Source organism: Panthera tigris, chromosome D4 (genome assembly GCF_018350195.1).
Source record: "Panthera tigris isolate Pti1 chromosome D4, P.tigris_Pti1_mat1.1, whole genome shotgun sequence".
NCBI lineage: Eukaryota > Metazoa > Chordata > Mammalia > Carnivora > Felidae > Panthera > Panthera tigris.
The window spans coordinates 66,839,005-66,911,093 of NC_056672.1; the positions used below are offsets into that span (position 1 = coordinate 66,839,005).

Genomic DNA, 72,089 nt, shown 5'->3' on the forward strand with positions numbered 1-72,089 from the left:
ATGAAACAAATGTTTGATGTGTGAACATAGTAAGTAAACATGAAACACTGAAGTACAAATTAAAATGTTTGAGGGAAGTAAGTCATTATTGAACACTTAAAGGACCAGGCACTGTAATTTTCTTATGCTTGTTGATTCATTTAATTGTCACAATCAGCCTCTGAATAACTGTTACATATTATTCCCACATAGTGGAGAACAATGAAGTTACTTGCTTGGGGTCATACAAGTGATGAAGCAGAGACTTGAAATTAGGCAGTTTCCTTGGTCTACCATCTTAACTGTCAGATCCCTGCTTTAGAGTAGTGATGGGTATTTCCTTGGACAAGCTGATCATTGAGGACTTTTTTTGAAAAGAAGGCATTTGGCATGAGGCTTCAGGAAAGAGAAGGAACCCTCCACACAGACAGAAATAAATGAAAGGGCCAGGAAAGAGCGTTTAGGTGAGAGCAAGTAGCATTCAGAATGACCTGAGTAATAAGGAGCATGGTTTATTTGAAAAATGGAGAGAAGATCAAAATTATTGGATCACAAAAAGGGGGAGAGAATGACATAAAATTGAGCTAGACAGGAGAGCTCGGACAGAGGATCTAAGAGTGCTTGGCAGAAAAGGGATTTTTATTGTATTCATGGAGCCATGGGGTAGCTGGAATCAATTCTCACTTATGCAATCCCTCTCTGGCAGCTGCATGGAGAATAGAGGAAGTAGGTAAACACCTGGAAAGCTCTTGCAGGGATCTAGGCTAGGGATCATTGTGGCTTGGAATTCAGCGGTGGCACTGGAAATGGAGATGTGGCTTTATTATAGATACACTTTGGAGGCAGGATCAACAGGACTAGGTGGTGGGTGGACATTGGGAGTGAGACAAGGGGCAAAAGCAAGGATGTGTACTGAGCAGACAAGAGCATAAGGAAACAGCTCTCAGTAGTCTTTCCTTCACCTTCTGAAGGTGCATCTTTTTCTCTTTTTTACCATATCAGGGGAAGTTTTCTCATTCCATTTCCGTATAACGTCTTCAATCACCAGTTTTAAGCCATTCTTCCTATGGCGTTGCTAGATCTCTTTTTTTTTTTTAACTTGTTTTATTTTTTATTTTTTAAAATTTACATCCAAATTAATTAGCATATAGTGCAACAATGATTTCAGGAGTAGATTCCTTAGTGCCCCTTACCCATTTAGCCCATCCCCCCTCCCACAACCCCTCCAGTAACTCTCTGTTTATTCTCCATATTTATGAATCTCTTCTGTTTTGTCCCCCTCCCTGTTTTCATATTATTTTTGTTTCCCTTCCCTTATGTTCATCTGTTTTGTCTCTTAAAGTCCTCATATGAGTGAAGTCATAGGATTTTTGTCTTTCTCTAATTTTACTTAGCATAATACCCTCCAGTTCCATCCACATAATTGCAAATGGCAAAATTTCATTGTTTTTGATTGCTGAGTAATACTCCATTGTGTATATATACCACATCTTTATCCATTCATCCATCGATGGCCATTTGGACTCTTTCCATACTTTGGCTATTGTTGGTAGTGCTGCTATAAACATGGGGGTGCAGGTGTCCCTTGGAAACAGCACACCTGTATCCCTTGGATAAATGCCTAGTAGCACAATTGCTGGGTCGTAGGACAGTTCTAGTTTTAGTTTTTTGAGGAAGCTCCATACTGTTTTCCAGAGTGGCTGCACCAGCTTGCATTCCCATGGCATTCATAGATCTCTTAGCTTCATTTTGTCTTGTGTCTTTAACTCCCATTCCCTGCACCGCCCCCCCCCTCCCCCCGCCCCCTGAATCCTCCTCAGCATATAAAACCAATTTGAGCATTATCTACTATGAATTAAAAACACTTCTCTCAATGTCAATTATCTTTTTAAAATTTAAATTTTAGTTAATATAGAGTGCAATATTGGTTTCAGAAGTAGAATGCAGTGATTCATCACTTAGATACAGCAACACCCAGTGCCCATCACAACAAGTACCCTCCTTAATACTCATCACCCATCTAGCCCATCTCAGTGATCTTTTGAGTTGCTCCCTCAGTTCCCTATCTTTCTTTGAGAGCAAGTTGTTTTAGTAAGTAGTCTATATTTTTCAGGGCTTCCCAGAATAGATGTTCTCACCACGATGTCATATGAGCAAAGAGTGATATTGGGCCATGTTGGGTGTTTTCCAGGCATGTGATTTAGCCAACAGTCCTGAACATTTTGCCTCACATAGTTCTTGTTTCCTTGCATTCCCATTATCTTTGTTGGCAGAGATTTAGTAAAGGGCAAACAGTACCTGATGCAGATACATTGGGAAGAGACTAATGCTTATTTCCTTGGAGTTTCCTCTCTAGGAATCTCCTACAATCTTGGGCTTCCAAAGTTCATTAAGCAGAGTATTTCCCTTATTTGCTTCTCCTTTTCACCCCTCACAAAGTCCATGGAAAATTGGGTAATGGTTTTCCATTTAGATAATAAATAAATTATGGTGTAGCCTCTTCTGATACGGCAAAAATATGGCCTTTATAAACATATGGCCAAATACTTGGGATCGTTTTTAAATACTCAGTGTTAGGTAGTTATCCAAATAACACCTAACGGTTGGTGATTGATTGATTTAAATTCAAGTTAATTAACATACAGTGCAGTGATGGCTTCAGGAGTAGAACCCAGTGATTGATGTCTTACATATGACAGATACTCAGTGCTCATCCCGAAAAGTGCCTTCCTTAATGCTCATCACCTGTTCCCCTACCCACTGGTTCTCCAGCAACTCTCAGTTCTCTGTATTTAAGAGTCTCTTATGGTTTGCCTCCCTGTTTTTATCTTATTTTTCCTTCTCTTCCCCTATGTTCATCCATTGTATTTCTCAAATTCTTCATGAGTTAAGTCATATGATACCTGTCTTTCTCTGATTTATTTTGCTCAGCATAATAACCTCTAGTTCATCCACATTGTTTCAAATGGCAAGATTTCATTCTTTGCATTGCTGAGTAGTATTCCATTGTATGTACGTACACTACATCTTCTTCATCGATTTATCAGTCGATGGACATTTGGGCTCTTTCCATAATTTGGCTTTGTTCATAAGGCTGCTATAAACATTGGGGTGCATGTGCCCCTTCAAATCAACATTTTTGTATCCTTGGGATAAATACCTAGTAATGCATTTGCTGGGTTGTAGGGTTGTTCTGTTTTTAATTTTTTGAGGAACCTTCATACTATTTTCCAGAGTGGCTGCACCAGTTTGCATTCCCACCAACAGTGCAAAAGGGTTCCCTTTTCTCCTCATCCTTGCCAACATTTGTTGTTTTGTGAGTCACTAATTTTAGCCATTCTGACAGATGTGAGGTGGTGTAAGCACATTGTTTATCCAAGGTGGATAGTTCCATGATTATTCCTCATGGTATATTTGTTCTGATGAGCAACAAGGCTAGCTGTAGAATTAAAGGGGACCAAAGAGGAAGATAGAAGATTGGCTTTGGAGCCCCGAGAAGGGCCATTGACAGGAACCCAAGTTTAATTGAATAGCTGGGAGGGAATGTTAGGGAGGCTAATTTAATACGCAGCTTTATTAGCCTTGGCTTCTGCCAGTTTTTGGTATGTTTTCCTCGTTTGGCTATATATACTGCCCAGTTATCTTCAAACACTGAGCTTCTGTATCCTGGTTGTACATTAACCTTCCCGATCCTCCCTTCTCTGGCTTGCAAACTGCTTATTCTACAAGATCTGTTTCCAGTGCCACCTTTTCTTTTTCTTTTTCTTTTTTTTTTTAAGTTAAAATAACACATCTTTTTATTTCTTAAAATCAGTAGTAGAATGTGAGTGAAAGAATGACAACCCCACATCTTCAAGCCTTTTAGTTCCCACAAAAATGTATGTATAAAAGCGAATGATTACTTGAAATAGCAGCATGGGAAGTACATTGTAGTTGGAATTTTTTTTTTCAGTCATAGCCAGGATTTTTTACAGAGATTTAGGGAATATCATAGGAGTGTCAGTAGGTCATCTACTATAATTTTGACTCATCTAAATCAATCTCAGAATGTAGTCCAGATGGCACATTTTTCATCCAGCCTTAAACACTGCTTCTACTACAAAAGTGCTATCTCGAAGAGTTCCAGCTGACCCACAACATTCTTCTCTAGCATTGTCTCCATGGACTGTGGCCTTGGCAAAAGGCAGTGCCACCTTTTCTATGAGGCATCCATCAATGTCCTAGGTACACTGTAGGGTTTGAAGTGTGGTCTTGGGGCTACCATGCTTGATTCAAATTATGGGTCTGATCTTGTTAGATGTGACCGTTGACAAGAGATTTGACCTCCCTATGCCTCAGTTTCCTGACATGCAAAATGGAAATAATTATAGTAACTATTTCATTGTCTTATTGTGATGCTTATTGAGTTGGCACATGTAGAGTATTTAAAATATTGTTTGGTGGGTAGTAAATAGTCAATAAACGTAGGCAGTAAGTATTTCCCTGGGTAGAACTACTTGCTCCTTCTTCTGAACTCTCATACTTCATTCTTCTGTGGTCATGACTATCACAGTGTACTGATTATTTGTTCATATGCCTGTAGGCTGTGGGTTTATAAAAAGAAGCCAGAAACAACAACATTGTTCTTTTAATCTCTTACAGTGTTTCATGTGATATGTGGTCTGTAGTGTAATTTCAATAAATGTTTATTGAATTAATGAATTGTGGGAAATTTTATGGTTAACTTAATATTGGATTAATAGGGGACCCAAGGTGAAGTTATTTATAATAAAATCAGCTATGGCAGTTAACCCAGTTGCATAGTCATTTGAAATTCTGTAATTTTAATCTTTGACTATATTATGATCAAATCTCTATATGTACTAAGGTGAAAGAAGGAATTAGACTTAGTACGATCTATGTGCTCTATGCATCACAATTACTGTCCGCTGTTATTATTACCATTATACGGTTGAACAAATTGATTCAGAGTAGTTTAGTAATTTATTTAAGGTCATAAAACTAATGAGTAGCAGATCTATGTTTCTAATCCATAGAGCCAAACTGTAGACTGAAGTACAGTTGAATCTTGCGCAACACTGAGGTTAGGGGCACAGACTCCCCACGCGGCAGTGGGAAATCTGCATATAACTTTTGACTCTCCTAAAACTTAACTAATAGTCTACTGTTGACCAGAAGCCTTATCAATAACATAAGGAGTCAATTAAAACATACTTTGTATGTTATATGTATATTATATACTATATTCTTACAATACAATAAGCTACAGAAATGTTAAGAAAATCATAAGGATGAGAAAGTACATTTATAGTACTGTGCTGTACGTGTATTTATACTGTATTTATTGAAAATAAATGTTAAAAGTAAATACTGTATTTTTTGAAAAAAATCGGTGTGTAAGTGGACCTGCTCATTCTAAACAAACCCGTGTTGTTCAAGGGTCAACTGCATCTACTCTTTTCACTTTTCTATATTATACTTACCTCTTTCCATTGTTGGTAACCTGCACCATCATCTTTACCTCCAAACCCATCAAATATTTTATGATTTAGCCGTCAGTGCCCTCAGGTCATTGAGACTTATGCGTTACTTGTTACTGGTATCTTTCTTCCACAGAAAGAAAACCATTGTATCTGTTTTGTCAGTCATTGGTGGTCTAAAAATACTTTTGTGACCAGATAAAGGAATTCTGGGTATGAGCAGGCAGTTCAGGTATCACTTCAGCTTGATAAAAATATCAGACTTTAACTGTCAGCTCTCTTAAGCTTCACACTCCTCTTTAGCATGGTATAACCTCAGCCACAAAAGCGAGCTCTCCCTGAAGGCATTCCTAGTCATGGAGGAAACAAGAGGCCTTTTCCTACTAGTTTCTCTAGCACTACCATCAGGTTCAGATTGGACTCTCTTCAAAGTAGTCCCCATTCTCCTGAGAGGTGAAACTCTCTTGGTTTCCCATATAGTGAAATCCTCATTATTGAACCTTTCTCTTTCCTGCACTTCTTGCCTAAACAATTTCCCAACCGTGACTGTCTTGTGCTCCCAAGTTTTAACTTTTAAGTGAGTTACCTAATACATCTGCATTTTGATTGTTTCTGAGGCCTTTCAAACTGGAAAAAAGTTATTCGGTCTCTGAGACTGCCTTTCTCTAAACTAGGATTCCGTGCACACTGTATTCCATCTGCACGGCAGAATAGTTCAACTATTCAGGCTGTCCAAGCTTTGTTTCTACCAATGATGAATTTGGCTCCTCCATTCTCAGTTTTTACATCTTTGAGAACTTAGTCAATTGGAAACAGATCAGATCACCCACCATTGGAGGAGATTTGTGTTTTCTTTTTAGTCAGGATACTTTGATGTGTGAAAAACATTATACAGCGTTTAATACCAAAAACTTGAGGGTAAATTTCCACTCTTACAAAGGTGTATCTGTTTCAAAAGATCTAGTAGGTTAAATAGATTACCTACACATAGAAAACAAATATGTGCTATCTCAGGAGCAAACAGTAACCTAGAATTAAATGATGGACTTTTGTGCAGAGTTTCCTCCCTCTCCTCACCATTTTTGGAATGATGGTGGATTTTTAGTTGATGAAATCAGTTTAGAATTCTACCATAGGCATGTCTTTTTCACCAATTCTTCCAGAGATTCTGTTGTAATGTTAAGCAAATAAATCATTCCTTTATGCTCTAGCTTTTCTATCAGTGGCAAATGGCAATAGACTCCCAATTTATCTTCTTTTTAAAATTAATTAATTATTCTAATTGACTCTTTATTCAAGTATAAATAACATACAGTGTTATATTATTTTCAGGTGTACAATATAATGATTTAACAATCCTTTACATTTCTCAGTGCTTATCAAGTGTACTCCTAACCCCCTTTATTTAATCCATCCCCCACTCACCCCCCCTCTGGCAACCACCAGTTGTCAATATTTCAATCCCTGATTTTTTTTCTCTGTTTTGTTTGTTCATTTTGTTTCTTAAATTTCACATATGAGTGAAATAATTTGGTATTTGTCTTTCCCTGACTTATTTCACTTAACATTATATCTTGTAGGTCTATCCATGTTGTTGCAAATGGCAAGATTTCATTTTTTTTTTTTATGGACAAGTAATATTCCAGTGTGTGTGTGTGTGCGTGTGTGTGTGTGTGCACATGTGTGTATACACATACCATATCTTTTTTATCCATTCATCTATCGATGGACACTTCGATTTTACACGCTGAAGGAAACCATCAACAAAACAAAAAGGCAACCTACTGAATGGAAGAAGATATTTGCAAATGATATATTCGATTAGGGGGTTGATATCCCAAAGTATATATATAAAAAATTTTACAACTCAACACACCAAAAAACCACCAAATAATCCAATTAAAAAATGGGCAGAGGACCTGAATAAATTTTTTTCCAAAAAAGAAATACAAATGGCCAACAGACACATGAAAAGATGCTCAACACTAATCATTAGGGAAGTGCAAATCAAAACCATAATGAGGTATTGCTTTACATCTGTCAGAATAGTTAAAAGAAAAACACAAGAAATAGCAAGTATTGGTGAGGATGTGGAGAAAAAGGAAATGAAACCTTGTGAACTGTTGGTGGGAATGCAAACTTGTGCAGCCACTGTGTGAAGCTTCTCCAATTTATCTTCTTGCTTTTGCCTTTAACTTCCTCTTAAAAACAACAACCAGAGTTATTCTGTTAAAGTGGAGGTTAGAAACTCACTCCTCTGCACAGAACCCTCCAGTGACTTCCCACTCCTTATCAATAAAAGCCAAACTCCTTATGAGGTCATCCTCATCCATGATCTGGCCCCGTGTCTGACCTTACTTCCTCTGAACTTTTTTCTTTGATCCCTCTACTCCAGGCAGACTTGGTGCCTTGCAAGTCCTTGGACTTAACAGGAAGTCTCTTGCCTTAGGGAGTTTATAGGCCCCTCCTGGATCTCTCTCCAATATCCTTTGGCTCAATTCCTTTCAGATCTTTACATCTGTGAGAGGTTCCCTAATCTCCCTATTGGAAAGCCACAAAACTCAAACTTTGCCAATCCTTTTCTACCTTGTTTTTGCTCCATCATAGTATTTTTTGTGCTCATTTAAATATTTTGTCTTTCTTTACTGAAAAATAAGCTTGAATCATTTGTTCACTGCTTTTATTCATAGCTTCTAGAACAGCATCTGACAAATGGTAGGTATTCAGTAAATATTTGTTAGATGAGTGGGTGGCAAAGCCTATGATTTTGGGATTCTTTCCATTGATTTCCCTCAAGTTCTCTGATAAGGCTATATGTAAGGGCATGGCTCTGGCTTTTTTCTGTCCTTGAGGAGACTGCCAGCAATTTGAATCTGTCTACAAAGATCTGGGAAATACTCAGATCTGGACCCTGGAGAGTTCTCTGGGGTGGACTCTTGTTCTTTAAATTCCTTTTTTCTTATATCTCACATGTAAATAAAACTCCCACCCAGTGATCTCATTCACTCTTCACATTAACCCTGTGAGACAGATTTAAAAAAAAAGAAAGAAAAAGAAAGAAAGAAATCAGCAATAATTGACCATCACTTGGTGCCTCCAATAGAGCCAGGAAATTTCACAATAGTTATTTTGCATCAATCCTAGGATGGAGCTATCTTTATCCCTATTTTACAGATGTGGATCAGGATGTGGTAACCTGCTTCACTCATACCTAATTGTTTTGCTCATCTTCCTTGCTCCCAAAGCGTCTTTGTGTGGGCTTAGTTTCATGTAAGTCTTATCATAATTTTGCTTCTTCTCTAAAGCCTTTTTGGCTTTGGTAAGAACAAGTTGTAGGTTCTTCATTTTGGTTACTATTTGTCCTTGAGCATGAACCCAGGGACCACAGCAGACAGACACAATTTAATGAACTGCAAACAATAAATGAACTGCTTAGGGTTTTTAACTCATTGGAAGAAATTTATCCCATTAATTTAGGGCACTATAGGCTACAGAAATGAGATTGTCTTCAACATTTGGCTTGGCATCTTGACAATGAGCACTGGGGGGTTTATTTGGGAAGAACATTGAAGGTCCTTCATCCTGTGAAAGGAAGATTTAAAGTCTTTCAAGGCAGCATCTGAGTTTGTTTTCTGAAAAGAGAAGGTTGATTGGGAGGAAACAGATCTGTCCTTAGCAAAAGTGCACACAACTTAAAAAATAAAACATCTAGTTCAGCCAAGTTTTCTCTGTTGGCAGAATTCAAGACATATCCTCATCTTATAATCAGTCCAGTCCTGGGAGAATTTCTCAAAGTAAAAAAAAAAAAAGTCCCCAAATTATCTGAATAGTGAAGCTTGAAAAGCAGCCAAAGAGAATTGCATCTTTTCTATTACTACCACATGTGCTTCCCTGGATACCCCATTTCACAAAGAGCTGAACAATGGTATACTGTCACATCATCCCATTGGCATGATGGTGTCCTGCATCATCCCATTGGCATGATGATGTTCTAGAGCAGAAAGCCACAAGCTCCTGGTTTTCCTTGTGCTGGGTTGCCATCCTTACTTCCTACTTCATTCTCAGCTCATGTGCTTTGAATTTAAGTTTTTTCCTTATGTAAGGTACATGTGTTGCATTTACACATAATGAAGGGATTTTATTTTTTATCTGAGTAATCTTGCTATAGTACTTTCAGGATACTGCAAAACAAATAAAATGATTTACCACCCAAAATAAGATTTTTAGAAAGTGTTCAAGTATAAGCATATCTGGAAGAAACTTTTATGGGGAGCCAAAGCTGGCTACTGGATATGCAAAAATATTTGAATTGGTCTTGAAAAATGGGGAAGGCATGGGGCTTGATGCAACATATTTAGTGACTTATTTGTCATCTTATTTTGGTCATGATTGCTATGATTATGGATTCTCTGTTTACTCAAAGAAGAAAAAGAAAAAGAAAGAATAGCAAAAGCAAAAGAAGGAAATGCTATCTGATTTAGATCCAGAAATGTCTGGATTGAAAATGTCATGCCTTGCCTTCTATTTGCTATGTGGTCTTCAGTATGCTATTTAACCTGAGTCTCATTTGCCTTATCTGCAGATATAGGAGTGACAATCTCTTCCTCAGAGTTTTACAGGGAATAAATGATATCTATGTAACCATGATATGCATAATATATTTCTCCCCTTCCTGAAAAATTCTGCCCTACTTTGATGGCTTATTGGCCCTCCAAGTGTAACTGGTTGGGTTTTCACCTCCATCCCATTTTATAATTAAGTTAGATCATTCTTTCCTCATTCTTTCTCCTGGAAGACATGCTTTCAGCTATGATTTCTGGAGTGGATATACTACAGGTTAAATCCTGAGGGGATCCCAGCACCAAATGTTACATAATAGTCCACTGTTATATGTTGACACTAATATTTACATAGCACGTTAGCATTTAAGAAACACTTTCAAATATGCTCTCCTGTTTAATTCTTAAAATTATTTTGTGAGCTAGTTATTAGTATCTGTTGTCACTCCATTTTCCAGGTGAGGAAATTAGGGCTCTGAAATGTTTAGGGATTCAGCCATGGTCACACAGCTGGAGACAGAGTAAGCATGGTTTCCCCCAGTGCACCTAACAGTAACAAATAGTACTTTCCAGGTACTGACCCTACCTCTCTTTTCTGTGTCCCCTACCTGCTTGCTGCCACTGTTCCCTGGTCCCTTTGTATTTCTGGGATCCTTTGTGGGGTCCTACATAGGTCCTCACAAATCTCTTAGCTACTGTTTGGTGTTGTCCATTTTCCTCCTCTCCAGGTTTCATTTATTTTGGTGAAGTTTGGGGTTTGCCACCTGAAAAGATGCATTGTTAAGGTGCCTCTCTGTTGCCATGGCTACTGGTGCCTGCCACTAAAGGAGCTTATATTGAGGGCCCAGTCTCATTATGCTTCCAGAGTTACCAGTGTTTCTGGTCACTACTGACACTGCCTAAGCATAGTGACCCTGCTGTCTGGTATCTTTGTGGTAAGGCCACCCAAGTAGGGGGAAACTCCTTATTTTGTGCGAACTCCATTCATCAAGCCCTAAGGCAGTACTACCTTCCCCCTTCCCCAGTGGCTTACAAAGTTTAGTGAAAACAGTTTTAATAGCCCTCCTGAAAGTTGCAGTGAGACCTTATATTAGTTGAGGTTCTCCAGAGAGTCAGAACTAATAGGATGGATGGATAGATGGAAAGGAAGGAAGGAAGGAGGAAAGATAGATAGATTGATTATGAGAGATTGGCTTATGTGATTATGGAGGCTAAGAAGTCTCACCATATGCCATCTACAAGCTGGAGACCCAGGAAAACAAGTAGTCTAGTTCCAGTCTCAAACCCAAAGGACTAGGAACCAAGGGATCCAATGTTATAAACCCCAGCCCCAGTCATAATGTCCAAGAGCCAAGAGCTCTGATGTCTGAGGGAAGATGAAATGTTCCAACTCTAGCAAAGTGAGTGAATTTTCCCTTCCTCTGTCTTTTTGTTCTGTTTGGGTTCTCAACATACCGAATGTTGCCCACCTGCACTGGTGAGGGTGATCTTCTTTGCTCAGTCTATGGATTCAAATCTTTTCTGGAGACACCCTCACAGATGCATCTAGAAATAATGTTTTAGCAGCAATCTGGGCATCCCTTAGCCCAGTGAAATGTATACATACAATTAACCATCACAGACATTATTGAAGAAAAGATACATTCAAGGGACAGATAGCATGCTGACTTGGAATCACTCTCTGACTTCAACCATTGATCATTAACCAATGTGCCTGAGGGGACTATTTCTCATCTCTTATTAATTTTTTCCCCCTCTGAATTTCTTAGTTCTTAAAGCAAATAAGTTACCTTCTGGTTGTCCCTACTTCAAACACAACTGATTCTTTCTGTGACTGTAGCTTAGGCCAATATAGGGACCTCTGTCATCCATGTATTATGTTAGTGGTACTCTGGCTTTTGAGTTTCAAAGATCTGCAATAGTTGAGAAACCATTTGCAGAAGTAACATTGAATTGCCTACTGTTTATTTTGCCAACTGAGGAAAACAACCAAACAGCAAAACAAAAACAATAGCCATTTATTGAAACCTTACAGAAAGAGCCGGACCTTTGCTAGCTCTTTGGTTTAATAACACAACGATGATTTTAACACTAGGAAAGTAGGAAAAGTATAATATCCAAATAAAGGGTAGTCATGTTAATTGAATAAATAGCTTCATCAAAAACCCGTGCATCATTCTCCCATTTTGCTACAAACTGAAATATTTTTCACACTCTGGCATCTTGGAGCTATTATATTGCTTCATTTGGCATTCACAGCAACACTGTGAGGTAAGTGTTATTATCGTCCCCCTTTTACAATTGTAGAAATTCAGGACCAGAGAAGTTGGGCATCATGCCAAAAGTCACAGAGATAATAGGAGAGTAGCTAGGTCTTAAATATAAGCCCTTTGCTGCCTAATGTGTCTTTGCTTGGCTGACTAAGCAACTGAAGATGATGGGGATATTCACCTGGAATTAAGTCTGCTCATATATTTAGAATATTTTCAGTATTTAAAACAGATCATTGTTTATAATATTCTCCAGCATGTTAGTTGGCCATGTGATATTTATTAATAAACATACATACATAACTATAAAATTTATCACTCTGAATAATTGGCATTGTAATTTGTGTGCAAATTCTTTGGTCTCTATAGTCCCTGAAAAAATCTATAGAAAAAAGTAGGGGATTGTTATTATAATTCTAAGTTTTCCAAAGGTCCAGCTCTTACTTTTTGTATGCTTACCAAAAAATGGGCACTCATAAAATATTTCTAGATTGATTTCATTTTGCTTACCTTTTCCTTTTCCTCTCTACCTAATTCTTCCTGCATGTTTCTCTTCCCTTGACTTTTTCCTGTATTTTTCTTCATTGAGATTTTTACTGTCTGGGTGCTGGAAACATCTTCAGGTAATAAGTTCTTGATTAATCAGCCTCTAGATTTCCTCATATTGGGATGGCTCCTTTTGTCCAGATTAATCTTCAGTTTACATCAACCATAAACATGTACAACTGGTTTTATTTTTGGTGGGGGTGGACTGGAGGGATGGTTTTCCAGTGAAGTGTATCAGTTAAGAGCAATGGAGTGAAGATGTGAAGAGACAGAACATTGGAGAGGGCGGCACCGACAAAGTAATGCAAGATTTTGACGGTCATGCTAATTAGTTTGCATTTACTCAGCCTCCAATGTCTGGACATCTTCTTTTGGTTTGACCCTCACACCCTTCTTGTTTTATTTTATGGTTTTTTTTTTTTTTTTTTTTTTTTTTTTTTTTTTTTTTTTTTGAGAATTCTGCTGGCTTGATTATACTTCAGTCCCTGGAACCTAACTTTATTATCTGTCCTGTTTCCCAGTATTCTTCCCAGGGTCTGCCCTGGGAAAAGAGACTGGATAATAGGGGTTTAGACTAATGGAAACTTTTAAAATATCCATGGACTTATAATGTCTTGAATGTTTTCATGAACATCAAAAAGAATGAATTGGTCTTGTCTGAACTAGAGTAATAGGATATTGGAGTGTAGTCCTAGAGATGATGGGACTTCCAAAGACAGGTGGCCAGGAAGCTTGTGTTCACCTCGATTTGTTGCGTTTCAGCCTCTTGCTTTCTGAAGATCAAGCACCTGGGGAAAACTGAGGCAGCTCAAAGATAAATGTTGGTAAATTTGCTTCCTTCATCCCCCTATATCCCCCATCTTTTAGAAGTAACCAAATTACAAGGGATTTCATTTTGGTCCATAGCCTTCTATCTGTCTGAAATGCTTGGAGCCAAATATATTTCATACATCAGATGTTTATGATTTGTGGAAAGTAACATGGAGCATGCACTTTAGATTTTGTGATATGCCTAGAGGTTCTAGAGTGGCGCCTTGTAATCATCACATTAATGTTTCTGTAGCATAATGTATACATGTCTACACAGAGCTAGATAACCAAGATTTTAAAAAGTTTCTAGGGGCGCCTGGGTGGCGCAGTCGGTTGAGCGTCCGACTTCAGCCAGGTCACGATCTCGCGGTCTGTGAGTTCGAGCCCCGCGTCAGGCTCTGGGCTGATGGCTCGGAGCCTGGAGCCTGTTTCCGATTCTGTGTCTCCCTCTCTCTCTGCCCCTCCCCCGTTCATGCTCTGTCTCTCTCTGTCCCAAAAATAAATAAAAAACGTTGAAAAAAAAAATTTTAAATAAAAAAAGTTTCTAGTGAGTTCAGGTCAGATTTTGCCCCCAATGAATTAAGTTCACAACAGGTTTTGAGGCTAGATGAATTATGTTTAGATTTTCAGAGCTTTTGAATTTCAGAATTGCGAATTAAAGAGTATGGACCTGTAGCATATCAATTTGTTAGGCGTGATGGAAAAAATTACTCACTATAGTGATTGAAAAACTCTAGAAGATTCTTAACCAGGAGTGTGCATTTCTGGTTGGAGATCTACTAAATCAGACCATGTGGGAGTGGACCAGGAAAAGATACTTTTAACAAGCTCCCTAGATGACTCTGATTCACATCAAAATTTAAGAATCTCTGCTCAAGAAGAAATTTTGAAGGGAGATTGTGAAATCTTCTTCCCTATACATTTAAGAAAGTGTTGATTTTCTTTAGATCTCTGTGAACTGATAAATGTATTGACTTTGCCTCCAACAGGCTCCTGCTAGAGCTAAGATGGGGATTCAGGTAGTTTAGCTTTTTTAGTTTCCCTGTCCCTCTAGAGATAAGAACTGTCCTGCCCAAAGACCAGTGGGTAATATGCATGTTGAGTGTGCTAAGGCTATGACTCGGTAGTTCCTATCTCAGGTTCCCTAGTCACTCAAGTGCTTTGATATAGATTCTCCTGAATGACCAGCCCTCTGTGAGACACTGTGGAAAGAATGGTGGATTGCTATTCTCAAAGAGCTCACTGTTACCTTAAAGAAAAAAACACTTGCACATGTTAATGTTAATTAATGTCGGTGTTTTTAGTTTGGTCACAGTTCAACTTACTACTGTTACCACCCTAGAGCTGCGTTGACGCATGTTCTTTTAAAACTTTTAATTGACATTTACTTTTTGACTTTGGGGGCAATAATAAACTCATATGGCAGAGGTACTGGAGAGAGGAGAACCTATTAGGAAAGAGTATGGGAGAGACATTTTGCAGTGAATCAAGGTATGAATATGATTACACTATTTTTATAAACAAGGGATTAATCGGGAGTGGAGTGAAAGAACAAGGACTTTGGCATCAAGCCAGCCCTGGCTTTGAATTTTAGTTCTGCCTCTATCAGCTTTATGACGGGGGCATATTAACTAAATTTCTGCATCTCAGTTGCCCATATATGATATAGACACAATTAACATGTACTTCATGGGGTTGCTGTATGGATTTAGTCAGCTTCTCTCTGTGGATTTACCTGGAATAGTGAACATTGGTTTCTTCATTCTCTTTGCCCCAGAACACTTGGGTCCTTTGTGTTTTCTGCACCTATTTCTCTGCCTTGTGCCATTCATCTTTTGTTTATTGGCCTTTCACACTGGATTGTGAGCTCCTGAAGAACATGGACTTCATCTTTCTGTGAAGGAAGTGGGCAGTGAGCCAGTGGTACGGTGGTTAAGTGTTTAACAACCAGCTTGCCAATAAAAATGTATGTGTGTGTTATGTTTATTATAAATTTTACTAACATAAAGATTTGTGTATAGCACAAATTTACAAATCAGAAAGTATACGGCACCCTTTGTTGTCAATTTATATAGGCAATTGATTCTTTAAGATTGCTTTCCTGAGTGGGGATCAGAGGTTGGCCTGTGAATCAAATCTAATCCACCACCTACTTTTGAAAATAACATTTTACTGAGGCATAGCCACACCCAGTGACTACCATTGCACTACCGTGGCAGAATTGAGTAACTGTAACAGAGTGTAAAGCTCACAAATCCTAGTATATTTACTATCAGACCCTTTTGAATCTCTGCATCTTCTCCCCTTCTCCCCTTCCTCCCCTTCCTCCCCTTCTTTTTTTCCCTCCTCTTCCTCTTCTTTCTTGTTCTTTTATGATGAGACCTTTATAACCTTTAAAAATGTAAAGATCACTTTTAGCTTGTGGGCAATACAAAAGTAAGGACTGGATTTGTCTGTTGAGCCACCGATCACTGAGGCCTGGTCTGGACAATCAGTAGAACAGTAAATCAAGCTCTGATTTGTAGCATTGCCAATTTCTGTGCTATAAATACTCCCACCATGGCCGATTTCAAGCTATCAGTGTGATATCACTGAACATGGAGTAGATGCACAATAGTATTTCAACCATACAGAGTGAATAGATGTAAATAATGGCAAGAGTATAGATAATAGTAAAATTATCAGCACAGCAAGTGCAGAAACACAAAATGTAGTAAAGTAATTAGGAAGGGATGAGTTTTGAATATTTATTACCCTTGTTTCTAATATAACTTAATGATAATTTTATATAATTTAATTTCTAATAATAGCGTGATTAACAACTGGCTTGCAAAATTCCTGAAAATTAAGTTGTCAGCTTTTGCAAATTGATAAAACTGGTTCCATCACATTCCTGGGCCATTGGGTTGGTTCCTGTTTGAGGTTTGGGTCTTGCTAAATATAGGAGGAGAGAGGCAGCCATCGAGCTTTGCACCTCATTTCTTTGTCCCACAGCTTTTGTCTAGATAAATTCTACTGACAGTAATTCAGAATCTGATCCAAGTTAGACTTTCTCTCTGCAAAGGTATAAACTGAACTCTCAGAGGTGAGGATGGGAGTAAAACCTGGTGAAGGAACCATATAGGGGTTCAAGTTACTAAGACAGTGCCCTATACCATTGGTCACTCTAGTTAGTCCTGCCAACTGTAGTGATCATCCTTATGAATGACCCTGTTCTTATGAATAGGCTTCACTTGGTTGTGTAAATAGAGCTTTTTGGGGAAGGAGATGAATTTTTATAGTTGGTTGACCTCATTTATTGTTGGGTACATATTAGTAACTGGACATTTGGCTTCTATACTTGGGAGGCTTATCCTCTTCTCTAATGGCAATGTGATGCCCTATTATTTGCAATATTACACTTTTAGGGAAGAGCAGAGGAGAGTCAAAGCCAGCTGATGTAGTCATTATCATGAACCGACAACAGGGCAAAGCCACCATCATACCAAGCCTCTCATGCCGAGTTTGCTAATGGGTGTAATTTTGTTAGTCTTGCAGGAAGGATTCTTTAGGTCATTCACACTGTGAGAGGCAAGAAGGAAAAGCTAATTTAACAAGGTTGTCACCTTCTTGAAAGCATATTCAAAGGCTTGCTAGCTGAAGAAATTCGAATAAAAGGGAGGGGTCAGTGCTGAAAGCTTTCTCTTCTCCCCGTTTTACTTTTCTTCATTCAACAGGGACTTCTGGAAATAAAATATGTCTAAGGAATGGAGAAAGAAAGGAAAAAAGAGAAAAGCTACCTTTCTCTTTCTTTCTTTTTCATTTTTTACTTTGAAAGCTGTACATGAAGGATCTGTGGCTTGTGTGGAGTGGGTGAGGTGCTCTGTAGCTCTCAGTGACATTACCAAGGGGAATCTGGGGCCAGAGGTGTGCAGGTGGGGCTGTCAATCAGAGACAACATCAAGGGCTCTTACAAAAACAAAAGGAGAGAAAATGGATGTTTAATCAATACAGTTGCTCTCTGCTTAACCTTTTGTGTTTTAAGCAACATTCACTGGAGCCCAGCAACAGAGTCCAATATTTAACACATAAAAGGTACTTAAAAAGGTGAAGCCTTGGAGAACAGCTAGAAAGTGAAGATGGGACTGAGGGTTAAGAAATTGGAAAGAAAAAGACCTGGAGGAGAGGGAGGTCAAATGAATGTTTAAAGACTGGGATCCATTAAGAACAGACCCAGGACCACCATAGGGACAGATGGGAGAGCCCAGTGTTAGAGTACGTGGATGTTGGGCACCTGGTGATCCTGAGCTATATTCAATTTACCTTTCCTTTCCTACTTCCTTATGCCCAGCAACAACCTCAAGCTTTGGCTAAAAAAGAGCAAGAAACCACTCTGGTGGGTTCAGCTTATCATTTAGTGTACTATTGATTCTGATGGCATCGGGTCAGCTCTCTCTATTCACTCTGCCTAAGGGTACCTGAATCATAGTGGTGGAGAAGGCACCATCAAGTAAGTGTCAGAGGAAAGAGTCTGGCAAGAGCCTTTGGTTCGTTGGCAGCACCCACGTTAGGCCATGCAGAATCTCCTGTCTTAACTATTAGAATAGTCTCTCAACTATTAGCCTCCATTTGCACTTCTGTACTCCACACTGACACCAGTCATGGTTTTGATTAAAACAATATTAATTTTGAAAGCGAGAATTATAGAAAAGTGTTAAAAAGGAACTAATAACCATCTACATCTCACCCATCACATTTTAATTTCCTTCTTCCTTTTGTCGTTCCCTTCCTTTCTTTCAACATTTGTTGAGAACCTGTTATGTGGCAGGAGCCGTTTAGGAGATGTAAAGATGAGTTTGACCCCTTGGCTCAGCCTGGAAGGAAAGACATATAGACAAATGATTGTAGTGTTTTCTCTCAGTATATGCACATATTTTAGTTTCGTTTTTGTAATGATTTTGAGTATTCAAGAAATAGATGCAAACAGTACAAAATTCAAAAGTTACAAAAGGGCATAGAGTAAAAGTAGTCTTTTTCCTATCCCTGCCCTTTAGCCGCCCCAGTTTTCCATCCCAGAGGCAAACACAGGTACCAGTTTCTTATTTTTCTTTTCTTCTGGGTGTATAAAGTATATGTGTATACTATATATATTCATATGTATATAAGTACACACATGTTTATAATATACATGTGTACATATGTATACATAAGTATAAACATATATAACATACAAGTATCATGCTATATACTTCATTTAATATCTTACATATTATACTTAGTATATTTTGGAGATCATTCATCAACACATAAAAAACAACAGCTTTTTTAATTGGCTGTGTAATATTCAATTATATATATATTAAAATACATATAAAATATAGATGTTTCATATATAAAAATATATATCAACCATATATAAATACAAAAACGTGTTTAAAAATCTGCACTTGACTATTTAGGCTTTGTGTTGTGCAGTGTTGAATTAATTGTACTCCTAAACTCATGGATGATCAATCATCAACGATGGTCCTTGCAAGGTTTTCTCTTACTTTTCACTCAGAATTGTGTTTTTAGATCTCTCCATGTTGTTTTGTGTGTATATGGTTTGTAGCTTCTAAATAATGCTTAGTATTCCATAATATGCAACGAATACATTTTACTCATTTCTTCTTGAGGTGTGAGGGACAGCTAGCTAGATTGTTTCCAATTCACCACTGTTAAGAATAACTCAGTGAAATAACTTGAACATGTTCTCATGTCAATCTGTGTGATTCTTTTTCTGAGATATGAACTCAGGAGTGGGATTTCTGAGCCAAAGGATATACGTGCATTTAACTGAAGGACTGATAGCTTGCACACGAGAATGGTTGTACCTGGCCAACCTTCCTTACACCATTGTAGGAGGTGACCTGTATTACTACATTCATTCTAATATTAGCAACCTTTCTAATTTTTAGTTTTTGGGTCCTTTTATTGATTAGCTTTTTAAAAACATATTAAGACTTTCAGAACGATTTAAGGTTCACAGTGAAGTGAACCTTAAATGAAGTGAAGCTACAGAATGTTCCCATATTCTCCCTGACCCCTCACATGCATAGCCTCCTCAATAACAGTATCCCCCATGAGAGTAGTATATTTGTTACAATTCATGAACCTACGATGGCACATCATAATCACCCAAAGTTTATAGTTAACCTTAAGGTTAACTATTGGTGTTATGCATTCTATGGGTTTGGACAAATGTATAATGACATAATCTTGTGTGAGTTTCAGTAAATTTTATCTTTCAAGAAATTGGTCCATTTCATCTAGGTTATCAAATTAGTGGGTCTTGAGTTCATGGTATTTCTTTGTTATCCTTTTAATGCCCATGTGATCTGTAGTGATGTCCCCTCTTTAATATCCCTCATTGTTTTAATATGCATTTCCATAAATACAAATGAGTTTGAGTATATTTTCATATGTTTGTTAGCCTGTTAGAATTCCTCTTCTGCATATTTCCAGTTAATATCTTTGTCCCATATTGTGGCTAGATTTCCTATTCTTTCATTATTGATTTTTGAAATTCCTTCTGAATCCTATGAATTCCAGATACTAGTATCCTGTTTTTAGCCAATAAAAATATTTTCTTCCATCTGTCCTATGTCTGTTAACATTATTACGGGTATTCTTCATTAAATGGATGTCCACATTTTTTTTTTTTGTAATAAAATCTATAATTTTTTTCTGCCTTATGGATTAAACTTTCAGTTTTGTTTTCGATGTTCTTTCCTACTGTGGGTAGACAAGTATTCTACATTATTTGTATCAATCACATTGTTATATGTTTTTCATCTACATCTTTAATCCATCTGCAAATAGTGTTGTATATGGTGTAAAGTTAGGTGTCTAGTTTTTAATGTTTTTTTCATATACTAGGCTCGTTATTTCTAAATACCATCTATAATTAGGCCTTTTAATACTGCTTTGTAGCGCTACCTTTATTATGTATCAGGTTACCATAAATTCATAGATCTGTTTCAGAACTGTCTACTATCTTCCACTGGTTTATTTGTTCTTGTTAGGTATTAATTTTGTTGCAGAGGCTTTGTGTAGATCTTAATATCTGAAAAGCAAATTTCTACTCTTTATTTAGCTTTTTCAAACTTAGCTTAACTAATCATTGGCATTTTTTCTCGCATATAAATTTTAGAATAAATTGAGTTCTTTAAAGACCTAACTGAAATACAGTTTGGAATTTAATTTTTAGGCTATTTTGGGAGAAATTGATATTTTTATATACTTAAGTAAATTCTTAGATAATTATAACTTTTCTTGCTATTTTAAATGGCATTTTATATTTGATAACATTTTCTGTTTAGCAATTACTGGGAAAGAAAAATCCTATTTATATTTATTTACCTTATATTTACTGACCTCATTGAACTCTTATAATTATATTAATAGCTTGATTATTTCCTTGTATTTCTCTTCTATGTAGATGATTACACTATTTTCAAGTATTGTTGACTTTATTTCTTTGCAGCCCTGACATCTGTTATTTTTTCCCTCTTATTTTACTATTGTGTTGGGTATGACCTAAGATGATGGCAAATGGTGAAAACCAATTTTTGTTTTGTTTATGTTCTTATATTTTATCTAATAAGAAAAACATAGATGATGAGTTTACAGATATGTTTCCATAGTAATGAAGTTCCCTGTAATTTCTAGTTTGCTAAGAGTTTTTGTCATAAATAGGTGAGAAACTTTGTTTTTCGCTGTATCAAAATTTTTTCTCATCTAGTCTATTAATGTGTTAAATTACCTTGAGATGTTTTTTGATACTGAACCATTTTTGCATTCTTGGGATAAGCTTACCTGCCCCTGATATATTTTGTTTTACATATGCTATTAGGTATTGCTAGCTAATGTTTTTGCTTCTATGAAATTAATTTGGCCACTGATTTCTTTCTTTAGGAAAAATATGACCTAGTGCTTAAGAGTATAGACTTTGGAAACAAACTACCTAGCTTCCACTTCTAGTTTGGCCACTTACTAGCTGTGTGATCTGAGGAAGCAGTAAACCTTTCTGGCATTATTATTATTTTTTTTCATCTAGAAAATGGGGTTAATGTTTACGATACCTAACTTATAAATGGTATTTGTAAATAATGAGTTAAAATATGGAAAACACTTAGAAAAATACCTAGCACATAGTAAGTTATACCTAAATGCTAACTATGATTATGGCAACAAATTTGTTTTGTTTGGGAATCAACATGATGCTAGTCTTATAAAATAATCTCGACATTTTTATCACGGGAACAGTTTGTATAAGACTTGAATTATCAATTTCTTGAAAATTTGGTAGATCACCAATAAGGCTTTGTGAGACTAGAGTTTTTTCAGTAGAGAGGTCTGTTTAACTTCCTTGTTATTTTAACTTCTTTATGTTTATTAGTCTGGCCAAGTATTCTGTTTTTTTTTTTCTTGCACAAGTTTTGGCATTTTATGACTTTATTTTTTGCAGGAATGTATTCATTTGTTTAGATTTCGAATTACTTAATGGGTAGTTGTTCATAATATTATTTTACATTTTTACTAGTTTTTAAAAATTGTATCTATAGTTATTTATTTCTTTTTACTTTTATATTTGGTTATGTGTATCCTCCCCTTCTTGCCTTGCTCAATCTTGCTAAAGGACTATCTTCCTAAAATTTTTCTAAGAAGCAGATTTAGTTTTGTTAAGCTCATCTTTCCCCTATTTCTTATCTATTTTATTGATTTATGCACTTACCTTTTTTAAAAAAAAATTTTTTTTTAATGTTTATTTATATTTTGAGACTGGGAGAGACTGAGCATGAACAGGGGAGGGTCAGAGAGAGAGACACAGAATCTGAAACAGGCTCCAGGCTCTGAGCTGTCAGCACAGAGCCCGACGGGGGGCGGGGGGGGGGGGGGGGGTTGAACTCAGGGACCGCGAGATCCTGACCTGAGCCGAAGCAGGATGCCTAACCGACTGAGCCACCCAGGCGCCCCTGCACTTACCTTTTATTATTTACTACATTTGTGTTTCTTTGAATACGTGTTCTTTTGGGGCTTTTTTCCTAACTTCTTAAGTTAAAAGCTTAGCTTTTTTTTCCCCCTTAAATCATTATGTTTTTACTGACAAAATGTATCTCACTCAGCCTGTATATTTCTAGATATTTCTCTAGTTGTGTTCATAAATATTGACATATTGGGCATATTATATTTCATTTCCATTAAATTCTAAGTATTTCTTAATTTCTAATATTCTTTAAACTCAAGGGCTATTTAATGCCATTTTGTTTAGTTTTCCAATATATGAGATTTTTATTGTTTATTATTTTATTATTTATTTAAATTTAAGTTAGTTAGCATGCAGTGTAGTATTGGTTTCAGTAGAATTTAGTGATTCATCACTTCTATATAACACCCAGTGCTCATCTCAACAAGTGCCCTCCTTAATGCCTATCACCTATTTAACCTATCGCCCCCACCTACCTCCTCTCCAGCAGTCCTCAGTTTGTTTTCTGTATTTAAGAGTCTCTTATGGTTTACCTCCCTGTTTTTAATCTTATTTTATTTTTTCCCTTCCCCTAATTCATCTGTTTTGTTTCTTAAATTACATATGAGTAAAACCATATGATACCTGTCTTTCTCTGATTGACTTACTTCACTTAGCATAATATACTCTAGTTCTATCTACATTGTTGCAGATGGCAAGATTTCATTCTTTTTGATTGCTGAGTAATAATTCATTGTTTATATATACCATATATTCTTTATTCATTCACTAGTCGATGGACCTTGGGCTCTTTCTGTAATTTGGCTATTGTTAATGCTGCTACAAATATTGGGGAACATATACCCCTTCAAATCAGCATTTTTGTATCCTTTGAATAAATACCTAGTAGTGTAATTGGTGGGTCATAGGGTAGTTCTATTTTTAGTTTTTTGAGGAACCTCCATACTGTTTTCCAGAGTGTCTGCACTAGTTTGCATTCCCACCAACAGTGCAAAAGGATCCCCCTCTCTCCACCTCCCCACCAACATCCTCACCTCACATCCTCTGTTGTTTCCTGAGTTGTTCATTTTAGTCATTCCGACAGGTGTGAAGTAGTATCTCATCGTGGTTTTGATTTGTATTTCCCTGATGATGAGTGATGTTGAGCATCTTTTCATGTGTCTGTTAGCCATTTGTATGTATTCTTTGGTAATGTATCTATTCATGACTTTTGCCCATTTCTTCACTGGGCCGTTTGTTTGGGGGTTGTTGTTGAGTTTGGTAAGTTCTTTATAGATTTTGGATACTAACTCTTTATCTGGTATCATTTGCAAATATCTTCTCCCATTCCATTCGTTGCCTTTTAGTTTTGTCGATTATTTCCTTTGCTGTGCAGAAGCTTTTATCTTGATGAGGTCCCAATAGTTCATTTTTGCTTTTGTTTCCCTTGCCTGTGGAGACATGTCTAGTAAGAAGTTGCTGTGACCAAGGTTCAAGAGGTTGCTGCCTGTTTTCTCTTCTAGGATTTTGATGGTTTTCTGTCTTACATTTAGGTCTTTCATCCATTTTGAGTCTGTTTTTGTGTATGGTGTAAGAAAGTGGTCCAGGTTCATTCATCTGCATGTCACTGTCCAGTTTTCCCAGCACCATTTGCTGAAGAGACTGTCTTTTTTCCATTGGATAATCTTCCCTGCTTTGTGGAAGGTTAGTTGACCATACATTTGTGGCTCCATTTCTGGGTTCTCTATTTTATTCCATTCATCTATGTGTCTGTTTTTGTGCCTGTGCCATATGTCTTAATGATTACAGTTTTGTAATACAGCTTAAAGTCTGGAATTGTGATGCCTCCAGCTTTGGTTTTCTGTTTCAACATTACTTTGGCTATTTGGGGTCTTTTCTGGTTCCATACAAACTTTCGAATTGTTTGTTCTAGCTTTATGAAGAATGCTGATGTTACTTTGATAGGGATTGCATTGAGTATGTAGATTGCTGTAGGTAGTATAGACATTTTAACAATATTTGTTCTTCCGATCCATGAGCATGGGATGTTTTCCATTTTTTTTGTGTTTTCTTCAATTTCTTTCATAAGCTTTCTGTAGTTTCAGCCTACAGATCTTTTACCTCTTTGGTTAGGTTTATTCCTCAGTATCTTTGGATTTTTGGTGATCATGTAAATGAGATAGATTCCTTGATTTCTCTTTCTGCTACTTCGTTATTGGTGTATAGAAATGTGACAGATTTCTGTAGGTTGATTTTTTAAAATATGAAATTTATTGTCAAATTTGTTTCCATACAACACCCAGTGCTCATCCCAACAGGTGCCCTCCTCAATGCCCATCACCCACTTTCTCCTCCCTCCCAACCCCCATCAACCCTCAGTTTATTCTCAGTTTTTAAGAGTCTCTTATGGTTTGGCTCCCTCCCTCTCTAACTTTTTTTTTCCCTTTCCCCCCCTTCTCTCCCCCCCCCCCCCCGCCATGGTCTTCTGTTTGTAGGTTGATTTTATATCCTGAGACTTTGTTCAATTTATGTATCAGTGCTAGAAACTTTTTTGTGGAGTCTTTTGGGTTTTCTACATAGAATATCATGTTGTCTGCAAAGAGTAGAAGTTTGACTTCTTCCTTATTGATCTGGATGCCCTTTATTTCTTTTTGTTTTGGTGAGAGTGGACATCCCTGACGTGTTCTTGACCTTAGAGGGAAAGCTGTCAGTTTTTCCCCATTGAGGATGATAATTAGTTGTCAATCTTTATGTGGCCTCTATGATGTTGAGGTATGTTCCTTCTATCCCTACTTTCTTGAGGGTTTTTACAAGAAGTTTGCTATATTTTGTCAAATGCTTTTTCTGTGTCTATTGAGAAGATTATGTGGTTCCTATCCTTTCTTTTATTAATGTGGTGAATCACTTTGATTGATTTGTGGATATTGAACTACCCCTGCAGTGCAGGAATAAATTCCACTTGATTGTGGTGAATGATTTGTTTAATGTATTGTTGGAATAGATATGCTAGTATCTTGTTGAGAATTTTTGCATCCATGTTCATCAGGGAAATTGGTTTCTAATTCTTCTTTTCAGTGGGTCCTTTGGTTTTGTAATCAAGGTAATGCTGGCCTTACCAGCATTTGAGTTTGAGTTTGGGAGTTTTCTCTCCATTTCTATTTTTTGGAACAATTTCAAAAGAGTAGGTATTAGCTCTTGTTTAAATGCTTGGTAGAATTCCTCTGGGAAGCCATCCGGCCCTGGACTCTTGTTTGTGGGGAGATCATTAATTACTGATTCAGTTTCTTTACTGGTTATGGGTATGTTCAGATTTTCTATTTCTTCCTGTTTCAGTTTTGGTACTTTATATGTTTCTAGGAGCATATCTATTTCTTCTAGATTGTCCAATTTGTTGGCATATAATTGCTCCTAATATTCTCTTATAATTGTTTGTTTTCCTGCAGTGTTGGTTGTGAGCTCTCCTCTTTCATTCATAATTTTACTGGGGGCCTTTCCTTTTTCTTTTTGATAAGTCTGGCCAGGGGCTTATCAATTTTATTCTTTCAAAGAATTCTTTCAAAGAAGCTCTTAGTATTGATCTGTTCTACTGTTTTTGTTTTGTTTTAATTTCAATATCCTTGATTTCTGCTCTGATCTTTATTATTTCCCTTCTTCTGCTGGTTTGGGGTTTTATTTGCTGTTCTTTTTCCAGCTCCTTTAGGTGTAAGGTTAAGCTGTATATTTGAGACCTTTTTTCCTTATTTATGAAGGGCTGAATTGCTATATACTTCCCTCTTATGACTGCCTTTGCTGCATTCTGAAGGTTTTGGGTCTTTTTCATTGACTTTTATGAACTTTTTAATGTCCTCTTTAATATCTTGGTTGACCCACTCATTCTTTAGTAGGATATTATTTAATCTCCACAGATTTGTGGTCTTTCTAAATTTTTTCTTGTGGTTGATTTCAAGTTGCATAGCATTGTGGTCTGACAATATGCATGGTATGGTCTCAATCTTTTTGTACTTGTTGAGCACTGATTTGTGACCAAGTATGTGATCTATTCTGGAGAATGTTCCATGTGCACTTGAAAAGAATGTGTATTCTGTTGCTTTAGGATGAATGTTCTGAATATATCTGTTAAGTCCATCTGGTTCAGTATCTCATTCAAAGCCATTGTTTCCTTACTGATTTTCTGCTTAGATGATCTGTCTATTGTTGTAAGTGGGGTGTTAAAGTCCCCTACTATTATGGTATTATTATCAATGAATTTCTTTATGTTTGTGATTAATTGGTTTATGTATATGGGTGTCTCAAGTTTGGGGCATACATATTTACAGTTGTTAGATCTTGGTGGATAGACCCCTTAATTATGATAGAATGCCCTTCATCTCTTGTTACGGTCTTTGTTTTAAGGTGTAGTGTGTCTGATATAAGTATGGCTACTCTGGCTTTCTTTTGACATCCATTAGCATGATAGATGGTTCTTTATTCCCTCACTTTGAATCTGCAGGTTTCTTTAGGTCTAAAACGAGTTTCTTGTAGGCAGCATATAGATGCATCTTGTTGTTGTTGTTGTTGTTATTGTTTTTAATCCATTCTGATACCCTGTGTCTTTTAGTCCTTTTACATTCAGAATGATTATTGAAAGGTAAGAATTTAGTGCCACTGTGTTACCTGTAGAATTGGTGTTTCTGGTGATGTTCTCTGGTCATTTCTAGTCTTTGTTGCTTTTGTTCTTTATTTGTTTTGTGTTTTCTCCACTCAGAGAGTCCTCCTTAAGATTTCTTGCAGGGCTGGTTTAGTGGTCACAAACTCCTTTAGTTTTTGTTTGTCTAGGAAACTCTTTATCTCTCCTCTTATTCTGAATGACAGCCTTGCTGGATAAAGAATTCTTGGCTGCATAGTTTTCTTACTTAGCATGTTGAAAATATCCTGCCACTCCTTTCTGGCCTTTCAAGTTTCTGCTGACAGATCTGCTGTGAACCTGATCTGTCTTCCCTTGTAGGTTAAGGACGTTTTTTTTCCCCCTTGCTACTTTCAGGATTCTTTCTTTCTTTGAGTATTTTGTGAATTTGACTATGGTATGCCTTGGTGGTGGTCAGCTTTCGTTGAATTTAATGGGAGTTCTCTGTGCTGCTTGGATTTCAATATCTGTGCCCTTCTCCTGATTAGGCAAGTTTTCAACTATAATTTGCTGACATAAATCTTCTGCCCCTTTTTCACTCCATTTTCTGGGACTCTTATGATTCGAATGTTATTCCTCTTTTTAATTTAATTTAATTTAATTTTTAATTTTTATTTTAGTTTTTTAAAATTTAAATTCAAATTAGTTAACATATAGTATAATAATGATTTCAGGAATAGAATTTAGTGATTCATCACTTACATATAACACTCACTGCTCATCCCAACAAGTGTGAATGTTAATCCTCTTTAATAAGTTGCTGAGTTCTCTGAGTGTTATATTGTGATCTTTGGCCTTTGTATCCCTTTTCTTTTTAGCCTCATTATTTTCCATAATTTTATCTTCTATATCACTGATTTGCTCCTCTCGTTCATCCATCCTTGCCATCATGGCATCCATTCAAGATCACATTTCAGTTATAGCATTTTTAATTTTGGCCTGACTAGATTTTAGTTCTTTTATCTCTGCAGAAAGAGATTCTCTGATGTCTTCTATGCTTTTTTCAACCCAAGCTAGTATTCTTATAATTGTAGTTTTAAATTGTATTTCAGATCTCTTACTTATATCTGTGTTGATTAAATCTCTGGCCATCATTTCTTCCTGTTCTTTCTTTTGGAGTGAATTCCTTCCTCTTGTCATTTTGGAGGAAGATAAAAAAATTAATAAAGTAAAGTAAAAAATTAAAAAGTAAACAATACATAATCTAATAAAGGAAGCTAGATCCTAAGTGTGTTTTGATCTGCTTATTATGAGAAGCTTGATAAAAAAGAGACAAAAATTAAAATGAAAAATTTTTTTAATTTAAACAATAAAATAAAGAGAATAAAATAGAATAAAAAATTGGCTCTTTCTGTATCTACAAAAGAAAAAGAAAAAAGAAAGGGAAAAAAAACCCACATAAATAAAAACAGAAGTAAAGAAAAAGTGAACAAACAAAATGAAACCCAAATGAAGCTAGATCCAGTTTCCCCTAGAACTGAATCTTTGTAGCACACACTGATCCATAGACTAAGTGGGTGGGAGGGATTTGTGCTGGTCTTCTGAGGGAGAGAGGCCTGTTGCTCTTGTTGTCAGGCTGACTTGGCCTCCTGGAGATGCGCCTGGAGGATGTAGGTGGGTGGGGCTTGGTATAATGGCTCCATTCTCTACTTGGTGGCACTACTTTGCTCACTGGGGTTGATCCATACTAGTGTGGTAATGATGAGGTTTTGGGGTGGTGGGGGTGGTTCAGACCTGACGGCCAAGAAACAATTCTTGAAGACATCTTTGGTGCAAAAAGGTGATTTTATTAAAGCACGGGCACAGGACCCATGGGCAGAAAGAGCTGCACTGGGGTTGTGAAGAGTGACTGGTTATATATTATGCAGTTGAAGGAGGTAAAGTCAAGGGGAAGTTTTCAAAGAGATTTTCATAAGCTAAAGAAGATTCACAGGATACTGGAGGCCTAGCTATTATCAAGCTAAGCTTGCTTTTCCTTCTAGCAAAGCATTAACATGAAGAAAGTAGGGAGTTCCTGGAGAAATATCTACTCTGACAGCCTCAAGTATTTGTCAGTGGGCTGCAGGTTATACAGAAATTTAATTTTGCCTGCCATTTCCTTCTTGCCTTTGTTCCCCATATCACTATGGAGGGGTGATGTTGGGGGTCCAGGAAAGTGAGTCCACAGGTTTCTGGAGATTAAGCTGTTAATAAGATTGCCTTTTTCTTGTAACTTACAAGATATTTGTAAACTGGATTCACCAATAAACAAACAAACAAACAAACTGGATTCACCATGCTTCCTCATTGGAGCACTGCCAGGCAATGAACTCCAGAACTTCAGATGCTGTGCTCCACTGCTTATAAGAAACTGGTGGAATTGAAACCCTCTCCTTACTCTTTTTTGCTTTCTTTCTCTTCAGGTACTGGGGGTAGGGGGTAGGGTGCTTTTCTTGCAGAATCCACATGCGCTGCACTCTCTCCCCCTTTTTCTCTCTCTGTCCTCTCTCTGAAAATGGCTCCCTACCCTCCATGGTCCTGTGGCTGTTCTGTCCCCCACTTCACCTCTCTTCATCACATACCTGTGAAGATCTGTCACTCAAGTTATGCAGATTGCTGCATTAATCCTCAAAACAATTTCCTAGGTGTTCAAAATGGTTTGATGTTGATTTAGCTATGTTTCAGGGATGAGACAACCTCAGGGTCCCCATACTACTCACCATCTTAACTCCTCCCAGGATTTTTTTTTTGTTAATGAAGGCTTTATTTTATAATTGAGAAAGTTTTCATACTTAGACCATGTAGTATGTAGATTGGATACATAATCTGATAATTGTTAAATTCCAGGTTTTTAAAATAAGTAACCTCTTGATATTATTAAAGAAATATTTATAAAATAAACTTGTGGTTTTGGTATTTATAACTGTAAGACAGGAACTTTTCAAGCCATGAGCTAATAATCCAAGAATGAATCCATGAATCTATTTTTTTCTGGTCTAACAGGTAGTGGCAAAAATCACCATCTTCTTGGTGTCATGCTGCTTTCCCTCTCCCACAATATCTCCCGCTTTTCCTTTCCAACCTGGCCTAGTAGAATGGCTCCCACAAAGAAGGGTGGCGAGAAGAAGGGCCGTTCTGCCATCAACGAGGTAGTTGGTTCATAAGCATCATTCATCAGCATTCATAAGCACATCCATGGAGTGGGATTCAAGAAGTGTGCCCCTTGGACACTCAAATCCAGAAATTTGCTGTGAAGAATGTGGGCACACCAGATGTGCACATTGACACCAGGCTCAACAAAGGAGTCTGGGCCAAAGGAATAAGGAATATTCCATGCCATATCCATATGTGGTTGTCTGGAAAACAATGAGGATGAAGATTCACCAAACAAGCTCTTTATGTTGGTTACCTATATACTTGTCACCATTTTCAAAAATCTACAGACTGTTAATGTGGATGAGAACTAATTGCTAGGTATAAAACTGCAAAAAAATATAATAAAATAAAATCACCACCTTCTTGAGAACTTCCTTCTTAGAGATATGAAGTTGTATCTCTTGCCCCAACCTCACCCATTTTGGAGGGAGAGACTCCAGTCTGGTTGGAGGGTCAGAATTGTCAATAACCAGCTACATTCTTGTGAATTTCTAAGCCATGTTTGAGGGTAACATTTGGATAAGTGGGAGAAATATTTTTTCATTTCCTACAGCTCTTATGGAGACAATGTCCTTAGCACTGAGGCTGTCAGGGACTTGTGTCCCTGAACATGAACTTCAGATGGAGGTGGCCAAAGATGCTGAATGGTGGGATATGGGCTCCCCACTTTCAATGCATCTTTGTATGAGGGAAGAACTTCAGATGTAAGAGAGACTATGGGGGAATGGGCTGCAAAGTGAAGTACATGGTGAGAGCCTTGACACTTTGAGGGGTTATAGAGATGTCCGGAGACTGGAACATTGCCAGCTGGATCCAAGGAGCACAGGGTTGGGTGGCATCACTGAAACTAATATATTGCATTAACATTTTCTAGAAGTCTTGAAGTCTCCTCGGTTTTACCATCAGAGTTGAGGTCTCACATGAGCTAGTTGATTATGGAGGTCTTCCCTGAGCCTGTGGAACTGCTTTCAAGGCAGCTGTCTCATTCCTGCCACCTTTGGATATATTAAGAGGCAATCCTTTCTTTCTTCTTTCCTTTGGGCCAAAGAAATATTTGAGCCCACAGTGTATCAGTTCATTTCAATCATGGTTTGAGGGGCTCTTTGGAAGAGGAGACACATTTTTTGATTCTGTCATCCTCCTGCATCATCTTGGCACTAGTTATTGCTCCAAACAAAAAAATTCTTTGCTTAAATTTTCCTCATAAGTAACATCATCCTGTTTCTTAGCAGATGTCTAAAGGCTGTGAAAATCAGATTCAGAGAGATCACACCTCCATTTAATTGAAATCTTCTGACAAAATCTCAATAATCTAGTCTGGCTTGGAGATTTGTAGTTTTAGTCCATTCTTGCTTAAATTATCAAATTATGAAAAAAAACCAACCAGGAAATTTCCTTCATTTGCAAAATATCTTTGAGGAGTAATCAAATGCTACCCACAGAGGCTTTCCAGCTACCACTAGTCTCTAACTAGAGTGATTAAGAAGGTTTCCAGTTTCTTGGAAACATTCTGGATTGTCATCTGAAAGTGTCTTGGTTTGGCTGATAGACTGTATAATCATCATATCTACAACTATAGGTTTCAGGTCCTTGGCAGTTTGAGTATTAGTTGGTTACTCTTCTGTAGACCCACAGGTGGTCCCTGAGCTAGGACCTCAAATGCCAGGCTCTAAGAGTGCACTGAGGAAAATCAGCATGTGGGAGAATGGACAGACTAGATATATTGGAACATGTGAGATTCTAGATGCAGGCATCTACAAAAGGAGTGCGGTCAGAGAGAGAAAGAGTCTGCCATGCAGCATGTGAAGTTAGAGGACGAGAGTGCATGTGATTCCAATGGAAATATGTTGAATGATGAAAGAAGTTCTCTGGGCACAAAACACTTATGTGCAGACAGAAAACAGGTGAGCATGAACAGCTCCCCCTCAGATAAACTACAGTGGCAACTCAAGAGGGAAGGATGTGCATTCCCTGACTGTTCTCAAAGAGAAATTGCAATTCTTTGTTTCTCAATTTTTGAAAATCCTTTCTCTCTTTAGTCTATGGATCCTGAAAGAACTAGAGGCTGTGGTGATTGTGGTGACAAGGAATTTTGTATATTATATCTTTATTATTGATTTTAAATTTTTTTCCTCTTGGTATGTATGATACTAATTATTTGGGATTCATTGACTTTTTTTTTTTTTTTTTTTTTTTTTTAGTCCAGTGCATGGTTAATCTATGTAAAGTTTGAATTTGTGCCTGAAAAGAAAGTATATTCTTTATAATGTGAAAAGCTCTCTATACATCTAATAATATGTCTTCAAAATACATTATTTATATATTCTGTATATCTGATTTTTTTTGATCTATCAGCTTTTGAGGGCAGTATTTTAAAATCTCCCAACTCTTCCCCTAAAAGGGGGAAGTTGTGAATTTTACTTTTCTTAGTAGGTCTGTTAGTTGTTGTATGATATCATCAGGTCCATATAGGTTAACAATTGTTACATCTTACTGCTCTTCTTTTTGTTTTACAAGAATATAATATCTTTTTGTCATTTATGGTTTTGTCTTTAATTATATTTTGAGAGATTTTTCTTCATTCTAGGTTTTTTTGGCTTCTTTTGATTTTGTCTGTTTAGAGATTTTCCTGTCCCCAAATTTGGGTAAAATCATCTGAAAGGATTTCTCAATTTGTACTGTTAACGTTTTGGTGCAGATCATTTGGGGTGTGTGTGTATATGTGTGTGTGTGTTGTGGTGGGGTGGGGTGGGGGGAGTTTCCCTGTGTGTTGTAGGATGTTTAGCAGTATCCCTTGTCTCTAATCACTAGATTCCAGTAGCACCTTCCCCCGGCTGTGGAAAACAAAACTGTAGATATTGCTAGATGTTCCCTGTGATGGGATTGCCTTCAGTTGAAAATGGCTAATTAGAACAATCTTTTAGAGCTCAGGCTTAGAACAACAATATTTTTGTGTTTCCACTAGCCCAGTGGAAGAAAATTTCAAAATTCATGGGATAGGAAGTAAAGAACTAAGAGGGGTATTGCCTCAAAAATGGGGTATGATTAGCCCTCAACTAAATGTTGCTCTGCTCTTGCTTATCAAAGCTTAGAATAAAACCTCAAAAGTATCCCACAGTTTTGAAAGAACTTAGTTGCATCCCAGAGAAAATTTCAAGAATATTTGTAAGAATACAAAAATATCCAGGACTCAGTAAGATAAAATTCAAAATGTATGGTATTCAATTAAAAAGTTACCAAGTATGCAAAGAAGCAGAAAAGTACTATTCATAAAGAAGAGCAAAAACAGTCCATAGGAAAGCAACTCAGAAATGACACAGATGATAGAATTAGTACATAAGAGCATGAAAAGAGTTGTTATAACTATGTCATATGTTCAAGAAAGTAAAGGTAAAATTCAGTATAGTATGTGATGACCTCAAAGATTTTAAAAGATTCAGATCAGCACTTCCATGTTTGTCTAAGATAGAGTGAACAGGGACAGAACATGCTCTCCATCTAAAACAAAAAATGAAGAAAATGTATGAACCAACAGTTTTTAAGACACTGAACATGAGACAACAAAGGATAGTGATTATGAAATGGAGAACAAACAAGATGAGCTATGTTTTCCTGAGCTTACTACAGAAGAGAGTTTCCAGGCTGTGTCAAAGGGAGGAAGAAACCAGGCAGTCTGACCAATTCCCCGATTTTAGAGACCAAGGCAGCTAGAATTTGTAGGATAGAGTACTAGAAGAAAGCGGCACACAGAGCGAACTCTGGAGGTCTACAGAGGGTCTTTTTTGAATATTCAGCAGAAAAACTGACAAGCATGTCCTGTGAGGAAACTGTGTGAGTCCAGATTAAGAAGTACTTAGAGAATTAGAGGTAACAAAAGTGCGTGATGTTCACACCGGGCCAGGAATACTGCCCATTCCAACCAGCCAGGTGGGAAAGCCTCAAGATTCACGGGGCATTGAGCAGACTCCACAGAAGGCTCTTGGCTGATTAGTCGGACATAAGTATCTCTAGACTAAGCATTGGTTCTGGCCTGCCCAAAAAATTGCAAAAGCAAGACCAGATTTTGTCTTGATCTAAGATAAGAATTTCATATCCAAGAAGTTCAATATACCCGAAGCACAAGAAATGAAGATAATGACACCAATGAACATCATAATCAGTCTAAAATCAGTGATAAAAAGAAGATCTTAGCAGCAAGAAAAAAAGGACACACTATGTAGAGAGAACAAAAAACCCCCAAGAATGACAGCAGATTTCTCTTTGGATTGAATGCAAATAAGAAGACTTTGGAGCAACCTCTTAATATATTTGTATTCATTTCCTAGGGCTGGTGTTATAAGGTACTACAAACGAGGTGGTTTAAAATAACAGAAATTTGCCGTCTTACAGTTCTGTAGGCTAAAATTCCAAAATCAAGGTATTGGCAGGGCAATATTCCCTCTAAAACTTTTAGGGAAGAATCCTCGTTTGCCTCTTCCGTAGCTTCTAGTTTGCTGGCAGTCTTCAGATTTAAGCTGCAGCACTTGAGTTTCTGCCTCCATTATGACAGCATTTCCCCCCTCTTTGCCTTTGTTTTCACATGGCATATTCTACTTCTTATGAGGACACCTGTCATGATGGATTACCACCCACTGTAATGGTTGAGTACATTTACAAAGACCCTGTTTCCAAATAAGGTCACATTCACAGGTGCTGAAAGATAGGACTTCAACATATATTTTGGGGGGGGATTCAACATATACTGTTGATGAAAGAAAAGTTGTCAACTTTGATTACTTAAACCCAATGAAAATATGATTCAAAAATAAAACCTTTTTTTTAGGTAGAGTGAATTTTGGTAGTTTGTGTCTTTTAAGGTATTTGACTGTTTTTTCTAAGACATCATATTTGTTGGCATAAATTTGTTCCCAGTAATTGCTTATTATCCTTTTATTCTCTGTAGGATTTGTAGTAAGTGATGCGCCCACATCATTCCCTTTAGTGATAATTTCTCTCTTGTCTGACTGGAAGTATGTCTATTTCATTGTCCAGTGTCTGAAAACTCATGTTTCATATATGTTTTCCAGTTTTCCAGTTGTTTGAGTTGGGAGGGTAAATCTGATTCCTGCTACTCTGTCATGACCAGAAATTAATTGTTGCACCCTCACCTTTACATGATAATTTCGCTGGACAAAACCTGGTCAAAGTTTTTTCTCCTGCCATGATAAGAAAATTATGAACCATTGTCTTCTTATATCCAGTGTTTGCTCTTGAAGAGTGTGATGTCATTATGATTCTTTCTCTTTTGTTTGTAACCAGCTTCTTTTTGGAATCTTAAAAACAACAACAACAACAACTTTCTATCGTAACGTTTTCTTTCTCTTTGATGATCTGAAGTTCAGTGTGTGTTTTTCTACATGTATTCTGTTTGGCACTGTGTTGAGCCTTGAAGTTGAACATAGTTCCTTTTTCATCTTTTTTTTTTTTTTTTTTTAACCTGGAGGTTTTTATTTTCTTTATTTCTTTCCATATTCCCTTGTTTTTTTCCATATCTTCCTGGAATTACTATTATCTGAGCGTTAGTATTTCCAGTTCTCATCTCTATATTGCTTGCTTTCCTATCATTTTTATGTCATTATCACTTTCGCTGCCTTCTGGAAGATCACCTCGATTATATCTTACACCTTCTAATTTGTTCATCAGCACTATCCACTCCATAATTTATTTTATTTTTTTATACTCCTTTACTACTATATTTTTCATAGTTAATGTTTCATTTTGTTATTTTAATGAATTCTTATTTGTTTCATTTAATCAATATCTTGTCTTATTTTTGAGATTGTTTATTATGCTTAATTTAAAATATTTATGAATATGTTTCTGTAATTGTACTTCATGTGGCATATCATGCTCAGTTTGCTTATTTTTTAAAAATAATCATTGCCCATCTTAAATGACTAATTATTTTGGTTCATGAGCTCATATTTTCCTAGGAATATTAACTACCCAGCCTGCTAATGTATATTGGAGAAGAGGTTAGTTCTTAGGCTCTGTTATATTCCTTCATGTGAATATAGGAAGGAGGAGAGATAAACGGTTGACTATCCTTTATGGACAGGTAACCTTTATGATTAGGGATTCTTCCTTAAACTATTTGCTAGAAATAGTACTGAGTAGAGATAATAATCTCAATAGATCAGTGGTTTTCAAACTGAACGTTTAGTGGAATACAACCACTGTTTTAAAAATGAAGTAGAATTGAATATAGAGGAAAATATCAGAGTACATCACCGTTGATAAATGTTAAGTACTGTTTAGTGAAATTTTTGTTTTAGCTCTGTATCTGTATCTTTACACATAAAAAGATATATGCCAGGGGATATATTCCTTAACTGTGGATTGAGATCAGATTTTTGAAAGCCACTGAATTGGATTATAATCCACCAGTCCCTAGGTTGGAGTGGGGAAGGCTGCTGATCTACCTCTGCCTTTTCCCCCTGGCCCTTTACCCTACCACGGCTTTGGTTCTTACCTGTGACTCTCCCGTTGACACTATGATTTTTATCTCACAGGGTAACAGGCAACTATAATCCTTTCAAGACAACTTAAGCAAAGTCAGGAGCAGTTATCTTCCAATTTATTCTCTGCTATACTTGGAGTATCTGATCTAGTATTTCTCCATCCCCTCAGCCCCTTCCTTCCTAAGACTGTTACATCCTTTAGGCTTTTATGGGGCTCTCAAGGTATTTAGATAGTTCCCCCCAAATGTTTGCTTTCCTCTCTCTTATTTAGTGTCCATGCAGTTGTTCTTTCGGGACTGGGAGAGAGAGAACTAGTCATAGTAGTCAAATTTCCATTTTTTCACAGCCTAGAGAAATACATTTTGAATATTTGATATTAAGTCCTGTATTAAACTCAGAATCCTGCATTTTTAACTTATTACAATGCACATTTTCCTTTATTTCCCAAAGTCTAAATGAACATAATTTGAATGGCTACATAATATTCCATCCAATGATTTTATCATAATTAAGCATTCTCTCTTGTTGGGCATTTAGATTACTTCCGCTTTTTTTCGTAACGAAATATGTCTGGGTTGAAAATTTTTATGGCTAAATCTTTGCTCAAAGTTCTGATCAGAATGAACTTTTAAAATTTACAAGACCACACCACTCTCCAGTGTACAAAGAGCTCATTTTTCCCCACTGATAAATTATTGTAGCTGAAAGAAAAACTATTAAACAACTAAAACCACTTCTACATTCTATGTTGAGGAATTATTCTCAAGGAGAAACCTAATATTTTGTTAGGAAGACACAGCAATGGAACTTTTGCTAGGAAAGTCAATATGATGTGAAGTGTTATGAAGAATTGTAGGTTAAGAAAAGTAAACTTTTCTGCCGAATAATAAAATGAATGTTAGAAGTGTTTTTGTTTTTGCTGTATAATAATTTTTGGCTTCATTAGAGTGCATCTCTGATCAGTACTTTGTAAGGAGCCTTGACATTGGGAGGAGAAGAGGAAATGGAAGGAAGGACTTGGTTCTGAACAAACACAGGTCTTAGAGAAATGGCAAGAGGTAAGAGACTAACGAGAAGGGAAGGTTCCGACAGGAGATACCCTGTGACAATTTGTGTGGGTGCATAATGGATGCAAAGATGTCTGGCATACAGTACTTTTTGTTTTAATTTTCTTCTTTTTCCTCCCCCCTCTCCACTCATTAAAATTTTAGTAGAGCTATATTAGTGGCTCATTTAGAGTTATTCTTGTATTATAAATGCTGCCTTGAAGAGTGAACCTCTTATGGTTATGGTGAGATCAATCAGAGGGAGCTGGAGCACATGAGATGCACTGAAGAATAGGCCCAGGGGGTGGTTTAGAGGAAATTTGGGCTGATAGGAGACAACCATGACTAGTAATCACCTGTCCTGGGACTTCTCAGGAGGGTTCAATGCAGGGACAGGCTTTACAGTCAAATGCAGGAAGGAGCTTGAGTTGTTTTATTCAGGTGGTAAAGGACAGAGGTCCTCAAAAAGTGAAAGAACTTGGGGATATTTGGCCAACACTGCTTTCTCAATACCCCATGCTTCTTTTTCCTGTCATCCATATCAGTTGTGGTCAAATAAGTGTATGTTTAGTGAACCAGTGTCTGCTTGCCTTTTAGAATATGAGATACATAAAGCCAGGAACAGGTTTGCTTTGTTTGCCAGCCCCTAACAGTCTTTGGCACAAGATAAATGCCTGGCAAACATTTGTGAAATAAATGAATGTAATCAACTGTTGTTATATCTATTGTTACTAAAAAGAAGCACCCAAAGATAACAGTTGTTATGATATTGTGAGCAGTATTCCCTTCTATTTTTCATATTTCCTATATACTTTTTATATTATTTTTACTAAGGTAGAAAAAAAGAATGGACTCTTGGTAAGACCTCTTTACCTGGGTCTTGTATTCTTTAGAGTTTGCCTCTGTTTCTGCATTGGTTCTCATAACAGATTGGTGAAAGTCTCCTAAAATGCCCAGCTTTACCCATCAGAGAGCTAATTTATGTCATTCAATGGTACTCCTTTATTGTTTGGACCTCCAGGTTTTGTCCATTCATCTACTAATGTGGAAATTTATGTTCAATTCTAATTATTCTTGTGAATGTCTTGATAAATGATGAAAATATTACCCTGATGAAAAATATCATGAATCTAAGATTTTTATATTCATAGGCTCATGCTCCCTAGAGTAAAGGGAAGGTTTCCATAAATCAAATAAACACATACTTCCCTCTTTTTTGGTTACCTTCATTAATAATTAGGTGACCTTCTCTTACCTTGAAAATGTCATAAATTATTGACCAGCTAATCCCGTTGAAAATTGAGAAGGGATTTGGTCCATTGAATGTAATGAGCAGGCTGGTAAGTTCAGATCTCTTGAATCACTGGCATTGTGTCTTGAAGTTGACATCTTGTGTGTTCTAAGTCTTCTCCTTGGCCCTTAAAGCAGCTTCCCTTTTATGACATGCTTTTGTAGAAACAGCTGCAAGAACCAAAGAGGGAATGAATTTTTTTTTTTTTTTGAGACTAGGTTGAGAATAAAACAGAATCCTGAAAACGCCATCTAATGAGATGGAATTATATGGATCGCTTTCCCACCTCATACTAATAGCAGTCAATCTTTTTTGCTGTTCTTCACTTTCAAACTTTTGTAGTCTACCCTTGTGTTCACTCCCTCACCTCTTTCACCCCTCGACATACTGCAGCTGGATCCCATTCCATGTCACCTTACTCAAATGCTTAGGTGATTAATAATCTCCTAGTTGACAAACGTGAAGTATAATTTTTAGTCTGCCTCTAATTTGATATCTCTGCATCTCCCTCCCTCTCTCCTTCCTTCTCTCTCTCTGCCTCTCTCTTTTCTTCCATTGATTCTCTCTCCTTGGAAATCTTTTCTGTAGGTTTCATGACCCTGAAGTCTCTCTTGAATATCTTTTCTCTTGGATTCTCCTTCTCACTGTTTTTTATGCCTTCTGTTTCTTCAACACCCTTTATGTGTTGGTATCCCCCAAGGTCCCATTCTTGGCTGCCTTTTCTACTTTACAAGCTCTTTTGATGATCTCCTTCAATACTATGAGTTTAACTAGCACAGGAATGCTAGTATTTCCAAAATTTATATTTCCAGCTGGGACTTCTCTCTTGGAACTTCAGTTGCATATTTCTTACCACCGATGTGACACATCCTTCCACAAGGTAACTAAACGCAAAGCAAACTCAGTATATTTAAAACTGAACTTATTTCATTTTCTTCCCCACATCTGGACCCTCTTCCTGTCTTAGTTAATGAGGCCATCCTATGTTCTCTAGAAATCTAGAAGTTATTCTCAACCTTTTTCTGTCTATGTAATTAATCACCAGGCCCTGTCGATTCTTCCTAATAAACAACTCTCAAGTATATTTCAAACTCTCCATTTCACATGCCATTGCTCACATACCCTCTACCAATTGCATCCTCTCTGTTGCCATCAAAATTGTCTTTTTAAAATACAGATCTGAATCTTGGCACACACTTGCTTTAAAACATTTGTTGCATAGAAGATGAAGTCCAAACTCTTAATAGGGTAATGAGGTCCCTCTAATGAGAAAAATAGTCTCCTCTGTATTACCTTGCACTTCATATATAATTCTGTTATGGCCTTTGACATATTGTTTGTGATTATTCTGTGGGCTGCATTTGGGATTATCAAATGGATAACAAACTCCTTGAATGGTAGGGTCATGTCTTTTTTACTTTTATATTTCTAGTGCTAAACACACCGAGTAGAGCTATATTTAAATTAAATGGAGGAATGGATTAACTGAATAAGAAATGTTGAAAGATTCTCCCTGCAAAATGAAAAAGACCAGAGGATCAAAATATAAGAAATAGATGGAGTGATGTGAAAATTGCAAAAATAAGAGAGGTCACCAGGTTATAGAAGTCCATTTACTGGGACATTGGATAACTTGTCATTCCGGAACCTGCCCAGTACTCTCCTATGGGCTGCCTCTGTGGTGGTTTTAAAATATGTCTTCAAAGTCTTGACACTCATCTCTTCAAAAGGTGGAGCCTAATTCCCCTTCCTTGAATGTGAGTCAGACTTAGTGATTTGCCTCTAATAGAATGTGGCACAAGAGATGCTATATGATTTCCGATGCTAGTTCCTTAAAAAGATAGTTTCTGCCTGGCTCTTTGTCTTTCCCTGTTGGATCACTCACTCTGGGTGAAGCCAGTTGCCACTGTTGAAGACATACATCCTATGGAGTAGGCCTTTGTAGGGAGAGACTGAGGCTTCCACCAACAACTGACCTCAACTTTCTAGCCATGTGAGTGAGTCACCTTGAAAGAGAATCTTCTTGCCAGCCAAGTCTTCAAATGACTGTAGCCCCAGCTGACATCATAATGGCAACCTCACAAGAGATCCCAAGTTGAAATCACCTAGCAAGGTTGTTCCTGAATACCAGACCCAGAGAAACTATAAGGATAATAAATGTTTGTTTTTGTTTTGATCTACTAAAGTTTGAAGTAATTTGTTACACAGCAATAGATAACTAATATATTCTCTTTTAAGTATGACTTCCTTCTAGATCCTTTAGAATCCTACATATTTTTTCAGGTCTGGTTTAAATCCATTGTCCTAGATTGTTTGCAGGTTTCCTCCAATTAGAATTAATGTTTCTCTCTTGTAGTTTTGCCTCTTTTTATTGTTTAATATCCTTTATTCTTTTAGCCAAAATGTATTCGTTACTCACTGCGAGCTATATTCCATACTAGGCATTGGGGACCAAAAAAAAAAAAAAAAATGGAGATTTATAACTTTTGAAGATGGTTTTTTCCTTCCTCAATGTATACAACTTCTTGAGAAATTACTTCAGATTGCTCTTCATCTTTAGATCATCACTGAGCTTAGGAGTATGAGCTCTGGAGTAAGGGCTGTCTGAGTGAGGATCTGGGCTTTGCCTGTTTACTGTTTTGGTCACTGTGTGCCTGACTTTGGACAAGTTACCTCTTAAGGTTTAAGTTTCTCTGTAAAATGGGCATAATAGTAATCCTTGCCTCATACGGTTATTAAGATTAAATGAGTTATATATGTGAAGTGCTTAGCATGGTTTCTGGCATGAAATAAGTGCTCAGTAAACACTTGTTAGTATTGTTGACTGTCCCCCTCAGTATCTAGTATAGTGACTATAATATAATAGGTATTCAGGAAATGTTAGTTTAATTGAGCTATAATGGGATAGGTTGGTGTTAATTCTGTTAGGGGAACAGGCTGTCAGAAAAGAGTGTCAGACATGGAGTATCAGTCATTATCAATCATTTGAGCATTGAGTACAGCGAATTCAGTTACTTATTAATTGGTTAGTTTATCAAACATTTGTTTCCTATTATATGCTATTAACTAGGGACATAGGACGATGAGTGAAAGACATTTCGGTGGGCAAGTACTTGGACCCTGGAGGAAATATTTGTAAACTCAGAGGCTTCCATAGGAAAGCAATAGATTCTCCATTCCAGGCATTCTTAGGGAGTTAAGGATAAAGCGAATAATTTCTTTTCATTTATTCAATAAATATTTGTTAAATACCTATTATGTTCCAGTCATTCTTCCAGGTTCTTGGGATTCATCTGTGAACGAAACAGACCAGGATTTCAGCCTCCATATACCTTTCATTCTCATAGAGGAAGACAAGCAATAAGTGATATTCATCATACATAATGTTAGAAGATGATAGAAGCTATTAAAAAAAAACATGAAAAGTAAAAAACAAGATAAAGTGAGGTCAGGAATTCCAGAAACACTTTCCTGAGAAAGTGAGGTCACTGTGTGTAGAGGACTGTTAAGTTTGGTGTATTGGTTATTGAGAAAGTGAGATGTGAGAAGAAACTAGAAGGAGATGAGGGAGTTAATTTTAGTGATGAAAAAAGCATAGCCCTTCTTTTACCATCTAATGGGAGCGACAGACATAAGTAAATAAGTAAGTAATTTAATTTTAAATAGTGACAAATGCCTTGAAGGAAATAGGATAGCATGAGAAATTCATGGTCCTAGCCCTGGATGTCTGTACTCTTTTATGAGAGAGGCTCAGGCTGCTGCCAGGCTCCGCCACCTGGCTGTTCAGTCTCTGTCAGGAATACACACCTGTGTGGAGGTGGTCACATCCTGTGTGTCTGTTAGCAGGACAGCGGGACTGTTACGTGTCATGGCAGGCATCACGTTCCAGCCGATTAGTCGACAGAAGAAGAACCATTTATAATGTATTAGTCATACTTCCGGTGGCAGGAATGGGTGGTGATGGATTGTCTGAGTGACACACAGACTCTAGCCTCTCTGCAAGGGACAGGAGGAGAGACTATGTGAAGCTCACTACCACCAAGACAGTGGGGTGTTGTCGCGGGGAGAATTCCATTATCACATTTATTCTTCATGGAAACAGAATTTCTTTTAGGTCTGGATTTGATCTTTAACTGAGGACTATTAAAAGGAGATAGCTCCCAGTTTTCTAACGTGGGTTTTAATGTCATTGCTGATAGATGAGATATGTTTATTTCTCATGATAAGAAAGCTAAGGTTCTTTCTTTTAAATAAACGTTTATTTATTTTGAGAGAGAGCGTGCAGGCAAGTGGGGGGAGGTACAGAGGGAGAGAGAGAATCCCAAGCAGCCTCTGTGCTGACAGCCCCGACATGGGGCTTGATCTCATCAACCCTCCATGAGATCATGACCTGAGCTGAAGTGAAGAGTCGGACACTTAACCCACTGAGCCACCCAGGCACCCCGAAAGCACCCCAGTTCTTTACTGGGTTTTAGCAGCTGGGGTCTCCTCTATAAGATATCCAGAGAAGATACACATCAGTCTGGTCACTTTGTCTTGACTTTGGTAAATATTTTACCCAAGTTGTATAGCTCTGTCCATCCCATTCAGTGCTTCCAGCTGGTGAACTGAGAATATGTGCAATGTCTGAAAGCCACTTTAGGCTGAAGAAATCTGTCGGGTATAGAATTTCCAATTAGAATGTTCATTTGTTCTTTGTGACACTTACTTTGGCCCCTGGGCCAATTTAAGTGGAATATTTCAGTGAAGTTGTGCCTAAAGACAGGGAAATGGTCTTGGAGACATCTTCTGCTTTCCTTTCTTCCTCACATTTTATGGGAAACACTTTTTATTCATTTTAAACTATTTATTGAAGTTCCAATTAAACTAGTATTTTTACTTACTAATGTTGCTTGATGCTTTTGCACATGATCTTTAATATTCTCCACTTAAAAACAGTATGTATGAAATAACCCCATTTATATAAAATGTAAAATCCTGTATATATAAAAATACACATATAGAGTCATCAACAGGTATATGAAAGATGGTGAAGAACATGTTAATGGTCCTTACGTAAAGAAGGTAGAATTCATGTAACCTTTTCCATCCCATTGTTACCGTACTATGTAGTTTTGAATTCTTTTTTACAATGAGAATGTCATCTATATAATCAGAAAAAAAAACCCAATTAAGCTTTAATAAAGCTTTTGAGGAAAAATATTACCAGCCGCAGTCTGAGGTTATTATGATGTCTTGGGAGGAAAAATAATTTGTTTAGGATACAAACCCAACCTCACCTGAAGTCATGTGACTGGCTAGACTGGTATGTTAGGTAATCTGGGGGACACAAAAGAGCCCCTAGGGAACTAACAATCTGATTGGAAAAAAGTCACATGGGTTTGAGACATGAAATAATAAAGACGGAAGGCCTTAGGAATTGTGTGAAGAGGTCAAGGAGGGCTTCCTGGACAATAGAGGGATAGCAAAACTTGGAGAGCTAGGGGAGAAGAGGAAAGAACTTTCCTGGTAGAAGGCACAGCATGAACAAAGCCCCAGGGGCAGGAGTCTACAAGACAAGTGTAGTAGAATAATTTGTTGAGATATTAATTTGTGTCTTATGATCTCTTTTCTCCAGAGCTTTAGCTCTAGGGCTAAAAGCAGAAGTTGCTAGAAGACAACAGACTTTGCAGGCTTTTGTTTCAGAAGGCTCAGTGTACAGAAGGAATTAAAAGAAGTGGGGAGGGAGTGGCTAGTGTGTTTGTGTGGGATGCAGAATAATGAGAACAGAGGGAAAGTCTTTTTCCATTTAGGTATATGAAGGCAGCTGTACCTGTACCCCTTCACAGAGCCCTAGGTGGGTTCCCCAGGTGGGAAGGTGGGAAGACCATGCAAGAAAGGGTTGTGTGCTACTTCTAGTGCAAAGACCCTGTGCTAAGTGTGAGGTTCCCAACACATCCTGAAAACAGAATTCCAAAGTGCTACAGAAAACACATAAATATACACATATAACCACTTGTAAAAATATATTGCCTTGACTGGGGTCAAGTACCTTCTGATATCTCAGTTTGTCCAGCTACCAAAAAAATGGGTATATTGGTTCTTTCCAGTTAAAAAATTCATTGATTCTCTGAAATTTGAATGTCTGTCTCTGGAATCAGTTCATTTCTACCTGAAATGCAGGGGGGATGGTGTGGAAACTTCATCTTCAAAGAGCAACCAAGAGAATCTGCAATATGCGTACTGCTTTTTCAGTGGGAAGTAGGAGTACACTGCATGGTAATTGAAACTGCCTTTTGAATCTTCTAAGCCAGCAGGATCTGATACCTGATCGGATGAGCATTGTTTCTTCCTTCCTGTAAAATCAGCTAAAATGGGAAGACTCAAGTGCAAATTTCCATCACAACTGGAGAAACCTTCCCTCTGCTCATCCACCCACACTATCTCTTCACCTGTACCCTTTATTTGTATAGATTCTTGTTTTCAGCCAAAGGGGCTCAGCTCCAGAGAGAGACAAATCATGCACAAAGAGGAAAGAAAATCTCTTCCTAGACCTGAATATTTAGTGATGAACTAAACCTTCAGAGAGGGGAAAATATATGATTCTGTTGAGAAGGGAAAATAAATGTCCTCCAAATCAATGTGAAAATGGAGACCTAGGGAAGTGAGGTTCACATCTGTCCTTAATGCAGCTTTGGAAAGATAGAGGCAGAGACAATAAATGATATATCAGACATGGCGCTCTGCTTAGAAATTGCAATTCTAAATGTCATACTCAGTGAGCCTCTCTCGTTCCCCCCATAATTCAAGACAATTCACAAGAGATAACTTCTTTTCTCTGCCATAATAATATTCTCTAGCTCGTATCCCAAATAAACAACATTGGTTACTGCTTTAAGCAATACCTTCTCCATTTTCTCCACATCACTTAAATCAACAACCCCTTTCTCTGTGATCTGAATCCCAAACCTCCAACCTTGTGCTTTGCTGTAACACGCTCCCCATTCCGAATCCCTGTTGCTTATCACCAGTGTTATGAAAGAGCAGGTCAGCATCGCCCTGCTCCTACACTAGTTTTTCACCACTCTAGATAAGAAGGGAATATTTTATATCATCCTCTTTTTTTTTTTTTGAATCATCATCTTTATCATGCTCTACTTTTTCTCAAACCAGTGGTTTTTCTAGGTGTAGATTTTTTTCTTTTTATTAATCTTCACAGTCTCCAATCCAGCCATCTCCTTACTGAAATGAGAAGCCTGGTATTCGCATCACTCAACACAGTTGATTTTGGAGCTCTATGAGGATTGAAAACACAGGAAGGCTTACAAGCAACCTAGAGGGAATAGAGAGGTTGCTGTTAATGTGTTTCTTCATTGAAGAGAGCTCACATGCATTTGGAAATAGAGAGTGACTGTTCAAAGACACTGGGAAAAGTGCTATCTGGGACATTTTATCCAAAGTAAAATGTGACATCACTGTAGATGATCCTTCTAACGCTCCTGTTAGTACTGGCTGCTTGACTAAGAGTAGCAAGGGAAAACAATCGTCCTTTCAAACTGGGGCTGGTCTTAGGGAAGAAGAAAATGCTCTGGGCAGAAAAATAGAAATGGCTACAGTTTATGGAGCGAAAGCTGCATGGTGTTGGCAGAATATTCAGTCCTTTGCATTCCTCTGGGTCTTCAGAATGCCTCTTCTTTTCCGTGTACACATCAGTTATAGTGAGATGTCCTCAGAATTAGGTAATGAGGTCACCCTCTGAAGGTAAAGTATCTCAAAATCATTAAAGAATCAATGAATTGAACTATCTTTGGACATGGCCAGCCCCAGAGATGTGTTTATACTTGTGTGATTGAGTGGACATGGGAGTGGATGCAGAACAGTTGTAAATCACTGTGTTTAGAATTTGTGTTTAGGACTAGAATCACAGAAATTGAAGAAAGAGTGGGTTTAATAGAATTAAGTAGTAGCTACTATAACAATAATCACACAGACACTGTGCTAAGTATTTATATACATTCTTGCTAAGCATCACAGTAGCCTATGAGGTAGGCTATTACCACTATTTTATGGATCAGCAAACTGAAGTTCAGATAAGTTGAGATGTTTCCAAGGTCACACAGCTTGTCACTGGTGAATCAGGGAATCAAATCCAGGTTTCGTTGACTTCAAAACTTTATAGAGAGAAGTTTCTATGTGGATTTGGGGGAGGGGGAGTTAAGGCTTCAGCTCTGAACACTGGAAGGAGACATATTAGGTAGCATCACATCATAATGGCCAAGAGTATACAGATATGAACAGAAATGTAGCTGCCCTGCTTAGGCTTGTGTGGCAACCTCTCCAAGCCTCTGCTTTCTGTAAAACAGAAGTATCTGAATGTCACATACTTGACATGAGTGACCAATATTCAGATCATTTAGGAGGTGGAGTCTATTGTAGGAGAGAATCTATTTAGCTTTGACATACCTGGATAAATATCCCACTGGACCCTCCAATTTTCTATGATCTCATGCTCACCAAGTCATCTTTCAATAGCTAATTTGGTTTCTCGTGTACTTGATACAGCTTGGTTACTGGAAATGGACATCTGAATCTATAATGAATATATTTGTGTCCGGTCTCTGTATCAGTGTCTCTTGAGTTGGGCAAGTTTGTCCAGCCTGATGCAATTCCTTTAAGGACACTGTTGACCAAATTATGAAACATATGGGGGTAGCTTCATCTGATCAGCTGACTGGACTATTCCTTTTTTCTCATTTTAGCCTGGCTTTGCTACACATTCTTTTTTTTTGAATAATCAAAATAAAAATACTAGCAGCACAGAAACCCCAGTGATGATTGCTATCATTACCCGAGGGCTTTTGGGTCAGTTGCTCTGCTAGACACATCATGGACTCTATCTTCTTTAACCCTTACGTGTCCCTTCTGAGAGCCTTCTGTTTTACTGGGAACAGAGCCTACCACACGAGTCTAAGCAGGGTAGCTGGATTCTTGTTCAGATCTGTATGCTCTTGCCTTTATGATGTGATACTAGTTTTGTCTTCATCTCTCCAATATGGGCCATCTTTTGGCTTTGGAGCTGAAACTGTGGCTTGCTGAATAGAGAGTTTTGTATCAGGCTACCATGAGGAAACTCCCTGCCCAGCTTGCCTGGTTCTCTGAGACTTCCCTGTAGGGTAGTGCCTTTAAGACTCTGATAGGCTCAGATGTATGGACGTGTTTGAGTTCTGGGGCCTGTGAAATTGAAGATCAGAACCTAAGCTCTGGTGTTCCCAGAGACCTGGTTGGAGACCTGGTATGAGAAGTGTGGAGGATAGGGAGGCAGGAGGGCATGGAAGAGAAGGTCCTCTTTACATAGCCAGCTCAAATTCCTCTCTGATTTCTCTCTGTTAACATCACTGTCTTCCCTCTCATATTTCCGTAGATTCAAAGCCTCAGGCACCAGCTGCCACTGTGTCATTGAAGGAGGCCTTGATAGGCTTCCCTTGAGGAGTAATGCATGATGAGTTATGATTTCTCCAATACCAAATTTATTATTATGATGATGATCATTAATAGCAACCTCTTAGATTTATAAAGCACCTTTCTCCTAACAATCTCTATCCTAGAGCTTGTCTCATTTATCCTCACAGATCTCCAGGGAAGAGGAGGAAGCAATATTATCATTTTTACATTATGGATTGCTATGATCAAGAAATTTTTATTGCAGTGCTTATTTCCATGTGGCACTGTGTTAGATACTGCATGAAGAGATTCCACTAATTAATCAAGTATTTTGATGAATGTCTTTTGTGTGCCAGGATAATTCTGTGATGTTGATATTATATGATCCCATTTTACAGATGAAGAAATGAAGTCTCAGAGAGGTTTAATGACTTGCTCGGCAGCATACATGAGTGAATGAATAAAATGTTCCTGACCTCACCCAGAAGATAGTATTACAAATAATGCATAGTCTTTGTTGAGCATTTACTAGGTGCCAAGGACTATGCTAAGAAAAAGATAGGAAATATCTTTGTTAATCCATTTAACAATCCTACACGTCTGCTATATGTTAGTGATCTATAGTCATCTCCACATACCAGATGAGGCATAGAGAGGTTGAGTACCTTGCCCATGTGAAGCCACTCATCTGGTAAGTAACTGACTTTGAGAGGGAGAAGAGCAGGATGGACCCAGGTTGCCAGTGTTGGATTCTAGTTCTAATAGTTGCTATGTGATCCTGGGCAAGTCTCTTAAATTTTCAATGCCTCATTTTTTTCATTTGTAAAATGGGAACAATACAAGTATCTACTTTATAGAGTTGTTATATGTGTCAAATACCATTTTATACATAAATATGTGTGTGTGCGCGCATATGTTTGTCCCTCCCTCCCTCCCTCCCTCCCTTCCTATCTTAGAATTCTGACTTGCATATGTTAGCTGTGGGTATCTGAGATCCAAATCCAGGCATTCTGACTCTGGAATTTTATACTATTTTGCTTCAAAAAGTAATTCTTTTTAAGAGAAGAAACAGTAACATTTGAACTGAATTTCCAAAGGACACACAGTCAGCTAGAACAAGTTCTAGCAATCTTGTTCTAGCTCAGTGAATGGAGAACAACATGCAATAACTGAGTGATCAGTAGGTAGAGGGGGCTTTTTTTATACCTTTGTAATTCTCCCAAGAATCAGAGCTTTGGGGCCTGAGCATCTTTGGATTTCGTTTGTGTAGAGGTCATTTAAATGATTTCCTTAGAAGGTACATGGAAATTCTGCCAGCCATGAAGGTTGTTGTATACTACCTCTGGTTATTGGAAGATTTTTTTGAGGAGATTCCAAAATTGTATTTGAATGCGTGTTGACAAACTGATTTTTCTTTGAAGATTTAGCCTAATGAATATGGGCCAATCTCTTCATTACCAACCAACAAACAAAAAACAAATAAAAATCCCATAAAATGCTGCATTAACCTCAGAGACTACAGCGGAACTACTTAGGTATGGGAAGCTTATGCTTTGCCATAAACTAAAACTTCCAACTAAATTCTTAACAATTCCTTTTAAAAGACATTTATTGAATATTTTATTTTTCTTCCAAACCTTTGAAACCTGTTTCAATAGACTAAGTCCTATCGTTTTCCAACACAATCCAATAGAAGTTTACTAGTATCATATGTATAGTGTGAACTCTATCTACTTGAAGCAGAAATATAATCTATGTTTATTATCTAGGGTAGGTAAATTTAGAAGCACTCACCAAATTGGTACCAATGCAAAAAATAAAAAAGGGGTGATGTCCAATCATTATTTTTATTGGAAAAAACCTTATGTGGTATAGCTGAGCTATTTAAGTCCCAAGGTATGCCATTTAGGCAAAGGATATAATAAAACCTATTTCCGTTGAAGAATATATGTGCCTTAATAGTGATAGTTACCATTTGTTCAGCATAATCAAGTAAAACAGGCATGATTATCCCCACTGTATAGATGGTGGGATTAAAAGTTTTGAGAGGTCCAGTATCACTTTCCTGAGATGATAGGGCCAGTATTTGGACCTAGATCTATTTGAATCCCAATCTATGCTCTTTATTACTGTCTTATCCATGATATACTGTCCACTAAATGGTAGAGACCAAATTTGAATTCTTGTATTTGACAGCCCATATCATTGTATAGCACTTCATTATCTTTCTAGAAGTGTATTTGTTCTGTTTCTCTGAAGAGCTTTATTCTTTGGAGATAGTCAATCATTATATTTCTTTTATGTGGAAGGCAAACATCCAAAAGATGTAATTTGAAGCCAAGACTTTCATGCTTGATTTAGATCAAGTTTCTCTAATTCATACCATTATGGCAGAGATATCTGTAAACTAAACAAAAATAATTCTAAGTTCCTACTCTTGACCCACATTAGCTTAATCAATAAGGCAATTTGTTCATGTTCCAACATAGATCAAAGAAGAGGGACAATCCATTGGGTTTTTAACTATTCAGTAATAGAATGATTATACCCAAACTCCTATTGCTCTGTAGAAATAAAAATCCTCATTCAGTATGTTTCTGTGATTTGAAAGGTACAAGAGAGGCAGCATGGTATGTTCAAAAGAATACTGGAGCTCTACCTTTTGCCCCTGTGTAGCTCAAGGGGATTTAGACTGTGGCCTGCTGTTTACAGAGTAGGAGGAAAAAAACAGGCTTTACTGGCCTTGGGTCTGCTAGTTGGACAAGACTGTCAGTTTCTCAGAGCCTCATCCCTTTCCTGCTAAAGTGGAATTGGTCCTCTCAGCCCTGACTCCCAGGAAGATAATGAGGATCAAATGAGAGAGCACACACAATTGTTTAGAAAACTACAAACAGCTACGTGTACTTAAAATACAATTATGATTATGCCAGGGAGGAGAGCACCCCTAATGGAAGGAGGTGTACTTGTCCTTCACGAACCTCTTGCTTTCCTCCACCTTGCCTTCTCTTCATACAGTTGTCTCCCTTTCCCTCCCTCACTTTCATCTGCTGCCTCCTTTTCTCCCTCCTGCTGGAGTTTATGACCTAGGCTAATGAGACAAATATGGCTCCTCACATCAAGGGTGGGGAATTAAGGCCTGGTTATAGCCCAATTTAATTTTCATGATCTCTTGAACAAGTGAAGGAATGCTTGGGAAGCAGGCTGCTCTTGGCCTGATGCCGGCCCAGCCTGAGTCGGGGCAGCCGTTACCCACACTAGCTCATCACACTCTTGGTAGACATTTCAATTAGAAGTCATTACCCTTCCTTCCATGCTTTCCTCGGCAGAGGCAGTGCCAGCCCTGGGTTTTGGTCCCAGCTCTGTCACTTAGCAAGTAACCTAGAGTCAGTCATTGAACTTCTCTAAACCTTAATTTCCTCATTTATAAAATGGGGGATATTTATGATATCTGACTACTTTTCACACAGGACTGTTTTAAGGATTGCTTTAAATTAGGTAAGCAAAGGTGATTTTAAACTGGGAAGTTCTATTTTTAAAAATTATTTTGTAGCATGCCTGATCATTCACAGTTTTTATGAATTCATTCAAGTAAATATTTTCATGGAATATTTTTGGGTAGCATCTTTGCCTTTCCTAGTTCTCCTGTGATTATCTGAAATATAAAGAAAGTACCTTTACCAGATTCTTCAGTTTAATAAACATTAAATATGCTATACCTTATATATGTAGTGCTAAGAAGTATAGAAGTTGGAATTCCATATAAACTCATTATTTTCCCACTCTTCAAACAAGTACTGTGTTTTTTACCTTGGTAAAGGGGGCCTTGGTGATATCTTTATTCCTATCTTTGGACTCCCAATTTTATCGGGGTTTCCCTGTATTCACTGAGTCTTGCAAATGACTGGATTCCCCGTCCAGGACCTGGACTATTCTCTTGTCTGTGTGGACACAGGCGCTGTCCCCTAGGTTGCTTGGCTGATGTGCTCTTCATTCATTAAATGCATGAGCTATTTCCTTTGCAGCTTGCTTTTTCTGCCAAGGGAAGGTAGCTGAATTAATTTCACTGATGGTTGCAGTTTTGTTTCTCCTCTTTTCTGTCTTGTACTATCTAAGGTTGAAGAGTCACTTATTGTATTAATTGAGTCCTCTGAGGACCTCTTTGCTGACACAGTTCTCAATGCTACCTATCCCTCTCTATTTTTTTTTTTTTAAGATTTTATTTCTTAGAGTAGTTTTAGGTTCATAGCAAACTTGAGAGGAAAGTACAGAGATTTCCCACATTCCCCCTCCCTCTCCATGTGTGTAACCTCCCCCATTATCAACATCTCCCACTAGGGTTGGGACATTTGTTCTAATTGATGATGACACATCATAATTACCCAAAGTCTGTAGTTTACCTTAAGGCTAACTATTGGTGTTATACATTCTATGGGTTTGGACAAATGTGTAATGACATGTATCCACCATTATGGTATCATATAGAGTATTCTCATTGCCTTAAAAATCATCTGTGTTCCACCTATTCATCTCTCCCTCTACCCCTGGCAACTACTTATCTTTTTTCTTGTTGCCATAGTTTTACCTTTTTCAGAATGTCATCTAATTGGAGTTATGTATGTAGCATTTTCAGATTGATTTCTTCTACATAGTAATATACATTTAAAGCTTTTTATGTCTTTTCATGACTGGATAGCTCATTTCTTTTTTGGCATTGAACAATATTCCATTGTCTGGATATAGTACAGTTTATTTATTCATTCACCTACTGAAGGACATCTTGGCTGCTTCTAAGTTTTGGCAGTTAGGAATAAAGTTGCTATAAATATCCATGCTCAGTTTTTGTGTGGACATAAGATTTCACCTCTTTTGGGTAAATATCAAGGAGCACAATTGTAGGATTGTATGGTAAGAATATGTTTAGTTTTATAAGAAACTGTCAACTGTCTTCCAAAGTGGCTGGACCATTTCACATTCCCACCAGCAGTGAATGAGAGTTCTTGTTGCTCCACATCTTCACCAGTATTTGGTGGTGTCAGTGTTTTGAATTTTGCATATTCCGATAGATGTGTAGTGGTATCTCGTTGTTATAATTTGCATTTCCCTAATGAGACATGATATTGAGCTTTCTTTCTTTCTTTCTTTCTTTCTTTCTTTCTTTCTTTCTTTCTTTCCTTTCTTCTGTATATATTCTTTGGTGAGGTGCCTGTGAAACTCTTTGGCTCTTTTTAAAATTGGATTATTCTTATTGTTGAAATTTAAAAGTTTTTCATATATTTTGGATAACAGTCCTTTATCAGATGGATCCTTTGCAAATATTTTCTCCTAGACTGTGGGTTGTCTTCTCATTATCTAGGTATTATCCTTTGCAGAGCAGGCATTTTTTATTTTAATGAAGTCTAGCTTATTAATTATTTTTTGCTTGGATCATGCCTTTCATGTTGTATCTCAAAAGTTGTCACTATACCCAATAGTAATCTATGTTTTAATCTATGCTATCTTCTAGGAGTTTTATACATTTGCATTTTACATTTAAGTCTGTGATCCATCTTGAGTTAATTTTTGTGTAGGGTATAAGGTCTGTGCCTAAATTTACTTTTTGCATGTGGATACCTAGTTGTTTCAGCACCATTTATTAAAAAGATTATCTTTGCTCCATTTTATTGCCTTTGCTACTTTGTCAAAGGTCAGTTGGCTACATTTATGTAGGTTTATTTCTGGACTCCCTATTCTATTTCCTTGATCTATTTGCCTATTCTTTTGCTGATACCATGCTGTCATGATTCCTGTAGCTTTATAGTAAGTCTTGACATCAAGTAGTGTCAGTCTTCCAACTTTGTTCTCCTTTGATATTGTGTTAACTATTGTGGGTCTTTTGCATTTCCCTATAAACTTTAGAATTAGTTTGTCAATATCTGAAAAAGAACAACTGGCTAGGATTTTGATTGAGATTGAGTTGAATCCATAAAATTGGGAAGAATTGGCATCTTGACAATATTGAGCCTTTCTATCCATGAACATGGAATACCTCTCCACTTATTTAATTCTTCTTTTATTTCATTCATCAGAGTTTTGTAGTTTTCTTCATATAGATCTCATACATATTTTGTTAAATTTATACCTTAGTATTTCATTTTTGGGGGTTACCAATGTAAATGGTGTTGTGTGTTTTTTATTTTAAATGCTATTTGTTCATTGCTGGTATATAAGAAAGCAGTTGACTTTTGTGTATTAACCTTCTATGCTGCACTAATTTGTTCCAAGAGGGTATTTTTTTTTGGTAGATTCTTTTATATTTTCTACACAGATGATATCATCTGCAAACAAAGTTTTATGTTTTTCTTTCCAATCTGTGTATCTTTTCCTTTTCTTAAACTTTATTTTTTTTAATTATTTTTTTAAATTTTTAACATTTTTATTCTTGAGAGACAGAGAAAGACAGAGTATGAGCAGGGGAGGGGCAGAGAGAGAAAGAGACACAGAATTCGAAGCAGGCTCCAGGCTCTGAGCTGTCAGCGCAGAGCCCGACACAGGACTCGAACTCACAAACTGCGAGATCATGACCTGAGCCGAAGTCGGGCGCTCAACCAACTGAGCCACCCAGACACCCCTTTTCCTTTTCTGGCCTTATTACCCTAACAAGGACTTTTAGTACAGTATTGAAAAGGAGTGGTAGGAGAATCCCTTGCCTTGTACCTGATCTTAGTGGGAAAGCTTAGAGTCTCATCAGTGAGTGTGATGTTAGGTATAGGGTTTTTGTAGATATTCTTTATCAAGTTGAAGAAGTTCCCTTTAATTTCTAGTTTATTTAAAAAAAAAAAAAACCTTAAATCATGGATGGGTGTTAGATTTTGTCAAATACTTTCTCTATATTTATTTATATGATCATATGATTTTTATTTTTTAGCCTGTTGATGTGATGGCTACCTCTCTATATTTTTATTAATAAAATACAGTTTTTAATAAATATCTTATTTAAATACGTATTATACTGTATTAAATACTGTATTAATAAAATACAGTTTTAAATAAATATCTTATTTATTATTTTTGACAAGTTTTCCCCTCTCTTTGTCCTCTAAATGTTTTCATGCTCCAGAACCCCCTGCCCCCAGGCTTCTTTTTATTTGTATTCACTCTGTAGATGACTTCATCGAGTCCAAAGGCTTACTTATCATCCATAACTGAGAGTAGGGGATTAGTAACATTGAGACCTGAAAATATCTCTAGTTCTTCCACTCCAACCACAAGTACGTTTATTTCTTCTGAGTTAACCAGGTGCCAGGATCTTTCAGTGACTGGGTATGGATAAGGCCCTAGGCTCTGCTGAGGTACTTTGAAAGAAATTGATGGGATTTCTCCTGTTTTTTGGGAAGTCACCCAGAGAAATAATCAGAGATCGAAGATGAGGAAAGGAGATTGTTGGTTCTGGGAAGAGGCTGTTTTTCAGAGATCTTTGGACATTTGAAAAAAGCTAGTAGCAATTCATGGCAATGTGCGCATTTCCTTAACCTACAAAAGGGCAGGAGGAAGTTGAAAGGAGTGGGCTCTCTTTCCTTTTCTCCATGTTGAAGGAGTTTTGGTAGAACTGAGAGTAGAGAGGCTTCTGCTAGCAGCCTCTGTGGAGGCTGATAGCCTGCTCTTAAACCACAAGTCCATAGGATAAGATATACCTTGAGCTTTTACCTTCTTTCAGATACCCCTAATTGAGGATATCCTAACATTTAGGGTTGATGAGCCCCAGCAATCAGTAAAGGAGAGAAGAAATCAGATGAACAATTAGGACACAGACATGGTGAAATAAATCTACGAGAGGAGATGGATGATCATTGAATGAGACAGAGGGAATGACAGAGGGGGAAAGATATAACCTTCTTTATAACTTAATTTTTTTTTAATGTTTGTTTATTCTTGAGACAGAGAGCGTGAACAGGGGAGGGGCAGAGAGAGAGGGAGACAAAGAATCTGAAACAGGCTCCAGGCTCTGAGCTGTCAGCACAGAGCCTGACGCAGGGCTCAAACCCACGAACTGAGATCATGACCTGAGCCGAAGTTGGACGCTTAACCGACTGAGCCACCCAGACGCCCCTATAACTTAATTTTTGAGGTAAAAATTAGACTATTTGAGTTAAAGGAGAGGATGATTAATGTTGAGGTCCAGATTAATGATCTGGAGAGATAAATAAAAGAATTATCTTAAAACATTTCTTTGGTTCGGCTCTCCTTCTCCCTCCCCTCCAACCTAGTCATTCCAAATAAGAAACAGAGACAAGGACTTGGGTGCAGGCAGTGTGTTTTGGAGATGATTCCTGACAGCCGGAGTGAGATAGGACAGAGAATAAAACAGGGGACGAGTAAAATCCAATATGAGGATGCATTGTTGAAGTCTCTGCTGTGGGCAACGAGACTCAATTCCACTGAGACCTCTTGAGAACTATACAGAATTCTTCCTGGAATTGAGCCCCTGAAGGAAAGGAGTCTAGAGCATTTAACTACTGTCTTCCATTCCCCATTAATTGAGGGGTGCCCCGGGAACGTTAATTCCTCTGTATTTCAAGATGTGAGCAGTGGTTGAAGTGGACAGCTTGTCAGCACAAGGCGAGTTTGAGCACACATGGCACTGTCCATTGCAGCTGCAGTTGGCATCAGAGTTTGGCCAAGTGGATGTGAAGCAGGGCACCAGTCATTCGTGTTACAAATACTTAATCAAAAAGATAAAAATAAGGAAAGCTTGAAAGAAAAAGTGACAGGGGCAGACATTCAAGAGACCCAACATACAAATATATGATATTGCAGAAGGAAAGTATAGATGGAGAGGAAGCAGTAGGTAAAAAACAATCCTTGGTACTGCCTTTGTGTTTTCTGTTTTTGAGAATTTGACTACCTTAGATCCTTCATGTGAGTGGAATCATACAATATGTGTCCTTTTGTAACTGGTTTATTTTGCTTAGCATAATGCCCTTGATGTTCATCCATATTACAGCATGTGGTGTGATTTCCTTCTTTTTAAAGGCTATGTAATATTACATTATATGTATATACCATTTTTTTTTTTTAAGTACATTCACCCGTTGGTGGACTTTTGGATTGCTTCCTACTCTTGCTATTGTGAATAGTGCTCCCTTGAATATGGATGTACAAATATCTCTTTGGGATCCTGCTTTAACTTTTTTGGATATATATCTATAAGTGGAATTGTGGGATCATGTAGTAATTCTGTTTTTAATCTTTTAAGGAACCACTGTACCATTTTCCATAATGGTTACACCATTTTATGTTCTTATCCCTGCCAACACTTGCTTTCTGTTCTTTTGATTGTAGCCATCATGATGGGTGTGAGGTGACATCATTGTGGTTTTGACTTCCATTTCTCTAATGACTAGTGATGTTGAGAGATATAAATTTTTGTTGAATACACGAATACATACTGATCCTAGACAAAGCCCTTCCAGAATGCCATCACCACTCCTTCCTGCCTCATCTTGGGTGAGCTTAGCATGCTAGGAGTTAGTATCAGAGGTAAAAGAATATCTGGTTGAACTCAGCGTCCAAGTGCTCTCATGTGGGGTGGGTGGGGTAGCAGGAGTCTCCAGGCACAATATGTCAGATTATGTGTCATTATTGTGTTTCTGTGTTTTCTTTTCAGTCTGAAATAGGAAATCAGATAGTGGTTGGTAGGCCAGAGGGCTTAGTTCAGCTGCTTGCTGGAGAGGAGTTTGACTATTCAGAAATATGCAAGGTAACAAACCCCACCCATTCTGGTTGAAGGTCCGGGATGGCTTCCAGGCCCAGTGTAGGAAATGTGGATTGCAAGCCAGAAAGTCTCTGGTAAGGCAGAGGGCTTGCTAGGTTAGTGTGATCCTAAAGATGATTGATTTCCAAGCTAGGATGTATTCTTTTTTACTTTCTGACATTTCTCTCTTCTTCCTTGTGCTTAAACTAGGATTTATGGAAAATTATTTCTATGACTGGTAAAGCTAAAGCTGGGGGAAGGTCATGTCACCAGAGTTGAATAAAGCGGTCAAACTAAAAAATAGCTTCAGCCTAGAAACTGAGAAATGGAAAAAAATCTTAGTGCCCTGAACATCAGAAGGTTTATGTTCCACACCTGTTCTGACACTAAATTCTGGGTCATTGCAGGGTTTCACTTTTTTTTCATCTGTGAAATGAGGGGGATAGACAGGTTAATCTTGAAAGATCCTATCGATTCTGGGGGGAAAGTCAACAATTTGGCATCTGATGATTCTTTTTAATTTGGTAAGTATTTATCAAGAATCCTCCATGGGGACTATGCTAGGTGTGGACTAAGCAGAAGTAAAAGAATTATAGTCTCTGCCCTTAAAAAGCTTTTGGTCTAGTAAGAGAGGCAGGCAGGTAAACTATCAGGCAAATGAGCAACTAAGAACATGCTAGAGGTTTTTAAAAGGTTTTATGGAATATTATTGAAGGAAGAAGTTAATTCTGCATGCTGGAGTCAGGAGAGAATACAGGAAGAGGTGCCATTTGACTTGAGATCTTTAAGGAAGACTTCGTTGGAGAAGGGAAGAAGAAAAGTCCTGGGAGAGGGATGGATGTATGTAATCTCAAGGAAGCATAATGATCCATGGTAAACCAGGGAACTGATTTTAGTTCATTATGGAGTATGGGTTCATGAGATGAAGACAGTGGCTGAAGGTGAGGCTGAAGGAGTAGATTGGGACCAGATTGATAGAGAACTTGAAGACCATTTTTTTCTTCTTTAGGTACTTGTAGTTTATCAATTAGGAATGTTTTAGGTCACAAGTAACAGACTATCCAGCTGACAATGGCTTAAGTAATACAGACATTTAATTTTCTCATAGAGCAAGAAGTCTAGAGATCACTCCAATTGGTGCAGCATCTGAACAATATCTGCAATAGCTCAGGATCTTCCTCTTGTTTCTCTTGCATCACCTCTTACAAAATTATTTTCAAGGTAGGAAGAAAGGGGAAGAAATAGTGCTGGAAACCTCTCTTTTTGAGTTTGTATCAGTTTTCCTGGACATTTTCCGGATGACTTCCCCTTATGTCTCCCTGAAAAAAGCTATATCACATGCTTGTCCCTAGCTGGCTACATAGTGAGGTTGGAAAAGTAAGCATTTGAATGGGGAGTGATTGACATAAGGTATTTTTAATCATACCCTGGAATTTGGGAGGGATGTGCTCTTCCTGAATACATTATCTGCCGAATGCTTGAATAAAATCTAGGTTTGGTTAGCTAGGAAAAAGGGGAAAGAATGGAGATTGAGTAGTCAACCAAAAGTGTCCAGCAAGGAAGCCAAGGAGTTTTTTAAGCAGAAGGAGTGACATGATCTGATTTGTGGTTTATGATGGTTTTTCTGGAAAATAGATTGAGAGAGCCTTCCTATTCTGAAGCATGGGCATCAATTTATCTTACAGAGTGTTAAATTCTAATAAGGTCAGAGTAAATCTTACAGAGCACTCAGCAGAGTGAATATCTCAAAACTTTTACCTTGTGAAGAAAGATCCAAATCTTTGATTCCAGAAATAAAATTTCTTTTTGAATAATTAAAGCCTATGTCATTGTGATTGATGGGCCAGGAAAATGTTTTAACATTTTTTCATGAAAAAAATGTTTCTTTCCCTTTGAAACTTTGGATATTTTTATTTCTTTCACAGACTGGGGTCTTTAGCTACAGATGCCCTTTACTATTCACAAATGAATGGCACCATATTTAGACAATTATATGACTTTTCTGGTGGCTCACAAGAATAGTTTCTAACAACTGCATATGTGACCTTAGGTAAGCATGACATTACCTGTGGTGTTGACCAGCATTTTGGCTTTGTGAAGCATAGAGATTAGTAAGACAGAAAGAATGTGATCTGAGCCAAAGAGATTTTGAGATGTAAGTAAGTGCAGAACATAGAAAAATAATTAGGGATATAGTCACTCATTAATACATGATCTTGGACATGTTGTTTAAATTCCCAGAGCTTCACCGATGCTTAGGTGATCATATAAGATGATGGGTTAGTGCTCACCAAATATCGTGTTCTCATCTACAATCTCCTTTTTTGTAGGTAAGTTCTGAGCATGAGACTAATGCCAGCCAATGAAATGTGAGCAGAACTAATGTCAATCCATTTGGGTCAAAGCCAATAAGAACCAGTATACTTCCTCTGTCTTTTCTCCTACTTGTGCTGACCTTGGATGCTAGGTGTTTCAGAGGGCATAGCTACAGGTTCAAGGAGAGTTACTTATCTGCCTTTGCATTAGCAAGAAATAATCCTATCCAGATAATATAGATGAGAAAATGCCTTGAAAGTGGTAGTTACTACTACTGGTGTTATTATGATAACAAGTATTGCTTTCACTGCTGCCTCAGCTCATAGAGGTTAATCCTCAACTGGTTTAGTAGGGTTCTACTTTGTTCAGGGAGCAAGGTTTTCCTTTCAAACCCTGCTCCTTCACAAGGTGTCAAAGGTAAAATACAGAGTACTCTCTACTCAGGGAGCTTACAAATACGTTGGGCACTGGAGTGTCCATACTTGAAAAGAAATCAGTGCAGAGTCTCAACCTGGCTTTCAAGTTGACAGGTCTTTCTTCATTCATATTTAACTGCTTCCACTCCTTCCTCTCCATTTTCAGTCTCTCCTCTACCTTCTCATCCTTCTATTTCTATTTCTCAGGCAAATATAGTCTTCAGAAGTAAAAATACATGCATGCAAAAATTTGTCTTGTATTTAGATCAGGGGTTTCTTTGTACCTTTATTTGTGCTTTGGTGAAGGCAGAGTAGGGGGAAAATGCCCTCAGCTAAGAGTGAGGGAGCAAAAGAACTGAGAAATATGCTGAAACACATAGATTATGATTTTGAGTTATAACCTGTTATATCATTATCTTTGATGACATGATTATTAATAATGAATAGATGAAACATGGGTTGCTGAGAGACAATGTAATATAACAAGAAGGGAATTCATGGAAACAATTTTTGAGAAATGTATTACATGGTTTGCAATCACCCTGAACCATCAAAACACTTTTCATGTGCTTGTAACAGAAACAAGCAATAAGCTGTATTTGGGTGCAGATAGGTGTCAATATGAATGAAGAAGCAGAGCAACCAAGAGTTTCAAGAAAAGATTTCTAAAGCTACCAATACTTTATTACCTTCTTTTAATCTCATTCGTGGTAGGCATCTTCTGACATGGTCCCAATGAGCCTTGCTTCCTAGTACGCTTGCCCCTATGTAATTCTCTCTTCTTGAATGTGAGCGTGTTACTTTCAATATTAGGTTATAAAAGATTGTGACTTTCATTTTGTTGTGAATTTCATTTTGTTAACGCTCTCTCCTGGTCCTCTTCTTTGCCCACTCTGATGAAGTCAGTTGCTGTGGGGGGAGGCCCTGATACATTGCTGGAGACATGGGTATGGGGGAGACTAAATCCTTTCTTTTGAGGAGTTTGTAATCTACAGAAACAATATAATGCATGTTTTAATAGAGCTGTATACAGAGGGCTGTGGCAACAGAGATGAAGGAGCAATTAATTGAAATTATCAATAAGTAATATCTATAACTGGAGAAATCAATGTGAGTTTTTTGAAAATGCAAAACAGACGGTCTTTATAGCCTATAGATGGAGCAGCAGGGAGTTATAGATAGAGAAATTGAGACCTGATAATATTTGGCTCTGGTCCAAGGAGGTGACCAGCTGGATGGAAACCAACATGGATCACCTTAAAAAATGCAAATGACTCGGAAGACAGCAGAGAACAAAGTGACAGCAAAAGATGTTTGAGGGAGACCCAGATGGAAACCCAGATCTTAGCTCCTCCTGACTGACGATTTCCCCAGTGGTTATCAAGGATGGTTTGAAACTTGACAAGATTACTTCTATAGGAATCCCTGCCTATTATCTTCTGTTACCATATCTTTATAGGTAAATTATCTTCAAACAATATTTACAAAGCTCTATTATCTCCTTTTAAAAACTTTTTGCTAAAGCAAAACAAACACAGAAAAATATGTAAATCATAAAAGTACAGCTTGATGAATTTTTACTAACTGAATACACCCATGGGGCCAACACAAGATAAAAATAGAACATCACCGGTGCTCCAGAAGATTTCTTCATACTTCCTTCAAGTCCCTCTTAACTTTTGAATAACTTTTTATTTTAAAATAGTTTTAGCCTTATAGAACAGTTGCAAAATAGTATAGGGTTCCTGTATACACCTCACTGTTTTCCCTAATGTTAACATTTGACTTAATTATAATGAAATTAAAGAGACACAGGACCCAGCTTGAACTAACTCCTAATGCCCAAAAAACATGGGTGATTTAAGCAACATCAATAACAATAACAAAGCAATGGATTTTAACCTAAAGGATAAATATCCATGAGTGATATGTATATAAATAATTGCATCAACAAATGCAAGAGGAGGGGCACCTGGGTGGGTTAAGTGTCTGACTTCAGCTCAGGTCATGATCTCGCGGTTCATGAGTTCAAGCCCCACGTCAGGCTCTGTGCTGACAGCTCAGAGACTGGAGCCTGCTTCTGTGTCTCCCTCTCTCTCTGCCCCTCCCCTGCTCGTGCTCTCTGTCTCAAAAATGAATAAAAACATGAAAAAAAATAAAAATAAAAATAAATGCGAGAGAAAGGACAGCTCTTTTAAAGAATTCCAATTAATAAATGTAACAGAAATGATAGAAATAGATCGTCATTAGGGAAGCACCACATTGATAATTGTGGAAGGAAAGAATCATTGATAGATGTTAAAGCTAGTAGGAAAAAGTATGCTGAGAAATAGGACATTTGCATAGTCTCAAAGTATTCCCCCGTAAAATACTTACTAATTACACAGGGGAGACTAGTCACTTTCCAAATGGAGAAACTTAGCAGACACCGTGTTAACCTATCAATAACCTAGAGTCACCCCCCTCCTCCACCCCCCCCCCCGCCCCCCCACAAGGATAAGATGTATTGACGTCCTCTACTTCCTGATATGATGCACTGAGAAGGGCACAGCATCACTTCTGCAATATTCTTGCCCAAATAACATAATCTCAATTTAATCATCAAAAACATAGAACAAGCCAAAACTGAGGAACATTCCACAGAATAACTGTGCAGTTCTCTTTAAAAGTGCCCAGGTTATGAAAGACAAAGACTGAGAAACTCTTCCCCAGACTGGAGGAGGCCCCAAGGAAACATGAGGACTTAATGCAGTGTGGGATCCTGGATTGGATCCTGGACCAGGAAAAAAAAGAACAATAGTGAAAAAACTGGCCAAAGTCAAGTAAAGTCTGTGCATTAGCTGGTAGATCAATGTGAATGTCTTTTTTGCTTTTTTTTTTTTTTTTTTTATATTTATTTTTGGGACAGAGAGAGACAGAGCATGAACGGGGGAGGGGCAGAGAGAGAGGGAGACACAGAATCAGAAACAGGCTCCAGGCTCCGAGCCATCAGCCCAGAGCCTGACGCGGGGCTCGAACTCACGGACCGCGAGATCGTGACCTGGCTGAAGTCGGACGCTTAACCGACTGCGCCACCCAGGCGCCCCTGTCTTTTTTGCTTTTTGAAAGATGAAAGAATAACGGCAGCTAATACATACATACTACTTACTTTATGCCACCAGATCCCATATCCATTTTACAGATGAGGAAACGGAGGCACAGACAGATTAACTTGTGTTCAGCTACAGTTACACAGCTCATGAGCAGCAGAGCAGGGATCACACCCAGGCTCTCTGGCTCCCAGAGTCCATGTGTAACCTCCGTGCCTTCTGTCTGTCGAGCATGCTTCCTTCAGAGATTGTCGAGGGCACATTCTGGGCCCTGGGCTCTTGAGCCAGCAGACCAAAACACGGCATTTCCCCACCATCTTCAGAGTGGATGTGGAGCCAAGGCCTTCCTTCCTGTCTGGGATGCCCCTTTACAAAGACATTTTTTCTGAGATTCTAAAATAGAAGCTTGGGGCTCTGTCTTCCCACAGAAAGTATCGACATCTATATTTATCCCTTTTCCAGAAGCTGAGGAGACCCAGTTCATGCTAATTGCAGTTTACCAAACAAGCTGATTCTTAACCCCATGAATATTTTTGCCATTGAAAGCGCCTACAACTTGTGAAAATGAACAAATGGCAAACTGCTCTGCTCTTTTCGCCTCCCACATATGATTATATTTTGTTGCCTGTTAACTCTGCAGTTGTACCGCAGGCATCACAGAGACGTGACCAAGGATCCCAGCCACCCCCAGCTGGAGCACAGCATGGACTTGGGGTTGGTTATACGCAAAACTCAGGGATTGGGACAACCTGGCGGGACACTGCTGGGAATGAGGTCCTTGGAGGATTCTTAGGCTGGAAATTGGGATTTAATTATTTATTTTTTTAACCTTTTATAAGGTCTGTCTTTAAAACCGTTTCATAATTAACAAATGTGTGCAGGGAGATTAGAATAATGAGCACACATATACCCATCACGTGGATCCAGCAACTGTCCACATTTTGCCAAATGTACTTTACACATACATACTCCACACACACACACATACACACTCACTCACTCACTCACTCACTCACTGCTGAATGATTTCAAAGGAAACCATAGATCCCATGTATCCAGTGGTCAAATGGGGGGCAGCATGTTGCAAGGTCTGCAGTCCTGGAGCTGACCTGAGGTACACCCCACCCTTTTTTTTTTTTTTTTTTTTGGCAGAGTTGGAAGATATTCAGGAATGAGCGGTATTGAGTGGCCAACAGGGTAGAATGATAACTACAGAGATTAATGACCTGTCGTAAAATTATAGAAAGTAAATGCTGGAAGTTCTATTCCATTCTCTGGCTCCAGGTTCCCCTTCCTCTCTTTTCGCTCTTCTGCCCTATGCTTTACTTAAATTGGTTCACTTCACCATCAGAACACATGTTCTGAGCTTCCCTACCCTTGTCTTTATTCATGATTTTTCCTTCATTTGGTTCTTCTCTCTCTCATCCTTTACCACAACCTTCTTCCTCTCTTCAACTGCCCAAATCTTACTCATTTTCCAAGACCTGACTGAATGGTACTTTATTCCAGAATGCACCTCCTTTTTCAATGTCTCTCTCTTCTCTCCCACGATACAGAACTATTATTTCCCTGCTCTGAGCTCCTATTCATTTTATCCATAATGCTTCTGTATCCCCTGCCACTTTTGATTTTGCCTTTTTAAACTTAGTGGTGTGTATAATATATCTTTTCCTATAGATTATAAGCTTCTTGAGAGTAGCTGCACATCTGTTGATCCTTAGAGTTCTCTCGGTGCCTTGTACCTAACAGTGCTTAATTATTGCTTCTATGTGAAGGTCTGAAGGCCCCATAATGATGGCTTAACTCAGTAAGGTTCAGAAATTAGTGTAGCCGCTTGGAACCCACCTTTCCAATGTATCATTATTTGGTTTGGATGGCTAGAGAAATCTAGAGAGTATTAAGACCCTTTTCAGGCCTGTAGTCTCTTGGGACAGCTTCAGTGGGTACCACTGTCTCCTAGTGCAGTCAGGGTCCTTGTGGTGCTGCTGTCTGGTCCATCAGAGCAAGGGTGAGAATACCAGTATGCTACTTCAAGGGCCAGAGCACTGGCAGGTGGCAAGGATTTTTGGTCGTCTCTAACAGGCTGGATTCCCAATGCAGTTGGAAGTAAAAAAAAGAGCAAAGAGACCAATTCAGGAAATACATCCTTCTTTATTGAGAGAAGATTCATTTTACGTGCTTTATGAGGTTAATGTCCCCTGCTCCTGATTACAAGAATCTGATTGGCATATTAATCAGGTTATAAAAGTGAGAGAAGGAAGACCCACAAACCAGGCAGCAGCTGCTCTTTTGCTGCCAAATCCATTCAGGATATAAAATTTTTGCTGAGATATTTATTGTAAAATAGGGGTTTTTTTTTCCTCCCCTTGATTTTATTTTTAGTCAGCATTACCCCAGCATCTGTTCCACCTCATGTGAGAAATGTATTGGAATAGGGGGTGAGAGGAATGTACTTACAAAATTGAGAAGGCTTATGCAGAGTGTGAGAAGCGAGGCAACACATCTTGATCTAATCAAAGACTGAGACTCTTGGGAGAAGTTTGCTTCCCTCCTCTTGAAGCTCATACCTTCAGATCCCAGAGCTTTGAGAGATACCTGAGAAATACTTAACTTTTGTCAGCGACATCCTCACCAAGTGCTTGTCCAACTTTTGCTTGATTACTTTTGATGATGAGGAACTCATTACTTCTTGAAGCAGCATTAAAGAGGAAAGTATCACAGAGTGGTTTCCTAGATCTTGTTGCAAGAAACAAAAAGCCAGCAGAGGAGCCAGTCTGAGTCATATAAGGTGCAGGAAGTCACAGGCTTGTGTGGTTGCATGACACTCCTCTATTAAAAAGTTCTTCCTTGTTCATAGTTGAAGCTTCCACATGTGATTCCACCTTTGCTCTGCTGAGCCATGTATAACAAATCTACTGCCTCTTCAGATATTTAAAGACTGGATTTCTCTAGTGAATGTTTTCTTCTCCAAGTTAAATTTCCCCAGTCATTTCATCAGTTCCTTCCAAGGCATTGTTTTCAGGGTTTTTACCATTCCAGGTACTCTTTCTCTGATCACCTGAGTATGGGTTCCAGACTTGAATTAATTGCTCTCCCTGAAGAGATGCTTGCAGTCGTAGGCAAGGAAAGAATGCTACTATCTTATCTGGGTGCCATTCTCTCTCCCCTCAAGTCAGCACTGATAGCCTGGGCTCTGGTTTGCAGGTTATTGGAGCTTGTTACAGAACTGAGTTGGTTTGTTTTATAAGGAAAATGCCATATAACATAGACACTGACAATTCAGGGCTGAAGGGAAAGCACCAATTTATTAAGGTATGTATTCTTACTCTTGCAGAAAATAATTTATGATGGGCTACAAAATTAAATCATACAAAACAGGATAGTCCAAAAAAACATCAGCAATAAGTTGGAAAAAATGAAGAGGTAATTATATTAGGATCCCGAGATGAATTATAGGAATTAAGCACTAAACACTGTTCAAGGGTCCTTATAATAAAGACAAAATTGAAAACATAGTAAGTCTTTTTCTTTTTTCTTGGCGGAAAAGAAAAAGTGCCCATTTGGTGGACAAATTTTGTTGTGCCAAAAATTTACCTCATAATCTATTTATATTCCACCTTCTTCCCCCTGAAAGTAAGCTCTGTGGTGCTGGGGAGCCTGGCTACCTTGGTCACTGTCCTGCTCCTCTTACTGAATGTAGTTTTTACATATACAGACACTCAAAACAGTCTTTGAATTCCACAAAACATCTGAGACAGTTGATTATGATTATGAGGTCACTTTCAATAAAACATTATAAACTAGAAATCAGAATGAGGAGAACAGAAGAATGGAAAGAAGTGAAATATGAAGTTTGGTAACAGAAAGAACATAAGCTCACTTACTGTGACAAAGGATTTTGACTGTGGGTGAACTTCAGATTTGATGCCAAGCTTGTGCTGGCAGAAGTGAGAAGGAAAATACGATCAGCATTGTGGATGTTATGACCCACATAGAATAGTATTTCAGTCATTCGAAACAAACAAAACTTTCCCAAACACTGTTTTGGAGCACTATTTTGGTAGAACCCCATGTGAAGGGCACAGAGGGTGTGGTGAGCAATGCCTCCAAACATTCCCTGTGACAATTCCTAATGGCTGTCCCTGGAGCATCCTGGGATGGTGGCGGAGGGACCACAGTGACCTGTAACTCAGTCAGCGAAGGTGAAGGACTGCCTCCCATGGCTCCTGACAGGAGGATGCTCAGGGATGTAGGGGATGTGCTCTTGAGCTCTTGCTTTGGCTTGGTCACTAAGAACTGAAAATGAACTCAAGTTTAGCTCCTATAAGAAAGAGGGAAGTGATCAGGGACCAGTATTGGGCCACTCACTTTGCTGGGGATTTTTACTCTGAATCCTGTAATGCACATGAACTTGCTTTAATGAATCCTGAAGGGCCCATCACCTTGAGTTAACTGTAAATTATGTATCCAGGAAATTGAATGAATCAACCTGATTGATGTCATCTTAGTTTGGGTTCCCCTGGAGAAGCAGACTCAGAGACAAGCCCTTGTGTGCAGGTAGTTTATTTGGGAGGTGATCCCAGGAAGCTCAAATGCGGGAATGGGGAACGCAGGATAGAGAAAGAGGGAAAAACAAGATGGCGTTTGTTAATGATTGGTTTGCCTTTCATCTGGAGAATAGACACTCAATTTTTCCCTCTTTGGGAAGATTTCTTTGATTCTCCAGCCAATTACGTTTTTACCTTTGTCGACTCCCATTGCATTTTGCACTTGGCTCTCCTGTATCACTAATAAGGTCATGTGATGTCTTGGCATTTGTAATACATTTGTCTTTTCTACTGGACTGTGAGTTCCTTGAGAAAAGAAACAATATTTTAACGTCTTTGGTCCAGCACATAAGTGTTCAAAACTATTTATTGATTATATTAATGTACAACCCTCACAGTCAAGTGGAGCAATCACATCTTTGAGAATCCATCGCACAATTCTCTTCCATGTGGCTAGACCTGTCCTGAAGAAACAAATTCTTTGATAAAGGGTCAGCAGGAACCTCTCTCTTCTTTTGTAAGTAATACCACCAGAGGTGATTTTAGATTTTTGTTGCTATAGAAACCTCAGAAAGTACATTAACTTCAATGCAAAGGCATCTTATTCCTTAAAAATTTCATGTTTGAATGATTTAAATGCAGGTCCCAGCTGGGTGATTAAATGCGCTTCATATGAGGGAAGGAATATAATGTTGTGGCTAAATGTGTAGGCTTTAGATTCAGGCTGCCTGGGTTCAACTGCTGGCTCCATCCCATAATGCCTGTGTGACCTTGAACAAGTCAGGTGAAGAAATTGAGGCTTAGAGATATTATGTATCTTTCTTGAGGATTCACAGCTCTACCACTTAAAACTTCTCATGATAGTTAATATTAGCTTCAGAAAGTTTTCCAAAGGCACACTCTTAGTAGGTGATGGAGTCAGAATTTGAACAAGATGAAAGAAAATAACTTCTTTTTCTTTTCTTTTTTCTCCCCCCCCCCCCGCTTTCCTTCCCTTTCTCCCCTTTTCTTATTCTTTTCTGCAAGAAAATTCACTTTAACCCTTGTTGGAAATGGGTTTAGTTACATTCATATATGAAAAAGAGAGTATGTTTCTAGTAGCAGCCAATAGTTTGTTGTATCATTGCCCCTCACAAATATTATAATCCCTCTTGAATGGAAATGCCTTATTTTTTTTTTTAATATTTATCTATTTTTGAGACAGAGAGAGACAGAGCATGAACGGGAGAGGGTCAGAGAGAGAGGGAGACACAGAATCCAAAGCAGGCTCCAGGCTCTGAGCTGTCGGCACAGAGCCCGACGCGGGGCTCGAACTCACGGACCGTGAGATCACGGACCGTGAGATCATGACCTGAGCCGAAGTTGGACGCTCAACCGACTGAGCCACCCACGTGCCCCGAAATGCCTTATTTTAATAGCCCCCATTTACTGGGCCCCTACCACATATCATGTTTTTCACCTATATGATTTCTTACTCTCCTAATAATTCTGCAAAGGAAAATACATTGCCCCAAGGTGGTGTTCCTAGAAATAGGCTGTAAGACAAGGTTCAAGTACAAGTAGTTTGAGAAGTGGTCCCAGGAAATACTGGGAAGGAGTGAGGAAGTGAGCAGGGAAGGGGAGGTAGCCAATTAAGGGTGTGTTGAGAAGTAAGTTAACAATGTGGGCAATGGGGGCTAATCCTGCTGGGCAACTTGGGAACCAGTGTGGGACAGGTGCCTCAGCGTTGTCGCAGCTACCGTGTGAGGAAGCGAAGGTGTTTAATGCACTGGTTCCTTTTGCTCATTGGTTGAGGGCTGCACTCTGAGCATGTTAATTATTCAGTCCTTGTGGCCCGCCATGGGTGAGCAGAGGGGGCTCTTGTGGACAGAGAAATCCTTAGACAAGTAAGTGAAGATGCTGGCAGGTGGGAGGTTCAAGGGAATATGGGTGAGGACCTATAATGAATGCTATAGTTAATTACTGTCTACATTTTAAGGATGAGGAAATGGAGGCTCAAAGAAGTCAACTGACTTGCCTCTGCTCCCTAGCATATAAAATGTTGAATCCGGCTGGCATTAGAATGCAGGTTGTTGTGACTCCCACATCCAGACTCTTCCTACTCCTTGCATCATCCTGCCTTTCTTCACCAGGCTGGGGAGTGACTGGTCTGTGTGAACTCAAGCTAGTCTGAGGACTATGACTCCCTATGAAAGGGAATGCACTTTGGGGATGTTAGGGAGTTTGGAGTCATTAACTGTTGTGTTGCATAGTATTTGGAATCTATCCTGTCATGAATTGAACTGTGTCCTCCAAAACAGATAATGTTGAAGTCCTAACTCCTGGTATGGCAGAATGTGACCTTATTTGGAAATAGGATCATTGCAGTTGTAATTAGTGAAGACGAGGTCACGCGAGGGTAGGTTGGATCCCTAATCCAGTATGACTGGCATCCTTATAAGAAGAGGGCCATGTGAAGATACAGACACACAGGGAGAATATCATGAGATGCCAAAGGCAGAATTTGGAGTGATGTAGCTGCAAGCCAGCAAATACCAAAGACGGCCAGCAAACCACCAGATGCAATAAAGGATTCCCCTGCTGACACCTTGATTTTAAAACTTCTAGCCTCCAGACTGCTGAGACAATAAATTTCTGTTGTTTTAAGTCACTCAGTTTGTGGTATTTTGTTATGGCAGCCCTAGGAAACTAATACACACCTATTTTTTTCTTTAATAAAGCTTTTACTGACACTAGTGGTTGTGCAAGAGGGGCATTTGGTGCCAGCTTGCAGAACTGTCTGAGTTGGGAGTTCCAGCTGCAGTTTGCATGACTCCCTTTCAGAGTGATGTGAGTGTCTTGGGCAATCAGTGCCTCTGACACAAAGAATATAAAACAACCAAGTTTGGATAAAAAGAATTTCTTCCTTTAGTACTTACTAGGCTCCACTCTGATTGATGTACTTAGCACTGCTTCCAGCTAAGGTAAAATAGATCCTATTTCATAGACAGGGAAACAGGAAAATAGGGCAGTTAAGGAATTTGGAATGAAGCCATCTGATGTAGCCTCTTACAAGCCTTTTTCCCTCTGATCCCTCAGGATCCCCATCAGCAGCTTCGCTACTCTGCTTCACTGCCAGAATCTGAGCCACTTGCCTAGGACAAAGTAAGACACTAAAAGAAGACTTATCCTTAGAAATTATAGTCCTCAGACTTAGACAGGAGGAGAACTGAGCACACTCTCCAGGGAAGGAGAGTAAGGAACTGGTCCCCAAAGGTGTTAAGAGCACCCAGAGATTGTAGGTGCTATGTCCCATGTGTCGCTGGA

At 38.2% G+C, this 72,089-nt stretch overlaps 1 long non-coding RNA gene across 1 annotated transcript; it reads right to left on the bottom strand.

The window, feature by feature from the left end:
• Positions 1-15,366: 15,366 nt before the first annotated feature.
• LOC122233215 lies at positions 15,367-41,311 on the bottom strand. The gene is made up of 4 exons (XR_006210733.1): positions 41,151-41,311; positions 39,230-39,435; positions 18,371-18,497; positions 15,367-15,538 (listed from the first exon to the last, which is right to left on the bottom strand). It is a non-coding gene; the product is annotated as an uncharacterized LOC122233215 (long non-coding RNA).
• Positions 41,312-72,089: the final 30,778 nt, after the last annotated feature.